The sequence below is a fragment of the Callithrix jacchus genome, chromosome 14, assembly GCF_049354715.1.
Source record: "Callithrix jacchus isolate 240 chromosome 14, calJac240_pri, whole genome shotgun sequence".
Taxonomy (NCBI): domain Eukaryota; kingdom Metazoa; phylum Chordata; class Mammalia; order Primates; family Cebidae; genus Callithrix; species Callithrix jacchus.
In genome coordinates, this window is record NC_133515.1 from 89,171,255 (window position 1) to 89,241,497 (window position 70,243).

The 70,243-nt window shown below is 45.0% G+C and overlaps 3 protein-coding genes, 1 non-coding gene and 1 pseudogene across 40 annotated transcripts in view; 1 reads left to right on the forward strand and 4 right to left on the reverse strand.

The window, feature by feature from the left end:
• Nucleotides 1-375: 375 nt before the first annotated feature.
• On the reverse strand, nt 376-23,403 carry LOC100393109 (intraflagellar transport protein 172 homolog). Of its 35 annotated transcripts, none has more exons than XR_013526735.1 (16): nt 23,255-23,403; nt 19,607-19,749; nt 18,400-18,465; nt 18,110-18,189; nt 15,797-16,009; nt 14,783-14,906; nt 14,265-14,359; nt 12,673-12,725; nt 12,334-12,437; nt 11,785-11,869; nt 7,691-7,827; nt 7,356-7,463; nt 6,287-6,371; nt 5,903-5,995; nt 3,725-3,832; nt 376-3,389 (listed from the first exon to the last, which is right to left on the reverse strand). XR_013526735.1 is itself a non-coding variant. In XM_078349741.1 (16 exons), the coding sequence occupies exons 11-15, from the start codon at nt 7,780-7,782 to the stop codon at nt 3,768-3,770; spliced, it is 447 nt and encodes a 148-aa protein (XP_078205867.1). In that variant the 5' UTR covers nt 7,783-7,827; nt 11,785-11,869; nt 12,334-12,437; nt 12,673-12,725; nt 14,265-14,359; nt 14,783-14,906; nt 15,797-16,009; nt 18,110-18,189; nt 18,400-18,465; nt 19,607-19,749; nt 23,255-23,403; the 3' UTR covers nt 376-3,389; nt 3,725-3,767. The 35 variants fall into 35 exon arrangements, 25 of the variants coding, with proteins under 25 accessions (XP_078205867.1, XP_078205866.1, XP_078205865.1 ...); XM_078349741.1 differs by having other exon boundaries at nt 6,283-6,371; XR_013526738.1 differs by lacking the exon at nt 18,110-18,189.
• On the reverse strand, nt 10,657-10,758 carry LOC118147544 (U6 spliceosomal RNA). The gene has a single exon (XR_004733996.1). It is a non-coding gene; the product is annotated as a U6 spliceosomal RNA (small nuclear RNA).
• A 1,887-nt stretch (nt 23,404-25,290) lies between the features above and the next one.
• On the reverse strand, nt 25,291-28,052 carry LOC118147374 (fibronectin type III domain-containing protein 4-like; annotated as a pseudogene). Its single transcript, XR_013526729.1, has 5 exons — nt 27,921-28,052; nt 27,727-27,842; nt 27,310-27,514; nt 26,769-26,858; nt 25,291-25,883 (listed from the first exon to the last, which is right to left on the reverse strand). The product of XR_013526729.1 is annotated as a fibronectin type III domain-containing protein 4-like (transcript).
• Nucleotides 28,053-30,871: 2,819 nt separating this feature from the next.
• LOC100894165 (kinesin-like protein KIF3C) lies at nt 30,872-51,301 on the forward strand. Of its 2 annotated transcripts, XR_013526740.1 has the most exons (5): nt 30,872-31,027; nt 32,326-32,399; nt 32,994-33,047; nt 48,121-48,293; nt 48,834-51,301. XR_013526740.1 is itself a non-coding variant. In XM_054245129.2 (4 exons), exons 2-4 carry the CDS (start codon nt 35,135-35,137, stop codon nt 48,847-48,849), a joined length of 243 nt encoding a protein of 80 aa, XP_054101104.2. In that variant the 5' UTR covers nt 34,660-34,790; nt 35,083-35,134; the 3' UTR covers nt 48,850-51,301. The 2 variants fall into 2 exon arrangements, 1 of the variants encoding a protein (XP_054101104.2); XM_054245129.2 differs by lacking the exons at nt 30,872-31,027; nt 32,326-32,399; nt 32,994-33,047 and adding exons at nt 34,660-34,790; nt 35,083-35,188.
• An 18,183-nt stretch (nt 51,302-69,484) lies between these two features.
• Nucleotides 69,485-70,243, reverse strand: part of LOC144576460 (uncharacterized) — an 11,150-nt gene continuing 10,391 nt past the window's right edge. The window contains exon 1 of the mRNA XM_078349749.1: nt 69,485-70,243. This exon is cut by the window's right edge and continues 10,391 nt beyond it. Within this exon, the coding sequence (XP_078205875.1) occupies nt 69,517-70,243 (727 nt within the window). The 3' untranslated portion in view covers nt 69,485-69,516.

The following is a 70,243-nucleotide window of genomic DNA, read 5'->3' on the forward strand; positions in this document are numbered from 1 at the left end:
GCCAAAGTATTGGGATTACAGGCATGAGCTGCTGCGCCTGTCCCCTTTACTAGTTTTGGAAAATAAAATCACTTTCTTTCTACCAGAACTCGCTCTTGTTAATTGGACTCTGCCATGGGCAAGCATCTGCACCTGCGTTTGGTTACATATGGACCAAAATTGCATAGTATAATGTTATTCTGGAATGCTGTTGTTTTACTTAGCTATACAGTCTAAATATGTTTCCCTGTCAGTAGGTGTAGCTATACATCATCATTTTTAATGACCACTTGGTGTTCCTTTCTATGGCATAAACACATTGGAATGCACATCATTTGTGCATATGATCTATTCACTTGTCCACTCCTTCCCTCCTTCCTTCCTTTCTTCTTTCTCTTTTATTTTCTTTTCTTTCTGGAGACAAGGCAGCACTCTTGCCTAGGCTGGAATGCAGTAGTGTGATCACAGCTCACTGCAGCCTCAACCTCCCCAGCTAAGGCAGTCCTCCCACCTCATCCTCCTGAGTAGCTGGAACACAGGCATGTGCCACCATACCTGGCTAAGTTTTTTATTTTTATTTTTATTTTGTTTGTAGAGATAGGATCTCCCTGTGTTGCTCATGCTGGTCTTCAACTCCTGGGTTCAAGTGATCCTTCGATCTCAGACTCCCGAAGTGCTGAAATTACAGGCATGAGCCATAGTAGCTGGCCCACTTTTTCTTTAAGCTATCTTTTTAGAGATTTAATTGCTGCCGCATGTCAATTTTCTTACCTTTGTCTCCAAAGCCTTCTTTTTCAGTCCTGTCTTTTTTTTTTTTTTTTTGGTGAGCCTGCTGACCTTAGCTTGTCAGCTACCTCCTGTCTCTTGATATTGCTGGGTAAGCAATAGTCCCTGGCATTTTGTTTTGGATAACAGTTTCTGCATGCCCACACATTGTCTGGGATTGTCCTGTCCACAGGCTTCTGCTGATCCTGGCATCAAATCCAGATTCTTTTGTTGTGTGTTGTGATACTGGAGTTTCCCCCATTGCTTTCTCAAGTCGATGCGTTGTCTTAAGAGTGTCTTGGAATGACACTGAGCTCATCTCCACAGATTCTGAAGTTTGGCTCAGTGGCCCTGGGGTAGTTCCTAAAGATGGTTGGGTCAACGCAATAGATTTTTCCACTTGGTGACAAGTGTCAGAGGTCAACATTGCTTCTTTTCCTTGAGATCCTGGCTCTGAGATCATCTCTAAAGATTCTGAGGCTTGATGCCATGGGGTCAATCTTTCAGGCTCTGTGGCTTGGTGATTTGGTTTGGGGCTCATCTCTGCAGCTTTTACTGCCTGAAGTGTCCCTTTGGTCAATTCCCCATATTTCATACCTTGCACATGTGTCTCAGGAATTAACCACCTACATTCTACCATTTGAGGAGTTTTCACATCTTCAATCAATAGTACTAGGGCTATCTTCTCAGATCTGACATCTTGTAACCATGGCTTTAGGGCCAACTCTGCAGATTTTGTGTCTTCCGTTGGTGGTCTTAGTGTCAACTCCACAGTGTTTATATCTTGAAACTCTGGTGGTAGGACCAGATGAACAGATCTTCTGCCTTGCAACTGTGAACCTGAGGTCAAACTCCTAGATTCTGTAACATATGGCTGTGCTGGTGGAATTATCCCCGTGGAATCCATGGCTTGTAATGGTGCTACTGGAGTTACTCTCCCACAATGCATGACTTGATGTAATGGTGCTGAGATCACTTCCGATGACTTTGTGCCTTGACATATTGGCCCTGGAATAGTCTTTCCTTGTTCCATGACTTGACTTTGTGATCCTGAGGTCATGTCAACTGATTCCATGACTTTATGCTGTGGCGCTGGCATCATCTCCACAGTTTCCATAATTGCACGTTGTGGCCTAGATTCATCTTTTCTGGTTTTGTGACTTGATGCTTCAATATTGTGTTCATCTTCACTGACTCTATGGCTTGATGTTGTGGTGTTGGAGTCGTTCCCACTAATTCTGTGTGTGGATATTTGTTAATCATCCCCATAGAATCCATAACTTGAAGCAGTGCTACAGGAGTTGCTTTCTCATTATCTGTCACTTGATTCAGTAATCTCATGGCCATCCTCTCTGATTCCACAACTTGGTGCTTTGGCCTTGGGGCTGCCTCCATTGACTGGATGACTTGATTTGGTGGTTTGGGGGTTATGCTCATTGTTTTCATAGTTTCCATTGGTTTCACAACTTGACTTGGCAGCTGTGGGAACAAACCCACAGATTATAAATGTTATTCTGGGATCATCCCCATTGAATCTATGACCTGAAGTAATGCCAATGGAGTTACCTTTATGCTGTCCTTGACTTGATATGGTACACTTGGTGCCACGTCCACATTAGTCACTTGTGTCTTGTACTGCTCTGTGCTTTTTTCTGGAAAACCTATGACCCTCTTCTCTATACTAAGCTCTAGTATGTGTTTTGGCTCTTTCTTCAGTAAAGCAGTTTCCTCTTAAGTTACATTAACTCCTAAACTTCTTGGAGGTAGAGTGCCCACTGATGTAACGAAAGGCTTGGATCCAAGGATTTGGGGGCCATCCCCAGGTTGTAACTGCTTGCCTGAGATAAGTGACTGTGAAAGTTTTGTTTCTGTGCTATTTGTTCCAGATCCCACTTCAGCATTCACATGAAGTGGAAATGATGGAAGGTCTGGGGAATTTTTGTTAATATTTTGCTCAGTGTTTTGATGAATGGGCATAGATAACTGAGTTTGGAGTTTATTTGATTCAGCGACTCCTCTTTGTACTTCAGTTAAATAATTGAACATCGCCCATGATTTCCTCACAGGTAAAGGTACCATTTGTTGCTGCAAAGAGAAAACATTCTCAGACATATGTCCTTTTAGCTCCCTTGTTGACCGAAGGAGAGAGCTTGAATGGAGCCCACCTTGGAAGTCGTGGTCTCTCCTTAGAAACAGAATTTGGCTCATGATCTGAGGTCAAATGACTCTTGCTCCTTCTCTCATCTTTTTTTTTTCCCCCCTTTTCTGTTTGCAGATATTTAGAGGCTCAGAAATAGAGTTGATAAAAGGGCTCTGAGATTGTAAGGGTGAAAGATCTGTCAAATTCTGAAAATGTTTTGATTTCTGGGGCTCTGATAGCCGAAAAGGAGGCAGGGTTGTGCCTTGGTTCTCAAACACACGTGACTGCTTTTTGTGGGAAATAGGTAAACTATGGCTCTGGCATTCCTTCAGAACAACTAGAGTTACTGCATGATGATCTCAAGGAGATGCTGTGGTCAGTAGAATGTTTTGCTCTCTTATAGTCACAACAGCGTAGAACAGTCTTCTGAGCCACAAGAACAGAGGAGGTAGAGGAAGAAATTGTATCCTACGGTTCCAGCAAATCCTATTCCCTAAGCCTTGATCTAAGAAATAAAGAGAAATGTTTCAGTTTGCATTGAAATAGGAAAAGGAAAAAAGTGGCTATTTCAAATGCAAAATATTTTTGGCCTGAAGGAGAATTGGGGAAAAAAAAAGTTTCTTCTGCCAACATCAGTCACTTATAGAAAGAATTCCTCTACCAGGACAAAGGGAGGAAACTGTTCCCATTCCACCCAGAAATGACCCTTTGACCAGTTTGAACCCAGAACTTCCTCCACAGACAAAATGAACTCTCTCCCTCCCTCCTTCCTCCCCTTCCTTTCTCCTTTTTAAAACCTCCACCACCTTCAGTCCTCATCCAGAAACTACAATGCCTGACCTTGCGCTTTTCAGGTGTCGGGAGATCTGTTGAAGAGTCCGCATCATTGACCAGAGTGTATATTCCTGGGTCCTGTCCCCAGGGAGTCCTGAAACACTGGATGCAACACTGTATGTCAATGTAATTGAAGTCTCATTAAAATACCAGTAAGGAAAACAATAAGAGATTTAACTTAGAAAAGAGAAAGCTAACATAGTGAAGGAAGGAAAACAGGGTACCAGGTACTTTGAGTTCCAGACCAGCCTGACCAACATGGTAAAACCCCATTTCTACTAAAAATACAAAAATGAGCCAGGCATGGTGGTGCATGCCTGTAATCCCAACTACTCAGGAGGTTGAGGCAGGAGAATCACTTGAACCTGGAAAGTGAAGGTTGCAGTGAGCCAAGATCATGCCACTGCACTCCAACCTGGGCAACAGAGCAACAGTCAGTTTCAAAAAAAAAGAAAAATTAGCTGGGTGTGGTGGTGTATGCCTGTGGTCCCAGGTACTTGGGTGGCTGAGGTAGGCTGATCTCTTGAGCCCAGGAGATCAAGGCTGCAGTAAGCTGTGATCCTGCCACTGTACGCTCCAGCCTGGGTGACACAGCAAGATGCTGTCAGAAAAAAAAAGAGAAAGAGAAAGAAAGAGAGAGAAAGAAAAAGAAAATGAAAGAGGGCAGGCAGGCAGGCAGGAGAGAGAGAGGAGGAAGAAGAAAACAGTTTGAATAAGTACACATTAATAATGTTAAAACTCTAATGAAATAGTTAAATTCCTAGAAAAAATATAAGATACCAAAATTGGGCAAAAAGGACTAGATCATTTGAGCAGAGCAGTAAGTATGAAAGCAGTTGAAATGATAATCAGACATTCTTCATCAGACATAATAAAATAATTCACCAAAGTTTCTGAATACCAAAACAACTTACAAATATCAATAACATTTCTCTACCACAGTAAAAACTATAAAAATATTATTTAAAATAATAAATGATATTCTTCACAATAGTAATAAAAAATGATAAAAGTAGCAAGGTGTTAAGTAAACCAAGAAGACAGAAGACTTCAATGTAGAAAACTATAAAATGCTAATAAAAGACATAGAAGATGATCAGAATAAATGGAGAGACAGTCCAAGTTCTTGGTTGGAATAACTTGAAATTACAAAGATGTCATTATTCCCCAAATTAATTTTTTTTAAGACAGTCTTGCTCTGTCAGCTAGGCTGGAGTGCAGTGGTGTGATCTCAGCTCACTGTAACCTTCGCTTCCTGGGTTCAAGCAATTCTCCTGCCTCAGCTGCCCGAGTAGCTGGGACTACAGGTGTGCACTTAATTTTTGTATTTTGAGTAAAGACAGGGTTTCACCATGTTGGGCAAGCTGGTCTTGAACTTCTGACCTGCCTTGGACTCCCAAAGTGCTAGGATTATAGGTGTGAGCCACCATGCCCAGCCAAATTAAATTATATATATGTGTGTGTGTGTGTGTGTGTGTGTGTGTGTGTGTCTGTATATTGACACGTATATATTTTTTTGTTTATTTATTTATTGAGACAAGGTCTTGCTCTGTTGCCCAGGCTGGACTGCAGTGGCATGATTTACTATAGCCTCAACATCCTGGGCTCAAGTAATTCTCCTGCCTCAGCCTCCCAAGTAGCTGGAATTACATATAGGTATGTGTTACCATACCTGGCTAAGTTTTTGTATTTTTAGTAGAGACGGGTTTTCACCATGTTGGCCAGGTTGGTCTTAAACTCCTGCCCTCATGTGATCCACCTGCCTCAGACTCCCAAAGTGCTGTGATTAACAGCATGAGCCATGACGCCTGGCCTAAGGCAACTGTTCTTAAAGAGAGCTCCTCAAATTGTATAAGTTTCCAGCCAAAAACAAAACATGGATTTACCCCTATGCAGAAGAATTGCAAAGACAGGCTCTGGGCTAGAGGGGAGGTGGTAGACTGCTTATGAAAGAAAGAAGTAATCAAAGGCCCAAGAAGGAAGTTTGTCTAGAAAAGTAAGGACTAACCCAAGAGGAGGAAATTAGGGAAGGGGTGAAATTAACTATGTAAACCTCTCTGAAAGCTTTCCCCAAACCTTTGGAAGCCTAGGTCACCAGTACACTTTCCTCCCTTGAGTTTGCACCCCCTTTTCCCTCTTTTTCCCTCATATCCCCCCCTGCATCCTGTCCCTCTTTTCTGTTACCTGTTCCAAAAAGATCATTTCGGCCAGTTTGTGGTTCTTTTCTAGCATGGCTAGACGTGCTCAGACCTGATAAAAGTCTGTCCCTTCTCCGCCCTGTGGGGAAAAAGGAGGTCTGGTTTTTCTGTAGGTGCTGCCGTTCTGTCTGTGAGGGCTGAGATTGGAAGACCAGAAGGATGTAGAAAATAAAAGACTTGGGAAGGTAAAACACTTCATGGAGCTTAAAGGTTTGAGGTTTAGAGACTCTGAAATGGTCTGACTGGAGGGTAGAGGTGGAATGGGCAGGGTAAAGGAAACTAGGGATGGCTGGAGAGCTAGGAATCATGGGGCTGAATACTACAAGAAATCAGTTTTGGAGACGGAATGAATCAGGAGCATAATACTTGCATATTCCCGGGATACTTGATCTGCAATCTCATTGGTCTCATGCAGGAATCGAGCTTTTGCTACTTGGCCCAAAGCAGAAAAGCACCTATGGCATGGAAGCAAAGACATTAATATAATATTATTACAGAATCGTCATTAATTCACTGGTTCAGCAAATACAAACTGATGTGCATCTATCATGTGCCAGACAGTGTGCTTGTCACTGGGGACACATAGGAGAAAAGGGATGATGAGGGCCTTGCTCTCAAGAGAACTTCCATTCTAATAGAGACAAATAATTAGTAAAAGTAGAGATAATAAAAAATAAAGTAATATAATACTGTAGATCAAGCTTGCTCAACCCCCGGCCCAAGATGGCTGTGAATGTGGCCCAACACAAATTCATAAACCTTCTTAAAATATTATGAGATTTTCTTTTTATTCGCTTCCTTTTTTGTTTTTTTTTAAGCTCATCAGCTATCATTAGTGTTAGTGTATTTTATGTGTTGTCCAAGATAATTCTTCCAATGTGGCCCAGGGAAGCCAAAAGATTGGATGCCCCTGTTATAGTGACTGAAGGGGCCACTTTAGTTGGTAGTTGGAGAAGGTCTCTCTGATGAACTAATTTGAGCTGAAACCTGAATACAAGAAAAAGCCAGTCATGGCAGGATGGGCAAAAGTCATTCCTGAGAGGGAACAGCTAGTGTAAAGGCCCTGTAGCAGGTATGAGCTTGGCATGCTCACAGAGCCTGAAGGATGCCAGTGTGGTTGGAGACTAACAGGCAAGTAGGGGGCTGGCATGAGAAGGAAGCAGAGGCCAAAAACCTTCAGGGCTGAGGCCACACAAGGAGTCTGGGTTTCATAGCAAGTAAAAGAGTAAGCTATTGGAAGGTTCCCATCATGAAAAAGACACAGTCTATGTTTAAAAAAATTACCTCAGCTGCTCTGAATGAACAGATGGTAGGGGTACAAGAAACAGTATCAGCAAGACTAATTAAGAGGCTGTGCAATATTGCAGGTGGGAGATGGCGGTGGTCTGCACTAGGATGGAGACATCAGGATGTGTTTTGAAGAGAGTTCCACACCTCACCTCTCCGCAATGTGTAGTTGCCTTGCCTCTAGCGCCAGTTGACACAAGGTTTTCCACATTGCCTCTGTTTCTGGGGTCATTTCCAGAGTCTCTAAGAAGGCTGTTGCCCTGGAAAGGGATGGAAGCAAAGTAAAAGGAATGAGGGACGAGTCAGGAAGACACAGCAGAAGACTGGTGATGGGGCAGGGGGAGGGGGAAGGGCCATTTTTGTCTCATCTCCTCCCAGGATCACTGAATCCTTATCAGTTTTGGCCAGTTTTACACCCCACCCCAGGTCCTCCCCTCTCAGAATCAGAGTCTCCCACCACCTCACTGGTTATTGTCCGGCCTCTCACCGGGTATAGTTGCCAACATCAATGGCTGTTCCAAACTCCATGAGGCCTTCATCCAGTGTGTAGGCAACAGTAGTCACAGCTTCCATCACCATCACCTCAGTCTTTCCTCCGCCCCGCTCCAGACCTATAACATCACCCTGTAAAAGGTCATCCCCGACCCCACCCTAATTTCAGGTTAGTTTCCACTGAATCAACTGTAGAACAGACTCACCCTCATCCAACCCAGTGCTCAAGAGTCACAGCAGTCCTGATTTTCCTAACATTTTAGTCTCTCTCAAGCATAAAAAACATACTTTATTTGTAGTGATATCCTTGGGTTAAAGTGTACTCCTAACGGTGACAGCACCAATTCCTAGAGGTACAAAGTGTGGCATCCACTTCTGCTTCCAGCAGTGCCGTAAGAGTAGATATTCTTAAGGGTTCTCTTGTTAAAATACAACTTGAACCTAGAACATACTTTTTAATGCATTGCTTGGGCTTACTTGAAGAAATCACTAAGAATGTTCCCTACCCATATCCTACCCTTCTCTCTCAAAAAAGACAGACAGAAAGAAAAAGGTCAATAAGCGAAATCCTGAGCAAGAAAAACGGGAAAGTGAGCAAATGGGAAAGGTACAGTTGTCCTGAACGCAAATGGAGTGTCAGGAGAATAAACCTCAGGCCCTCCAGCGGGATGGGGAGGCTGAATTTGCGAATCCTTAATTAAACCTGGGACTCACTCTTTAGTAAAGGCAACAAAAGTAATGGTTACAGATCATTAATGTGCCTGATTCCTGCAGAAGAAAGACCAAATCATCATTGGAGGAGAATATATCCATCTTGGGCCCTCAGGATTCCAAAAGAAAACATTCAAAGTAACTTGAGCTCACAATTTAAAAAAAAAATACAAGAAAGCAAACCACTAGGAAAGAATAAGTAATAACTATAAACAACACTTTTAGACCTTCAAGAATTTCAGATATTAAAAATAACAGTTAAAGGCTGGGCTCAGTGGCTCATGCCTATAATCCCAGCACTTTGTGAGACCAAGGTGGGAGGATCACTTGAGCTCAGGAGTTCAAGACCAGCCTGGGCAACACAGTGAGACTTCATCGCTACTGGAAAAAATAAAAAAAAAAAAAAGAGTTAACCAGGTGTGGTTCCACGTGCTTGTAGTCCCAGCTACTCAGGAGGCTCAGTTGAGAGGCTCATTTGAGCCCAGGAGTTTGAGCCTGCGGTGAGCCTTGATCATGCCACTGTATAGCCTGGATGGCAGAGTGAGACCCTGTTTTTTGTTTTGTTTTTTAAAAAAGCTCAGTTATGGAATATAAAATGATTATTTATGAAACACCTAAATGCCGTAAAAAATGGAATGAAAAATTAAGCAAGGAATAAAAAATTATCCATTCAAGGAATAAGAAATTATCCATATAGCCAGACAGACTGGAGAAATAATCAAATAAAACAAAGAAAAATTTAATGTTTGAAGTAAAAAACTCAATGGACAGTTTAAATAGCAGATTAGACAATGATGAAAAGCAAATTAATGAATCGAAACAGATCTAAAGAAATTACCCAGAAGCCAGATGCACTGGCTCACGGCTGTAATCCCAACACTTAGGAAGGCTCAGGTGGTAAGACTGCTTGAGCCCAGGAGTTTTAGACCAGCCTGGGAAACACAGCGAGAACATGTCTTTTCAGAAAATTGGGGAAAAAATAAAAAAGTTGGGCATAGCGTCATATGCCGGTAGTCCCAGCTACTCGGCAGGCTGAGATAGGAGGACAGCTTAAGCCCAGGTGGTCAAGGCTGCAGTGAGCCAAGATCATGCCACTGCGTTCCAGCATGGGGCAACAGAGTGAGACCGTCCCCCAAAAAAAATTATCCAGAAAGGAGCATGGAGCAGGAAGAAAGAAACTATAAACGAGAAGTTTAAAATGCAAAACAAGAAATCCAACATTTACCTAACTAGAGTTCTGATGAAGAGCCTAGAGAATGGCTGAGGAGAAGCAATGTTCAAAGAGATAATGACTAAGAAACTTCCAAGAGTGATGAAAATGTGTGTATTCATAAACACAGGAACACAATCTATACTAAGCAAGATAAATGTTAAAATTTTGTAACTAGGGGCCGGGCGCAGTGGTTCACGCCTGTAATCCCAGCACTTTGGGAGGCCGAGGCGGGTGGATCACGAGGTCAAGAGATCGAGACCATCCCGGTCAACATGGTGAAACCCCATCTCTACTAAAAATACAAAAAATTAGCTGGGCATGGTGGCGCATGCCTGTAATCCCAGCTACTCAGGAGGCTGAGGCAGAATTGCCTGAACCCAGGAGGCGGAGGTTACGGTGAGCAGAGATCGCGCCATTGCACTCCAGCCTGGGTAAAAAGAGCGAAACTCCGTCTCAAAAAAAAAAAAAAAGAAAAAAAAATTGTAACTAGACATATTGTAGTGAAACTTCAAAACACCTAAGAAAAAGATAATTTTTTTTTTCTGAGACAGGATCTCACTCTTTCACTCAGGCTGGAGTGCAGTGGTACAACTTTGGCTCACTGCAACCTCTACCTCCCAGGTTCAAGTGATTCTCATGCCTCAGCCTCCTGAGTAGGTTGCATTACAGATGCACGCCACCACACCTGACTAATTTTTGTTATTTTTAGTAGAGACAGGGTTTCTTAATGTTGGCCAGGCTGGTCTCAAACTCCTACCCTCAAGTGATCCACCCATCTCAGCCTCCCAAAGTGCTGGAATTAAAGACGTGAGCCATTGCACCCAGGCCTAAAAAAGACACAGCTCCTCTATGATTCCATTCTAGATATGGAACTTGGAGAACTGAATCACCGAAATAATGAAAAATCAGCAACTTAAATGCCCATCAATAAGAGAGAAGATATAAAATTATTCAAGATAAATATAAAAAAATGTCAGGATTTGACAGAACTGGGTATGGATAAACAAGTGATACTATTGTTTTTTTAAAAAAAATGATTTTAAGTGGAAAGCTTCATAAATTTGTGTGTCATTCTTGCACAGGGCCTTGCTAATCTTCTCTTTATCATTCCGATTTTAATATATGTGCTGCCAAAGCAAGCAAAATGTCATTATTATGAATAGCTCACATTTATTAAGTGCTTACTATGTTCCAGCCGTAAGAAGTGTATTCCATATGAAGTAGGTACTATTTTTATCCCTACTTTGTAGATGAGGAAATTGGGATATAGAAAGATGAAGTAACTTCCTAAGCACACAGGTAGAGAAGTGCTATGGTTTCACTCCAGAGCCCCATTCTTTTATTTTTAATAGAGACAAGGTCTTACCATGTTTCCTAGACTGGTCTCAAACTCCTGAGCTCAAACAATACACTGGCCTCAGCCTCCCAAAGCACTGGGATTACAGGCATGAACCACTGTGCCTGGCCCAGAACCCCATTTTCAACAGCTACATTGTATAGGTAATGCTATTCTCTATACTAGTTTTATGCTTGAAACACTTCATAATAAAAATATTAACATATAATATTTATAAATGTGAATATTTGTGAAATGCAAATAAAGTTTTATCATTATTAATTACTTATAAACTATACAAAAAATAAGACCTCTTCCAGTTCTAACAGTCTATGATTCTATGAAACCTAAACAGAAAAATTCATAAATTTAATGTGTCTTCTCTGCCACTCACAATTTGCTAACCCTAAGATATATGTCCAGAGAACATGAATAATTATATAGATGTTTGGGTTTTTTTGTTGCTTTCTTTTTGTTTGAAGAGACAGGGTCTTACTCCATCATCTAGCCTGGAGAGCAGTGGCACAATCATTCATTGCAGCCTTGAACTACTGGGCTCAAATGATCCTCCTGCCTTGTCCTTCCAAAGTGCTGGGATTACAAGCATGAGCAACTGCGCCTGGCCTGTACCTCTGTATTTATATCTAGATATCTAGGTACAGATGTACACATATTGATTTAAACATTTCATATATCCACTGTATGTGGGGGGTTAATATTTACCTGGTGCTTTGCAGATTCCTGCATTCCCCACTGAAAAAAATCCTGTGGTATAAAAGTGTGATATAAATATCTCTTTTGTTATTAAAATTATGAGAGTCTCACTCACCTATAGCAATACTCTTAATATCAACAGATAAGTCTATTTCTTATGATCTTCTGTTCCTCGCTGACACCGCTCATTAATACGAACACTGAAACATGAAGGGTGAGGTAAGACAAAATGGGCATAGGCAGTTGGGATGTTTATTAAAGGCTCTGAAGTACCACATAGGATGAAGCTGTTATTTATTTGGTTGCCCCAGCTGGAGTGCAGTGGTGTGATCACGGCTCACTACAGCTGTGATCTTGATTTCTCAGGCTCCAGATGATTCTCCCACCTCAGCCTCCTCAGTAGCCAGGACTACAAGCATCTGCCAATATGCCTGGATAATTTTTTGTCCTTTTAGTAGAGAAGGGGTTTCACCATGTTGCCCAGGCTGGTCTTGAACTCCTGGACTCAAGTAACCTGTTTGCCTCAGCCTCCCAAAGTTCTGGGATCATAGGCATGAGCCACCATGCCTGGCTGAAGCTTTTAGATTAACTGGAGGAAACAGAACTTAGGAGTCCAAAAGGAATTTTTGGGGTTTCAAGGATTCAGAAAATCTTGTGAGGTTACCTGATGAGGTGGGGGTTCATGAATTCAGTGCATACAGAACCCAAGGTGTCGTTATTCCCATATTCCACCAGGGTTAGCTCTCTGGCATTGAAGATCATGCATACCTAGGAAAAATGGAGTTGTTCTATGGTGGAAAGGCTACATGAAGAAAGAGATGTGCGAGGTATACTGTAGTTCAAGGTGACTCCCACTTTTCTCCTTGTTCTCCTACCCTGCCAATTTCATTCTCCCTGTTTCTTTATCTGCTGTTTCCCTATCCCTTGCAACTTGCCATCTTTATGACACAGAAGCTAGAAGGAGGCTTATGGAGATGGTGATGGTGAATCAAGCTCTACTCACATTCTCATTTTCAAAGAAATACTTCTCATTGCCACAGATCCCTGCCAGGCTATCTGTAGAGAAGAAGACTTTAGACACAATGTGGATAATTACCCAAGACAATGCCAAAAGAATGACAGGTTGGGAAGCAGAAGGACCATATTTAGGGAGGCTGTGGCACTACACAAAAGAGGTGCTGTATCAGAATTTGATCTGGTCCCTGAGAGGAACCAGAGACATGTTTCTGAGAGATGGCATCAAAACGGTCCAAAGATGGTGATTCATACTCTGGAATTATAAACCTCCTGGGTCTCCTTCCCTGAAAAAAGGTCCCCTACACCAGAATGTTGAACCTTCACATGGAGATCTTACCCCTAGGGATTTTGGGTCCCCACAAGTATTAAGCCAAGATGCCCCATTCCCCACCCTACCCTCAATTTTGGTTCCTACCTCACTAAGGCTATTAGTGTTCAGGTCCCCCAGCAGCAGTGTGTGTGATGTGTGGGCCACCAAGTAACGTTCCTTTCCCAGGATTTTCACCTCTTCCCCCTCATAGCCAGAGTGGGACTTGAGCACCACCCGGGTTCCCGATGAGGCTTCCCCAGCCCAAAAGAAGGGTGAACATCCATGCCCTTTGCCACCTCCACAGTCTAAACAAAGCTAATATCTTGTTCCTCCTTGGGCCTTGGATATTGTTGACAGTAATGGTACCTTACATTTATATGGGGATTTACTATTTATGAAATGCATTCCTGTATTATCCATTTTGATGCTCATAATTTATGCAATTCTGAAAGTTCCACTGGGTAAAACCAATCACTCTATGTTTTCAGTCTTGTTACAAACCTTACATATCAGTGATCACAGTGTACATACTGATCAATTGATTGACTGACAGGGTCTCACTATGTTGCTTAGGCTGGCCTTGAACTACTGGGTTCAAGCAATCCTCCTGCCTCCGCCTCCTGAGTAGCTGAGACTACAGGCATGTGCCACTGCATCTAGCTAATATATATTTTTTGTTATGTCTGTATCCTCTGTTATAACAATCTCCTTGATCCAAGGGACAATGTCTTACACATAATTATCTGTGTAATCCCAATGCCTAACACTGCTGACACACAGTAGAGAATTAATACATGTTTCTGGAAAGAACAAAATAATGAAGAAACCAATGTATAATAAATGGAAGGACAGAGGTAGAAAAAAGAAAAAAGTGGGCTCAGGAACCGAGAAATTAGCTTGCAACATCAAAGACATGAGCTCAGAGGCCTTAAAACAACAGAGTTCACATTTATAATCCTGTTTATCAAACTGCCCCATTGACAGTGTGTAGGCAGTAAAGTTTTAAACCAGGAAGGTGTAAGTAGCAATCACTGCACAGCTTAAGCCCAGTGCTTAAAAGTTTTCTTACAATAAGCTGCAGGAACCACAGAAGAAAAGATACAAGGGTGTTGCCCTGACATATTCTGTTGCCCAGAAAAATGCTTCCAGAGGGACAAAGATTAAAATTGACACTATGGCTGTGGCCAGAAGGCAGGGAAATGTTAGATATGTATCATGATGAATGAGCCATGCAAGGTCTCAGTGCAGTAGGCTACCATCCTGCTTACCTGGCTAGGTCCCACATACGTCAGCTCAAACTTGTTCTTGTAAATGCTCCTTCGGAGGCAGCAGTCAAACTATTCCACCCACCACATAGTGTGCCCTAGAAGGGAAAGTGATAGCATAAAAGGTCACACACATAGTACACTGGCATGGGGAGAGTATCCACAGACATCCTCAACACCTGGGCTCTAGAGTCTAGAGAACGGTTGGCAGTATAAGAGCTGGCAGTTTTTGGAAGTACCAGAAGGAAACCAGCTACAATTATTGGACTCAAGGGCACTACATATTAATGGGATAAAAGGGAGAAACTAGCGCTGCCTAAACACACAATTCTTTGTCCCTTTTGTGACCTCCAATAAAGTATGAATTTCTCCTTCCTGCCTTTAACACCAGAATTTTAGGTTAGGATCAACAGGAAAGAGGAAATTCTCTAGTGTCAGGGGAGAGTGCTGTAGGATAAGGGAGGACTTTTTTCTAGTTTGGTGAAAGTCACCGATCCAGAAAGGGATTACTAGTAACACACCACACAGAGCCGTGAGCCATCCCGCTTCCAGGCCAAGGCAGTGATGGTGTATAAATTGGCAACCTCCTTGGGCTTTGCCTCTTCCCAGATGCTTCTTTGAGGGCTCCAGTTGAACACCCGAAGCCTGAAATAAAATATGTGGCTTTTAGAAGAGATCGAGGCTGAGCTAAAGGGTGCAAATGAGCTGATAACCAAATGAAATTAGTCTTACTGTAACAGAAAAGAAAGGAAATGAACACACAAGCTAGGCAGTCTAGCAGGAGAGGACATAAAGGTGCACAGGAAGTAAGCTGGGAAAATCAAGGCAAAACTAAAACAGAAGAAGAGTGAGAGGAGCGGAGAAAACCAAAAGATCAGGGCAGGTGAGAAAAATGAGCTGTTAGGAGCAAAAAATATGGAACAAGGAGATAAATGGTAGGAGGCAGTGAAGAAAGGACAGAACACGAGGAGACATAAGATTGAAGGGGATAGAAAGACAGGACTGACAAAGCTGGGGTTAAACACATGCCAGAGAAATGATGAGACCTGGGACATGGCTGTTCATCTGCTGCTCCACCATTCATTCACTCATTCACCAAACATCTGAGCATATCTTAAATATATACAGCATACAGATGCTAATCTAGGCACTGGAGATAAAAGGATGAATAATAAGCCCCCTTCTTAAGGACTCTGATTTAGCCAGACAGATGCAAACAACAAACTGTAATATGATGTGAGAAACTCTACGCAGTCTCAAAGCAGGCAATGGAAACAGATCATAGAGATGAATTCTGCTGTGGAAGTGCAGGGAGAGGCACAGACAAAACAAGAGCACAGGACATCTGGAACTGCCTGCACACCCATGGATGGTGAGAACAGGACGAGGAAAGCACATGAATTACAATCTGAGAATCTCTTTCAACAGACACTCGATTTTGGTCCAGTCTGGCTCGGAATAATTTGGCTAAAGCATAAAGCAGGGAGTGTCCACAGGGAAAGTAGGTGGAAGATAAAACTAGAAAGGGGACTCACCTGTCACAGCTTCCTAGCACAACGGACTGGCCCCCAGGACTTGCTACAGCTGTGGTGAACTCCCGCTCCTGAGGGTCACGGCTATAATCAAGTTTGTAGCACGTGGCCTTCTTTTCCATAGGCTATAATCCTCCTATCACAGCCTGCAGCCATGATGCTATTGGTTGCCCATGCCAAGGCACAGGGTGGACACGGGTGGTTAACCAACTTCCCCTAAGACAGACAGAAGGAGAGGGTTTCAATCAGTCTCTGAAGACTCCACCCCAGAAATTCCTCACTCTCAGCACCTGATACATTCACTCTGACCATCGTACCCTGCAGAAGTCTTTCTCCCAACATTTTCCCATCCCAACACATCCTAATCCGGAACTCTTCACAAACTGTCACACACACACACACACACACACACACACACACCTATACAGATGCTTGTTGACCTTGTTCTCTAGAAAACCTCAAAATGCTTGCGTATTGGAAATTTTTAATATGCACCTGGTAAAGCTCCTCTGAAAAGGAGATGTCCTACACATTAACCGACACTGTCTAGGCCCACAAAGAGCATAGGGCTTCTTTTTTTAAGAAGGGTTACTTTTAATTATTATACAAGTCTTGTTTTGTTTTTTTTTTTCTTTGACATGGAGTCTCACTCTGTTGCCCAGGTTGGAGTGCAACGGCACAATCTCAGCTCATTGTAACTTCTGCTGACTGGGTTCAAGTGATTCTCCTGCCTCAGCCTCCAGAGTAGCTAGGATTCCAGGTGCATGCGCCACCACGCCTGGCTAATTTTTGTATTTTTAGTAGAGACGGAGTTTTACCATGTTGGCCAGGCTGGTCTTAAACTCCTGACCTCAGGTGATCCACCTGTCTTGGCCTCCCAAAGTGCTGGGGTTACAGGAGTGAGCCACCTTACCCGGCTTATACAAGTAATTATTTTTTTTTTTTTGAGATGGAGTTTCGCTCTTGTTACCCAGATTGGAGTGCAATGGCACGATATTGGCTCATTGCAATCTCTGCCTCCTGGGTTCAAGCGATTCTCCTGCCTCAGCCTCCCAAATAGCTGAGATTACAGGCATGTGCCACTACGCCGGCTAATTTTTTATATTTAGTAGAGATGGGGTTTCACCGTGTTAGTCAGGCTGGTCTCAAACTCTTGACCTCAGGTTATCCACCTGCCTTAGCCTCTCATAGTGCTGGGATTACAGGCATGTGTAATTACTTGCACCCGGCCTACAAGTAATTCTTAATATAAATAATTCAAACAATACAGAATTATATGGAGTAAAACATGAAAGTTTCCTTTTTATCTCCCACCTTTTTCTTTTCCCCTCTCCAGAGTAAACTGTTAACACTTTTGTTCTGTAAATTTACACACACATACATATCTATAACATATTTCATGTAAATAGGAATAATTTTCACTTTTCATTCCCCTAAGAGTTTTTATTTCCCTTTGTCTCAAGGTCCTTTGCACCTGAGCCATCCCTTCTTATAAGCAGTAAGCTCCAGGCTCCTAAACACAAATCCTCTTCGTGGCCACATTCAACTTTTTCTCTGTCCCTGAGGTCTCACTCCTCTAGCCTCCTCCCTGTACCTCAACCCAAATGCCTTAGAAGTCCAGCCTCCTCTAGGAGGGTTCCTGGAATTTCCTTATCCCCTATCCCACAGCATCTCTGTTTTTTTTTGAGACAGGGTCATGTTCTGTCACCCAGGCTGTAATGCAGTGGTGCTATTGCAGCTCACTGCAGCCTCAAACTCCTGGGCTCAAGTGATCCTCCCACTTCAGCTTCCTAAGTAGCTGGGACTACATGACCATGCCACCACACCTAATTTATTTATATATGTAGAAATAAAATGAATAAATAAATAAATAAATAAATATATGTATATAAAATAAAAAGACATTCATATATGTATTTTTTTTTTCTATTAGAGACAGGGTTTCACTGTGTTGCCCAGGCCGGTCTTAAACTCCTGGACTCAGTGATCCACCAACGTCAGCCTCCCACAACATTCTTTATTCACACCTGTGACTCTCCAGAGCCTTCATCATCAAAGAAATACCTAACAATGGTACCAACTACGTGACCAGAGAGAATTCCTTTCCCAGAGCAACTGAAAAAGGAGAAAGGAGAGAAATACAGGAAGAGATCATTCTATCTCACCAAGAACGCCCCTCTCTCTGTCAAACACAGCCCCGCCTGTGGTTCCTGCCACCAGTTCTCCTGCCTTTCATACTGTGGTCCTGCAGTCCAGACTTCCCCACAGCGCTTTCCTAACACTTCCAGACTCTGCGACCTACTCCTCTTTACTCACTTTGCTGTCAGGGCCACCACATAAGACTCTGTCCCATAGATGGTAGAGGATTTATTAGTTTTGGTGTTTGCTAAACGAACCTGAAAATGGAAAAACGGACACAACGAATATGGTCAGGCTATTTTACATTTAATCAGGCCCTAAGAAGAAAAGGAAAAATCATCCCACAAAGCTGGTCCCTATGCATTCTCCCCAGTATACAATTTGATCCTAAGAAAGAGGATGAACCATATTCCTCTGTCCAGAACCCTTTTCCCAACCACCCCCTCTCTTGTGTTTCCCTCTTTTACCTTCCCTTCAGCCAGTCCAAAGACAATGATGTACTCTGCGGGCCACTGCAGACAAGTGACAGCACTCTGCATGAAAGGAAATGATGGAAAAGATAACCCCATCTGTGGGGCCAGCACATTTATAACAACTTGAACACCCCGCCACACAACCCCACCTCCTATAGGAGGGAAGGGACACAACAGGGCTCTGAGGAAGAAAGCAGGTGACCATGAGCAGCCACGAAACACCGTCCTTACAGTAGGAAAAGTCCAGATTCAGATGTTAGAAATGCAACTCCTGCATTTCTACTATATCTACTATACAAATATATCTACTTATATATAAGTAGGTAGATATATTGATATAGACAGACATATATAGATATAAGTAGATATATTGATAGATGCTTGCTCATCCTAAGCTTCCAGGGACTGGACTGAAATTTATCATCTGGATGAACTTGTTGCAGATGACTTTCTTGTCACCCCTGCCAAACAAACGCAGGGGAGCATATTTAAAACCACTTTCATAAACAAATTGCCAAACATGATGCTGAGGGAAGAGAAGAAAGAGCAGATTTCTTCCTGGTCCACTAGTGTTTCTGACTACTCTGTAGGAGCCCTGAAAGGATGCATATGAGGGAGCCTAGGTAGCTTCAGAGCAGTAACAAAGACGCAACATCCCTCTGGGCTTCCAGGATCTCACATGGCCTCCTGCTGACCTTGGACTGATTCCTCCAGGGATGGGATTGCAGAACACATGGGACAGGCGAAGGTAGAAAACCAACAACAGACTACAGAAAGTGCCTTCAATACCCAAGCTTGGCTTCTCATCCTCTTCATTTCCCCTCCCCAGAGAGGCATTTCTCTTGCCTTTCCCTTCTTTCCTGGGCCATCCCATCTCCCAGTCTCTATCCTCACCAATCTTCTCAAATCTTGTAGACACAGATGACATCAGTGTCTACTATGGCAATTTTAGTGGAATCAGGAGAAAAGGCCATGCCCTTCACCATATAGCTAAAAGTTAAAAACAAAAAGAGAAAAAGCAGTAATGAGTATACATTAAAGAGAAAAGAGGAAAAAGAAAAAAAGGTACATGTGTGCACCTAAGGGGGAGAAAAAGGTGGGCTACACCATTTCCTATGCCTATGGCTAGGAGGCAGACTAGGTCTTCCAGGTTTGTATGACCCTATCAGTAGGTTAAGGTACACATGAATACACTCTTTACCTTCATGTCAGCTGGTTTGGTGGAGAATTTCTCTCTCCGTTCTCCATGTTCATCATACAGCAATACCACTCGGTCCACTGTGCAGACAGCAAATTTGGCATTGTTCTGGGACAAGCCATGCAGGTCACCTTTGCAGCTCCATCCTGCAGAGGCAAAGGGGTAAAAACAAACCCATGTGCTGGTCTAGAATGACAAAAGCATTCCAGCTCCATTAATTCTAGTGTAATTCTGGTCAATTTTCTTCCTGTCACGGTCCTATCCTCAAAATAAAGAGATGCCTGTTGCCCATCCTGGTCTCCAAGGCCTTCAGACCCTAGACTGTGAGAGCCGTGTGCTTCTAGAGACTCATATGCAAATGTACTAAGCGGCAGTGTGCTAAGTCCACTGTATCAGTGAATCGCTGCAACAGCCTCCTCGTTCCCTTAGATGCCAGGTCTGCTACTGAAATAAATTCAATTCGTCTGATAAGTTTTGATCTTTAGCCATTCATTCAATTAGTATTTTTTGAGCACCTTACTGATCAAGGCACTTGGCCAGGGGCTGAGAGAGAGACAAAAGCAAAACATAGATCCTGCCTCCAGGTCTAATAAGATGGTGCAAAATAGGAAAAGTCCCATTAATGTCTGTATAAAGTGCTGTAATAGTTTGGAGAAGGCTGAGAGAATTTCATGCTTAAATTACCAAAATTAAGCTTTGAAGAATGAATGCAGTTGAGTAGAAATTATCTGAGATGTGAGCAATGGCAATGAGCAAAGGCAAGTTCTGGACAAGAAACATGAATTTAGTTTATTTAAGACTATTATACCTTATAAATAGTAGAACAGAAGGGGAAAGGCAGGAAAAATATATGAGCTCAGGAAGAGTCTTTGAAGCCAGGCAAAGGAGTTTGGGCTTATTTGGCAGGAAAGGGAGGGACAGTGAGAGCTCAGGATAGGGGGAATAAAATAATTAGAGCTGAGACGCAGGATAAACAATGCCACTTGCTTTTCCTCTTACCCACCTACTTCACAGAAACCTAAGTTAGAAGTTATCTCCAGGTGAATTACCCTGACCAGACCTGACCCTTCCAACACTAGCTCTGCTCCTGTATGGTTCTGCTACAAAGGGTTTCCTTCCTTGAAATCAAAACATTTATTCTGCTTTTCTTCTGCTCCAACTGTTTTTTTTTAATTACTTGGACACTAGAGTTCTTGATTAAAACATTGACACTTTTCACTCCAAACTCACCTATCTCCAAAGTCAGAAGTAAAAATGCTCTTTTCCCGCAAATCCTCAAACCAGAAAATAGCCACCCCAGCATCACTATCACCCTCTGACTCTTCATTACATTAAGTTAGAAGGGCTGAGGCTCCTCATCAACTTTTGCTGATCCTCCTGCTTCATCGCTTTGCCCAATCCTGGACGTTCAGCCCCACCTGCATCATGACATCACCTTATTTGGAGAGACTGAAGGAGGATTTCATTTCCAGGTTTTCCATTAGGGCAAAGAAATTTGTAAATTACAGATTACAGATTCAAGGGACAACTTGCTGAGCAATGAGCACAAATCTCTCTCTCTCTTTTTTTTTTTTTTTTGCCTTCTTCCACTGAGGAGAGAGCACAACTCTCTTTTGTTCTAATTTCCTTCTTTTCTTTCTTTCTTTTTTTTTGGAGATGGAGTTTTGCTCTGTCCTCCCAGGCTGGAGTGCAGTGTCACAATGTCAGCTCACTGCAACCTCTGTTTCCTGGACTCAAGCAATCCTCCTGCCTCAGCTTCCCTGGAACTATAAGAGTGTGCCACCATGCCCGGCTAATTTTTTTGTATTTTTCTTAGAGACGGGGTTTCACCATATTGCCCAGGCTGTTCCCGAACTCCTGACCCAAGTGATCCAGTCGCCTTGGCCTCTCAAAGTGCTGGAATTACAGGCATGAGCCACCATGCCCCGCCTATGTTCTAATTTCCTTCTATTGTCCAGATGCCACAGTATGTATGAAGTGAAGCCTTCCTTATTCCCATAATCAATTAATTCTCCTTTCTCTACAATCTTTACCTCACTAGATTGTTTTATGGAGTGAGGTAGGGAATAAAATAACAAGAGCTTGCCTTTAACAAGAACCTACCAGAGAACAGGCATTTTGATAAGTGGCCGACAAGCATAATCTCATTTTACCTCATAACACTGAGGTAGATGCTGTTATTATCCCTGTTTTACAGATGGAGGAATAAAAGCCCAAGAAGATTAAGTTATTTGCCCAAGTTCCCACATACAGTTTGTAAGTGGTAGAACCACGATTTAATTAATTAATTAATTTTTGAGACAGAGTCTCACTCTGTCACCCAGGCTGGAGTGCGATCGTGTCTCACTGCAGCCTCGACCTCCTGGGTTCAGGAGATCCTCCTACTTCAGTGACCCCGGTAGTTGGGCCTATAGGTGCTCACCGCCACATGTGGCTAATTTAAAAATTTTTTGTAGAGGTCCTGGACTGCTGAGCTCAAGTGATCCTCCCACCTTGGCCTCCCAAATTGCTCGGATTACAGGTGTGAGCCACTGTGTCCGCCCAGACGTCTTATTCTTACTAGCTTTGTATTATTCCGCCCTTTGAATTTTGAATGTACTTTCCTCTTGTCTATGAATTTTTCACACTGCTTTTCAGTTTACAATGCTCTTTTGTGTATATTATCTAACTCTTACCCACATCCCCTAAAGTTGCTATTAGTACTCATGTTTTCCAAATGCAGAAGCTGGTGAGTGCTCAGAGACACTGTATGATGAAGGCTAAAGGTCATTTGCTTAAAGATGTGGTGGCCAGGCTGGGCAACATGGGGAAACCCCATCTCTACACAAATAAATAAATAAAATTACCCCGGGCCTGCTATCCCACGTCTGTAATCCCAGATACTCAGGAGGCTGAGGCAGAATAATGGCTTGAACCCAGGAGGCAGAGGTTGTGAGATCGTGCCACTGCACTGCAGTCTGGGCAACAGAGCAAGACTCAGACTCAAATAAATTGTTAAATAAATAAATTAGTGGTGGATATAAAATAAGGGAAAGGTAAGACATTTGAAAAAGGAAGTAAGAAAGTAGTGGTGGAGCTAGAACTTAAATTCTGGTGTGCTAACTCCAAAGCTCACCCTTTCTTCACTGTGTTCCAGGGCTCCTCCCCTAGGGCCCTGCCTCTCCTCAATCAGAGGAGATTAGATCTCTACCATCAGTATACACCGCTCGGTCTTTGCACTCCCCCTTCACGGCTTGCACCTAAGGCGCTTATTTATGGGTGGATGTATACTCGCTGCTTACACGGGCACCTCTCCCTTTAATACGAGCCTCCTGAAGGCAGGGGCAATAAGTCGGGTGGTTTGGAATTCCTTCGAGCGCCAGCACGGGGCCGGGGCCTGTACACAACTGATGTGAATGAAATGTAAGGAAAGCTCAGCGCTCCATCTCACCTCCTGAACACAGTATCGACAGGACAGGGCCTGGGTCATCGCTATACCCTTTCCAGCCTTCTGCACAAAGTAGGAGCTCCACATCATTAAACTTGAGTTTTTTGGCACCCAGGGACTAAGACCAAAACGAAAAAAGAAAAAACAAACTAACAAACTTCAGTTTCCCCACTTTTCTCGGAACGTAAAGCGAAACGGGGAGGGACGGGCACGCAACTCGTCACCTGAAGGCTCAGCAGGGTCCTCAGGTGCTTCAACTGCCTGACGCGCAACAACAGTTGCTACCGGACGGCGACAACTCCCGTGGTTGCCTGGACAACCCGCCACGCAGCCGCAGCGACAGCCACAGACGCTTCTGCGACCCGAGCGCTACAAGCGTCGCAAGGTCACACGTCGCTTTGCGGCGAATCAAACAGAAGGTGTACAGGCGCAGTGACATCTGGGGCGGGCCCTTGAGAGGGCTTGATGAATGCTCTTCTTGACCAATCCTGTCGCCGCATGCAAACCCAAGATTAAGCCCCGCCCACAAGCCTTCGGCCAGCCCTGGGTCCTAAGTCATCGCGGTCCGTCTTGCTGTTTGTCATACCTGACTGTTGCTGAGTGCACTCTTTTAATCTTCACAACCCTGGAGAAAAGCAGGGCGGTTGCTATGATAGGCCTTTTGCAGTTGCCGGAGTTGTGCCCAAATAGGTTAGTTACATGACTTGCACGAGATCGCAAGGCTAATAACAATAGCTAACCATTGATGCTCAGTATGTGCCTGCCAGGTACTGTGCAAACTGTTATAAATGCATTTATGTCATTTAATCCCAAAACCGCCTTTTGAAGGGGGTAGCGTTATTATTAGTCTCATTTTACAGAACAGGAGACTCAGGGCACTTGCTCAAACTAACACAGTCAGCAAAGGACTTGGAACTGGAATTCAACCCAGAGTTGGTAGCTTTAAACACCTTTTATGTTCCTTCTCAACTCCTAGCTCGCTCTCTCCATGCCATGATACTATAACCTGTGACACTCCCATCCCAATAAATGATGATATTTATTCTCAGAATCTGAGAGATGAGTGTTTTCCAACCAGCTGCCAGAGAAATGTAAGGTACCCTACTTCCAAATTGGGTAATGGTGGGTTAAAGACTGTTGTTTACATTGGAATGCTTTAATGGTTCAGTTTTGAGGGCAGACCAGACTTGGCTCACCTGATAGTTGTCTTGTGATACCTGGGGTTGGAGATTGGTTAAGTAGAAAAGATACTGACTTGTTGATCTTTGTTTGGATTGGAGTTCCTTTCCGAATTTTTGGCCTATCTTCTAACATACCAGAGATACTGAAATGCAGAAAAGGAGTTACTCATAAGCCTCTCTGAAATGACCCAAAGCTGGGAAGATCTGTGACTCTCCAGAAAGTGTAGCATATGCTCTCTGGAGAGATTGTGGGTCCAGAAACCTTCCCCCACAGTGGCTGTAAATGTCAACAGGTGTTTGTCTCATGGCCACCAACCACTCCTTAGAAAATAGGAAAGAGTAGAGGACAGCCCCTATTTTCACAGGAAACAAGTAGGCTTCAGAGCTCCAATGATAATCCTTGAGTCCCAACCCCTCAGTTTTATTTTCAGAATCCTCCTCTGTTGCTTATAGCCATTACTGGAAATAGTGAACGAAAAAAAAAAAAAAAGAAAGAGAATCCTCCTCTGGATATGGTGGCAGAGCATGAACATAAACTCATTTATGATTTACACTTATTATTGACTTTGACTAAACAGAGGCAGAGCAGAAAGGGAACGCAAAGGAGGGAGGAACAGACACAGGAACACATAGGATAGGAGCATGTGGCACCAGGAATCCATGAGTGTAGCTGTCCTTTCAGTAGTCCCCAAGACACTGCTTAGTCCTTTTCTGACCATTAGCCCAGGGTTGATGGAGGAGTCAGAAGAATAAGTGGTGAGGAGCTGTGCTGTTGATGCAAGAAGTGAAGCTTAAAAAAGGTACTGCCCTCTCCTTTGATATGCCTTAGTTTCCAGTGGTCCTGGAACTTACATCTTTCTCTTATCTTTTTCCCCTTCTCACCCAACAAAGCAACAGAATCTGGGGTTCTAGTTTTCTACACCTCTTCTTCCTGGTCCTTATCCCAGGGTGGAGTATTTTTACACCTTGCAATGAGAATCTGCTCCTGTCAAGTAGGTGGTGATGTGAGGGGCCCTTGGAGGGTCAGGAAAGAGACAAGGTGAGGAAATGTCTTCGGCATACTATATAGTCAACTCCAGTTTGCCCAAGAACCTTTATTGGAAAAATGTCCAAGTAATGAGATCACTGGCAGCTGAAGGGGCTGCCAGGTGAGAGGGGGAGCACCTGAGGCTCCATGGAAGACACTGGAGTAGTGCAGTGCAGCATCTGCCTCTAGGCTGAGACAGTTCCTTTTGTTTGCTGGGGAAAGAGGATTACCCACAGAAACACCCCTCTCTGAGGCCCAGAGGCAAGATGTGGGGGCAGCTGGGCATGCTGAGAGTCCTGATACAGGTGGAATGGGGCCCCCACTTGGGACCTAATGGGATTAGGGTAGAACAAGTGACTCTCCCCTGGACCAGGGGATGGGAAGAGATATCCCATCTGATATCTGCTCCCCAGGTCCAGGGGCACAGACTTTTAACAGACCTACCTTCTGGCTCTCTCACAGTGGAAAGAGGATGGGTACCAGGCCTGAGATGGGGAGAGTGTCATTACCTTCTGGGAGTCTCAGGCAGATCACCATCTTGGATTTTCCCTGGTCCCACCCCCATCCCCAATTTGTTAGTGCATCTCTCTTCTGGGTGTGTTTCTTCACTTAAACGTCGATGGTGTTGACGGATCTTGACTTTTTCTGTGAAAGAAAATGGACTGAGTCTCAATTTCAGGAAGGTAATAGGTGCCACCATTTCTCTCCAGCCTCCCTCCATCTTTTTCTGCCCCTCTTTGACCTTCTTCCTTTCCCTGGCTGCCCCTCAGGGGCAAAAGCACCCTTTCTGCCCTCACTGGTCCCCACATCATCTGTCTTGTCCCCACTGGCCTTCCCTGAGGACTCTCTTCCCATCCCTTTCCCTTCTGCTTGGGATTGTTGGTGAAGTCGTTGTCCTTGATGATGTCATACTGATGGCAGAACAGCCCAATTACAGCTGAAACACAATACAGTCTGAGCTTTCATCTCCCACAACAGGGAGATACCCACATAGCTTCTAGAAAAATCCATGAAGAACATCCTGAATTCCTGGTGCCCAATGCAGTCCTCCTCTCTGGGCTCTCAACAGCCTCCTCTCCCTCTCTTCAAACTAACGAATCATCCCTCCTCAACTAAGTATCTCCCCACTCCATTTCTTTCACTTCCCTTTTTTTTTTCTTTGAGACAGAGTCTTGCTCTGTCACCCAGGCTGGGGTGCAGTGGCGTGATCTCAGCTCACTGCAACTTTCACAGCTGAGTTCAAGCGATTCTCCTGCCTCACCCTCCCGAGTAGCTGGGGTTAAAGGCATCCTCCACCACATCCCGGTAATTTTTGTATTTTTACTAGAGACCGGGTTTCACCATGTTGGCCAGGCTGGTCTTGAACTCCTGACCTCAGGTGATCTGCCTGCCTCAGCCTCCCAAAGTGCTGGGATTACAATCATGGGCCACCGCGACCGGCTCAATTCTCTCACTTCTTTTTCTCCTGACAACTTTTGCCACCTCCCACCTTAAGTGAGTCCCTGGTCCCCTGTCTAGCTGCTTACTCACCAGCTCACATGAGCAACACCACCACAATGATGACCACTTCCCCAGTCTGCAGTGGTCGCTCTCCATCAAGACCCTCCCCTGTGATGTCACCTGAGAAGGGAGAAGGCAGACTCCAGGTTACTGGGGAATAACTCTCTGTGCAGACATATGCAGGATGGAGATGCTGGGGATTAGAGAGGGCAGACCCATCATAATGTTGCCCTTGGAGTGTAGAGTAGCCCCTCCGTGGGAGGAAGCCATTGGTGGACAGGTGGTTAGCGACTAAAAAGCAGATGGTTGCAAGTTAATTACTCACTCATGCAGGCTGCAGCTGATGTGAAGTTGGGTAACAGGAAGCTTAGAAGCCCTTCCCCCGGAACAACTCAATACCAGCCTGTCTATACCCAGTCCCCTTCCCACCTGCTTTTCCTTCCTTTCCTGGTAGTACAATGGATTAAATCATCCTATTCATCTCAGCTGGATTGTTGCTTGTCTTGGGGAAGTAAGAAAGAGGCTGCAAGCCGGGTAAGCAGCCAGAGAATCCAATAGCACAGACCCTCACCTGGGCCTGAGCTGTTTGAAGTTAGCTGGTCAGAACCCTTGAGAGTTCGGAAGTGCACCTGGGGCCCTGGGGGGCTCTCTCCCCGAAGGCCGATCCTCCTGACCTGCACTGTGTAGTCACTGTCTTCAGCCAGGCGTCAGAGGGTACCAGCCCGGGTGGTGGTGTTCACCTCCCAAATCACACGCTGCCCGCGGCCATTCTGCCGCTGCAGGGAGATGAGGGGAGAGGAGACCAGCCTCAACCCAGTGCCAGGCCACAAGGCTCAACCGAGACTCTTCAACATCCAAGCACTCTGGGGGAGTAGCGTGAAAAGGGCAGCCTGAGCCAGGATAGCCTGCTTCCAGATCCCCCACCTAAGTGAAGGAATGTGCAGAAATCCAAGGACACAGGTTGGGGGAGCAGAAGGGTGATTCATACTTGCTGGGAAATGGAGTAGCCAATGACGATGTTGCCTTCTGGGACGCCCCAGGACACAGTGGCCGAGTTGGCTCTGAGGTGAGTGACCGTCACATTCACAGGAGAGGGAGGCCGGTCTGCAGGAGCCAGAGTGTTAACAGGTTCACCCTCTGACTAGCTCTGGTGGACCCTCAGCCCGGTTCCCCTTTACTCACCTGCTCGCACAAAGCCCAGGTCACAGCTGACCAGCAGGAGGACCGTGGGGCTTAGATATGGGGAAAGGGGCATCAGCGAAGCCATGTCCACCGAGCCCGGGGGTGGGGGGCACTGGGGCATCCGCTTGACATCCAGGCAGGGCTCCTGGAGGTGGTAGGAATTGGGGGGGGGGTATCACGGACTGCCCAGAACTCCCGGGGGTCGTGGAGGCAGCACCTCTCCTGGGCTCCCCACAGCTCGCCACAGCCCTATTCCCCGCCGCCCCCCCGCCCCCCGCGCCCTCCCGCCCTCGCCTTGCCCGGGCGCCCCCAGAGCGCAGTCAGCCCTGCCCACACCCACCTCCGACGGTCTTCGAGGTCTGTCAGGCCTCCGGGGGCTGCTCGGTGCCCAGAGGGCAGCCCATCGCCCGACTCGGTGGCGCTGCCCCTACCCCATCCTGACGCGGGCCTGGTCTGCGGAGCCCTCAGAGCTCTGGCGGGCGGGGAGTCTCTCCCGAAGCTGGGGGCGTTGCCCGGACGCTGGCCCGGGTCCGCCCCTGCAGCGGGATGTGACCCTCCCGGAGAGCCAGCCGCCTTCTGCAGCGCTGGCCCCGCTTGCTCCGCCGCAGACCGACCGGGACGCGCGGGGACCCGCGGGCCGGCCCCGCCCCGCCGGGGGTGTGGCCGCCGTCATTCCCCTCCAGCCCTCCACCCCCGTCTTCGCCGGGCTCCTTCACCTCCGGGGCCCCCATCCCTTATCCCTTCTCTCCCAGCTCAGACGGCGGAGCCGGCTGGGGCTTGGGGGGGAGGCTCGGGTGCGAGGGTCTCCGGCACCTGGGAGATCCCCTTCCTCCCCGCGTGGAAGAGCCAATTTGGCAGGAGGAATTTCACATCCAGTGCCAGAGGGGCTAAGAGAGGGGACAGAGTGATGGAGATAATAATTGCTTTAACATAGACTGGGTCAGCTTTTAAGTCTCTTTCCCATTCGTAATTTAATTACGTTCGTTTTCTCATTCATTCTTTCATTTGTTCAGCAAATGTTTATTGAGCATCTCTTATGTGTCTAGTTAAAACCTGGAGACACAGAGATTAAGAGTATTGGGCTTCTAGGGAGAATCAAAGCTCAGAGACCTATGGCTTTTTTGTTTGTTTGTTTGTTTTTTGAGACGGAGTTTCACTCGTTACCCAGGCTGGAGTGCATGGCGCGATCTTGGCTCACCGCAACCTCCGCCTCCTGGGTTCAGGCAATTCTCCTGCCTCAGCCTCCCAAGTAGCTGGGATTACAAGCACGCGCCACCATGCCCAGCTAATTTTTTGTATCTTTAGTAGAGACGGCGTTTCACCATTTTGACCAGGATGGTCTCTATCTCATGACCTCGTGATCCACCCGCCTCGGCCTCCCGAAGTGCTGGGATTATAGGCCTGAGCCACCGCGCCCGGCCCAGCTTTTTTTTAGAAAAATTGTTATTCCTTTCTTTTCGCTTTGTTTTGTATTGTTTTGTTTTTGTTTTTCTAAAGCTCTGCCACTTACCCTGTGGTTTTGGAGAAACTGGTTTATCTGTGCCGCAGATTTCCCACCTGTAAAGCAAAGCAAGTGAAACCTCAGGGTTGTTGTGAGGCTCAGATGAGACAATATTGGGGAGAGATCTTTATAAATCTCACAACACCGTGTGAATAGATGGTGATTGTAAATTTGCACCAATGTTTTGGTTCCTTCCTTTGTTCAATAAGCATGTAAGCCCTTAAATTATTTCATGCTTTGGTTGAGCTTGAAATCTGGAATGAGAACCTGGGTGTGAGTCCCGATTTGTCCAGCTGTGTGATCTTAAGCAACCAACTCAACTACTCTGTGCCTGTTTCATCATCTGACAAATGAAGGTGTCAATATTGACCGTCTTAGTCTTGGTGTATCCCATGAGATACTGTCTGTGAAAAGTGTGTTGTTCAGTGTAAACAGATGCTGGCTAGCATTGTGTTTAGGGCAGACCCTTTGGTTTCTAATTCTCCATGCAGTATTTCTGTCTCTGTGGCATTTTTCCAGCTGTAATGTCCAGTACAGCGTGTGCATACTTGGGGCTCAGAAGCTTCTGCTGCCTTCCTTTCTGAGAGGAGAGGGTAAAATGGGACCAGTGGGACTTTGCCTGTGGAGCATGTGATCAAGTCATGGGCCAGGTCCTCTGACATCTGCTGACCTGGCCACCCTGATCTCTGGCCATGGAGGACACCTGCCCAGGGATTCTCACTGCCCTGGGTGTTGTCCTGCACTCCCAGGCTCTAGGTCCTCAGGAGAAGAGGGCATTGTCCCTGTAGAGCAAGAGTCAGGAGCCTCTGGTCTTCCCCTTCAGGGGCCAAAGCAGAGGCTGTGGAGTCAGGGTGCATGCAAAGAGGAGTTTCCCTGAGGTTACCAGAGGGCTGGGGGCCTAGTAACCAGGAAAGGGTGGTGCAGGCGGTGGTACAGGGGGTAGTGCCCTGAGAGCCCAGAGTGTTTGAGTTAATCATCACTGTGGCTCAGAAAAGGCCCTGCCAACTGGAAGCAGAGTCACTGTGACCAGAGGGGTTTGTGTGACTGAAGAGGCAGGCAGAACAGTGTATCCATAGCGCAGGACCATGCTGGCCACAAAATGGTTTCAACATGTCATTGAGACCCCAGGGCCTGGCCAATGGGATGTGAGACCCCTTCTCCATGTTGGCTTTCCGTCCTGATTCCTAGAATTACTTTTCATCCAGTCTTCCGTCCGCCCTGGGTTGCTGCTCAACTCCTTTTCCTTCCTGATGTTCTTTCCCTAATATGCCCAGAGTAGCAAGTGCAGGCTGAGTTTCCGGTGTGGGGTGTGGGGTGTGTGTTTGTGTGTGTGTGTGTGTGTGTGTGTGTGAGTCCAAACTCTGTACCTGCTGCCACTCCCTCCTCCAGCTCAGCAGGCATGAATGAGGCTGTGGCTTCCTGCTCAGTCCTTGTCCCCTCTTCCTTCTAGTTGTCTGGGTATGAGACAGCTGTGCCAATCACAGAGAAGTCAAATCCACTGACCCGGGACCTGGACAAAGCAGATGCTGAGAAAATTGTTCGACTGCTGGGGCAATGTGATGCTGAGATCTTCCAGGAGGAGGGGCAAGCTCTGCCCACATACCAGGTAACCCAGACCCATGCCCTGCACCCTGCTAATAAACATGCTAACCCCAATCCCACCTCTGCACTCCCTGACCATGGCTCCTAATACTGGAAACCCTGAGACTCCCTCCCCAATCCACCGTCCTCCTCGTCTTGGCTTCTGATTCCTGCCTGTCCCCTACAGAGGCTCTACAGAGAATCCATTCTGACCACTATGGTACAAGTGGCCGGGAAAGTTCAGGAAGTGCTGAAGGTACAACCTTCCTTCTGCTCCCTGCCTCAACTTTTCTGTTTCCCTCTTTCTCTTTCGTTGGTCTCTATTTCTCACTTTTACAGATCGCATCCTCCTTTCTCCCTTTTGAAGATCCTCCCTTTTGGATCCTTATTTTTATCTTATTATTAACAATAATTCTCTGCTTAACACTTTGTAATTCACAGTCTACTTTCACAGCTATTACCTCACAAAAACCCGTGAAGTTGACATGATTTCTGTTTGTTGTTTTTATCAGGTGAAAAAACAAAGACTTAGAAAGATAATCACTGTAGCTTGTCAAATACACCCAGCTAATAATTGCTGGATAACGCTGCTTTTATTATGTGCTTTTATTTAGATGACAAAGCTGCTTTCCTTCTTTCAGGGATAAGTAAGGATTCGAATCAGTAGTGGAGCAAGACCTGGGAGTCAAACTGGTTTCTCTAATCCGGTGTTCTTTTTCTACACTACACTGCATGTATTTGTTCACTTTTGTGATGAGAGGAGGGATAAGGAGCCTTTTCAGTTCCTCTTGCATTACTGACAAAGAATATGCTTCCCCCAACCTAAGCCAGGCCCTGGTGATATACGCCTTTTTCCTTCTTCAGGAGCCAGATGGGGGGCTGGTTGTATTGAGTGGAGGGGGCACCTCTGGCCGGATGGCATTCCTCATGTCAGTGAGCACCGTGGTCCCCGGTTTTCTTACCTCTCCACTTCTTGAGGTGACCCTCAGGACCATAAAGATCACCATAACTGAGCTCCCAGGGGCCCCCCTCACTAGACCAAGTGTGGCGCTCTCTCTCTTCCAAAAGCTAGGCGTCACCATGAAGTCCCATTTCTTCTGAGCCCATCTGAGTCCCACCAGTCTGTTGTCAATGTCTCTATATCCCATGCACTGCCAACTAATCATCCCCAAGTGGCAGCTTTAAGCGCCAGATTCCATGTAGGACTGGGTTAAGCACTGGTCTAAGAGAATCGTTATATAGTGTCTGTCCTCTAGGAGTTGAAAATCCAAGATAATTGTTTCTTCTCTGTCATTACCCCTTCACATCCTCTCTCCTTGACAGGTGTCCTTTAATCAGCTGATGGAAGCTCTGAGACAGAAACCTCTTTACACCTACCTCATTGTAGGGGGTGACAGGTAAGCCAAGTTAGGCTGTGAATATTTTGTTTGGCCTGAATAGCGCTTCTTAGAAATTGAGCTGAATGCCTTTGGGCAGAGATTGAGTCCAGCTTGCCTTAGTCCCCCCATTCCTTATTGACTTACACTTGGTCCACTTTACATACTTATGTCACCTGACCGGCTGTTGCAGGTATTTGGGTTATTTGGGTTTTTCAACTCTATGGAGTGTCTATCATGGTGCCCAACAAACAGTGGGTGCTCATTCAATGATAGTTTTCCCTTTATTCCCATCTCTTAATGTAGCCTGCCCTAATAAACCATAGGCTTCTTCTTCCCAACCAGTGCCACTGACCTCGAGTCTGTGGTGGCCTCTAGGGAGGGGACGGAAGATAGTGCTTTGCACTCGATTAAGGAACTGAAAAAGGTCTGTGCTTCCCACTGATACTTGACCAGAGACCTCTATCTGTTCCTTCTCATGGGGACATAAAAGCCCCAGCATTCAGCCAAAGCCTATTCCCTCCCTCCCCTGTTCCTGGCCCTGATACCCTCACACAGTAGGTTTGTGCCTGGAATCCTCCCAGTTACACTGCGTTGTCCATCCTCTTCTCCTAGGTGGATGCCGGGAAGAAGAGGGTGATTGTCGTTGGCATTTCTGTGGGACTCTCTGTGAGTAGAAAGATGGGTTGAGTGAATGAATTTTAGAGAGAAGAAGTGAGTGGGAATGGAATAGCATGGAAGATAGATCAATGAGGTGGGCGCTAGAAAGCAGGAAGTTTGCTCAAGGAATTTTGGTTTTCGTTTCACTAACTTGGATCGAGTTGTATGAATGTGGGAAGATGGGAAGGGATTCAATTTCAGAATAACTGTATCAATCAATCAGCAACCAAGAGAGGTGGACTGGTCCAAGGGTAAGCAAACTATACCGGCTGGCCAATGCAGCCAGCTGCCTGTTTTTAAAATTTTTTTCTTTTATTGAGACTGAGTCTCGCTCTGTCACCCAGGCTGCACTGCAATGGCATGATCTCATCTCGCTGCAGCCTCCACCTCCCATGCTCAGATGTGGTTCTGTGCATGAGCTGCCTGGAGGGAGTGTTACAGAAAAATAAAGAGGATTCTTAGTTCCTTGTGCGAGACGTCTGGTTTTGTAGGTTTGGAGTAAGGCCCTGAAATATCTATTTTTTGAAAGCATCCCTAGAGATTCTGATGCAGAGCCAGAACTGAGGAACTCTGCTAAATAAGCCATTGGAGTGGGCTACCTGACAAAGCTGAGGGCTTCCTGACACCAGGGGGGTATGGCAGAGGCTTGTTGAAAATTTTAGAGCAGCTTTTTTTATTTAGTGGCGGTCTTGGGAAGGGAGACCAGCGGGTTTTTCAAAGGTGCTTTTCCACCTCCCAGATTCTAGGCTGTATAACTCATGCAATGGTGTAAATGAATCTGAAATACCCTAACCCTGATCTTTTTCGGGGAGGGCCCTCCTTCACCAAAAATGTATCTGCTGCAGTGGATGCTAATTTCAGGCCCTATGACTAGGTGAAATGAAGACTTTCAAAACAGTGTAGGCGTGGAGATCTTCCAGTTGTTCCTTAAATCAGTGGCTCCCAAACTTGGCTGATATTCAGAGTCACCTGGGAAGCTTTCTAAAAATACAGATTTTGGAGCTCCACTCCAGAACTACTGAATCTGAATCTTAGGGTGGATGTGGTACCCAGAAATGCATAGTTATTAAAAAACAAAACTCCCCAGATGATTTAGATGCCCAGCTGTGTTTAGGAATCTAGACGTTAAACCATGCAATATGAACGCTGTCTCTGCTTTCTGCTTTGGTCTCCTCTTTCTTAGATCTCTAGCAAGTTTTAGAAATAGTTTGAGGACAAATGACAGGAGGTATTTTACACCATGGGCATAAAATATGTGAAACTCCTCTGCCCTAGCAGTGATACAAAAATAATTCAAGACGGGATGGAACCTTCGCAGGATTGGATGGTAAGGCGAAATGTGGGGTGCCATGTACAGAGGTAACTAACTCTTTGAGGTCCTGCCATAATGGGCGATTCACAAATTATCCCCTAGCAAAGCCATTAGAAATCAACTAAAGAAGATCCTCATTCTTTGAGATTCCATGATTTGTAACTAAGCAGATAACAAGTCTGCCTCATTAACACATTCATTTGTTCCTGATTAATTCATTCAAGAAACGTTTGACAACCGTGAGGTGCTACACCTACCTTGCAGCTCGGTTCCCTCACCGTCATCCCTCCCTCCAGTACTGAGGGTTCACTCTTCGAAGGGATTTCCAGAATGTATTTCCATGAATGGCAAGGGCTTCTGATGAACCTTAAGATGGAAAATAAGGTGGCAACTTTGACATTTGAATGACAGGATTCCCTAAGAGGCCTGCAGAGGGTGAGGTTAGTGTGGCCATGGCATTGGGGCTTATGCAAGACAGTCTGGGTCTCAGGCTGGAACTTTAAACTTGAGTGTTGGCTTTGCTCTGGGCTTGAGGTGCTGAATGTTTTATTAACCCCCGTCCTTGGGGTTCAGGGACACAGTGCCTCTAAAAGCTCCAAAGCATACGTTTGTGTGAAGTTGTTGACCTCTGACCTCAATCCCAAAGCAGTCCTTGATCATGACTCCCAGCTGAGGCCCTTCTTTGAAATCCTCATAGACAATCTCCCCACCTTGTGTCTCTCTGGACCCCAGAAATGACCCCATTGAAGACTGGAGTTCAACATTCCGACAAGTGGCAGAGCGGATGCAGAAAATGCAGCAGAAACAGAAAGCTTTTGTGCTCAATCCTGCCATCGGGGTAGGGCTTCTCCTTTTCCTATGTTCTCCAACCCGCCAACACCTGGGAACTGCTTGCCACTTCCTTGGGGCCTCTGATTTTAGGTTCTGTTACATCTTGTTTAAATTCCTGAGGCATTGTGAGTCAGCTAAGATGTTATAAACCAAATCCTATTTTCCCATTTACTTTTTCACCATAAGATATTTTGTCTTCATTCCTATCCTGTCTCTCAAACCGGTAATCATTAAACACTTTAGTGGTCTGGGCAGTTTCTGTTTAAAGAAGCTCTTTGCCATCTATGTATAGACAGCGGTGAATAGCCACGGTTATGTCTCAGTCTGTCTGTCTTACATATTTACATTTTAAATACGGGCTTTAAAAAATGGGGTGCAGTTTTGTTTCATTCTGCCTTCTAAATCCTCTCCAAAATTGGCTGGCCCTTCTTAGCTTGAAAGCTGCTTTCGGCCAGGCGCGGTGGCTCAAGCCTGTAATCCCAGCACTTTGGGAGGCCAAGGCGGGTGGATCACGAGGTCAAGAGATCGAGACCATCCTGGTCAACAAGGTGAAACCCCGTCTCTACTAAAAATATAAAAAAATTGGCTGGGCATGGTGGTGCGTGCCTGTAATCCCAGCTACTTGGGAGGCTGAGGCAGGAGAATTGCCTGAACCCAGGAGGCAGAGGTTGCCGTAAGCCGAGATCGCGCCATTGCATCCAGCCTGGGTAACAAGAGTGAAACTTTGTCTCAAAAAAAAAAAGAAAGCTGTTTTCTCCTGTTTCTTTTTTCTCATCTGGATTGCAGATACATTTCACTAGCACCATTTCTCCTCACTTGCGCCTTAGGAGGGCCTTAGCCAAATTCCAGCCGGTGCCTCCCTCTACCAGTGATGGCCATGTGATCTGAGACATTCTCCTCCATCTTCCTTTTGTGAGATAGGAAGGTAGAATTCCGTATGATGTAAGAATTCCACAGCTTTGACCTCCCAAATACTCGTCTCTCTTTCCTCCTCTCTGCAAATGTTGACTTTCAATCTTCTTTTCTCATCATTACTGTTATCATTCTGTTTGCCGGAATCTCTTTGCTGTCCGGTGTGCTGTGTTCCACATCTGGACCCCTGTCCAAAGCATATGACATGTGGTATTTGGATTGATAAACTACCACAAAAAATGGTAGAGGTGGGAGAGGTGGGGGAGAAATTTCTTAGAAAGAAAAGCACTCTCTGGGCCGGGTGTGGTGGCTTACACCTGTAATCCCAGCACTTTGGGAGGCCAAGGTGGGCAGATCACTTGAGGTCAGGAGTTCCAGACCAGCCTGGCCAACACAGTGAAACCACATCTCTACTAAAAATACAAAAATTAGCTGGGTGTGGTGGCAGCTTCCTGTAATCTCAGTTACTCGGGAGGCTGAGGCAGGAGAATCTCTTGGATTTGGGAGGCAGAGGTTGCAGTGAGCCAAGATTATACCACAGCACTCCAGCCAGCCTAGGCGACAGAGCAAGACTCTGTCTCAAAGGAAAAAAAAAAGAAAAGGAAAGCACTTTATGAAAAACCCTTGACCCAGCTGACAAGAGACCCAATCACTGTGACTTCCTCCCCAGAGAAGCCTAAATATATACCCAGGAATGACCAGAGCAGGCCTTTTCCCTCTTTCCAATCTTCCTCTTAGTCAAGCCCACCCCAGCACCCTTCCTCACAGGCACACTGGGGGCCAGCAGTACCATCACATACACGCCTGGGGGTCACTAACAAGCGGTCCGGAGACTTTATCCTCTCCCAATTCCTCTTGGGTGTCTTCGCGTCATTCAGCCTGAGGGTCTCAGCAGCTCCTCCCAGATGAAAGGTGGAAGTGCCACCAAGATCCTGCTGGAAACCCTGTTATTAGCTGCCCATAAGACTGTGGACCGGGGCATTGCAGCATCTCAAAGGTAGGGAGGATCTGGACAAGAGAGAGCTCAGTCAGGTGAGTGTGAGATGGTGTGGACAAGCCTGTATTCCCAGCACTTTGGGAGGCCAAGGCAGGTGGATCACAAGGTCAAGAGATCGAGACCATCCTGGTCAACATGGTGAAACCCCATCTCTACTAAAAATACAAAAAATTAGCTGGGCATGGTGGCGTGTGCCTCTAATCCCAGCTACTCAGGAGGTTGAGGCAGGAGAATTGCCTGAACCCAGGAGGCGGCGGTTGCGGTGAGCCGAGATCGTGCCATTGCACTCCAGCCTGGGTTAGAAGAGCGAAACTCCGTCTCAAAAATAAATAAATAAATAAATAAATAAATAATAAAATAAAATAAAAGGTAGACATCACTTCTAATACATTTATAGTTCATGCAAATAGTTTCAACTAACCAATGAAAAGACAGACTATTGGTTGGGCGTGATAGCTCACATCTGTAATCCCAATACTTGGGAGGCTGAGACAGGCAGATTGCCTGAGCCCAGCAGTTCAAGACCAGCCTGGGCAACATGGCGAGACACTGTCTCTACAAAAAAAAATACAAAAAATTAACCAGGCGCCTTAGTTCCAGCCACCTAAGAGGCTAAAATGGAAGGATCACCTCAGGCCAGAGGTTGAGGATGCAGTAACCCATGAATCACGCCACTGCACTCCAGTCTGGGTGACAAAATGAGACCCTATCTCAAAATATATAGACTATTAAGTCCGAACCCCTCTATCAGTTTATGTAATTCTATGGCTATTTATAGTTTGCCACTATATACCTGCTGTCCAGCATAACAGGCACTCATTCAGTAGTTATTAAACAAAATAAATAAAAATAAGCATCAAAAAGTGAAAATGAATTTTTCCTAACAATCGCTTGTTTTCATTGATGTGTAATAAGAACACCATCTTAAGGTTTTATTGTTTTTGAAGTTAGCCCCAAAATATCAGTCTTTGCTCTGCAGGCACTTTCATTTATGTACTTATTTTCTTCTTTTATACAAACCAGGAATGAGCTTGGAGTTTTAATTTTTTTCAGGTGCTTTTAATAAAAGCATTATCTTTCAGTAAATATAATACATGATGAGAATATGGTTTCTCAAAATGAAAGGTTTACCTAAAAATTCTAGGCAATTTTTTTTTCCTTGAGACAAGGTCTCACTGTTATTCAGACTCAAGTACAGTAACTCCATCACAGCTCACTGCAGCCTCCAACTCCTGGACTCAATCGATCCTCTCACCTCAACCTCCCAAGTAGCTGGGACTACAGGCACATGCCATGATGCCCAGCTAATTGTTGTTTGTTTGGTTTTTTAGTAGAGACAAGGTCTATCTATATTGCCCAGGCTGATCTAAAACTCCCGGACTCAAGTGATCCTCCCAAGTCAACCTCCCAAAATGCTGGGATTACAGGCATGCCACCAAGCCTGGCCAGGGCAATTTAAATTATCTTGAAATCTTTGTATTATCTTGAAAACTCTAGCACATAACTTCTCAAACTAGTTAGAGATAAGAGACACTAAACAATAGAGGAAGGCCTGAAGCAGGTACTATAATTAACACAAAAAGGAAGACTGCATGTATCTTATGAGCTGCTCTGACTTGCTGCCTGGTATAGCACCGGGCATACAGCTGACACTTCAAAATGTGTGTGTGTGTGTGTGTGTGTGTGTGTGTGTGTGTGTGTGTGTATTTAAAATCTGTAGCGCAGGGCGCGGTGGCTCAAGCCTATAATCCCAGCACTTTGGGAGGCCGAGGCAGGTGGATTACGAGGTCAAGAGATCAAGACCATCCTGGTCAACTTGGTGAAACCCCGTCTCTACTAAAAATACAAAAAATTAGCTGGGCATAGTGGCGCGTGCCTGTAATCCCAGCTACTCAGGAGGCTGAGGCAGGAGAATTGCCTGAACCCAGGAGGCGGAGGTTGCGGTGAGCCGAGATTGCGCCATTGCACTCCAGCCTAGGTAACAAGAGCGAAACTCCGTCTCAAAATAAATAAATAAATAAAATAAAATCTGTAGCTCTTCACTAAAAAAATAAAACCAATTGGCATTAAAGAGTCTTTCTGTACAGAGGACATGTGTAGACAGTATGAGACCAGGCATATGCAGCACTGCCCTTAGTAGCAGATACTCTACTAACCATTTTAATGGCTACCATGGGGGCAGAAGGCATTGGAATGCCAGAAAAAATGGCCAGTGGGCTCAAACTATGTAACTGATCTAATAACCATGTAACTGATCTAATCCAATTATTGTTTTCTAATCTTTCCTTCAGAAGGTATAGTCTAATGTGGCACACAAATTCAAAAAAGAACAATTTTTAATTCGCAAATAAATCATAAAATTTAAGATTATCAATGTCCCTATAAGGAATAGTTGCTTACAAATTACAACAGTATAGCATGTTTGAAATAATGCCAGATTTTAATTAGTGAAATAATAATATACACCCAAAGTTGTAAGTGTTTGCAATAAACTCAATTGTTTGACCCATCAGGTCAACATTTCCACTCTTATTTCAGATGCATTTGGCAGTACATGGCTTCTATTTTCATATGCCCTCCTCTTCCTGGTACACAGAGAACAAGTGATTAAGTACTATGTGCCTGCACAGAACATCAGTCATTCATTCCAAGATGGAAGGAGGAAGGCACTCCCTCAGCCCCAGAACAAGCCTGGGTTTTGCACAGCTGCTGAAGTTTATAGGCACTTTCATAGTGTCTTAAAAGAACAACAACAAAAAAAGGTGTGTCAGGGTATGCATAAATAATCAAACACATGTTTCCTTTCCTGCTAAAGATAAAGGATATTATTGCTGTGAAAAGACAATCACCAACACCAAAATCAAACAGATGAGGAAATGAGAAACTAGAAATTTCAATTGTTAGCTTTAATTCTCAGAATTTAATTAGGCCAGGAAAACAGGTTAAGGAATAATTTGATTCTGTGCTATCTTATGAATGCAAAGTTTTTGTCCTTGAATTCTCTGATGGTATTTCTTCTCCAGCATTCCACAAGCCAAAGAGCTAATCCAATTTAGAAGTTCTAGCAGCTGGTGATTTCCCAGTCTTAAATCTAACTCAGTGGTTATCAGTGATGGCTGCTCATTATCATCATCTAGGAGCTTTATACTATTGCCTCAGCATCAGAGATTTTCTCATTTGGTTAGGGCGGGGCCCTGGAATAGGTATTCTTTAATTCTCCCCCTAGTGGTTCTAATGTACAGCCAGCTTAAGGATCACTGGTCTAAATGATTATAGGTCACTGGGAAGGACCTGTATTAGTAATTTGGTCTTATGAGTCTGACTGAAAGATGATGCCTATAGCACATACAACTCAAACTCTCATGTAGTAAAGTAATATAAAATGCATTAAAGATCTCATAATATAGTGAGGTGACATAAAAGCTGGTCTAAACTACCAGGAGGAAATACACTTTAAAAGGTAACCACAAGAATATTTAAAAGATTAGAGATACCACCTAGAAAAGAAACTTAATTTCTAGGCCAGGTACAGTGGCTCAGGTCTGTAATTCGAGAACTTTGAGGGTTGAGGCAGGAGGATTGCTTGAGGCCAGGAGTTCAAGACTAACCCAGCCAACATAGCGAGACCCTGTCTCTATTATTTAACAAAAAGAAAAGCCATGGTTTGGGAATAAAAAAGGAAGTACAGCTTGAATTACAACTTGCCAGACTCATTATCTAAGCACCTGAAAGTAACAGCCACCTCAAAGATAGATTAGATAAATGAACAGATTAGAAACATGGCAATGTGTTGGAATATACTCAGATAGATTAGATAAATGAACAGATTAGAAACATGGCAATGTGTTGGAATATACTCCTCACCTTTTGCTGTCCCCAAAACTGTCTTTTGATATCACTTTCAAAAACAGGATTTTGAGAGCTAAATCAAAGCACAGATGAGCTAAGAATCAGTATTTTCCTTTCCTCATTTTAGAGCCATTAAGAGAGAAGCATAAAATTAGCACTTCCATCATTAAATAGATGTAACCTTTCTCCCAGCTGGTGTTTAAATAATTTCCTAGCTTTTCCTGAAATTTTTCTTCAAAATTACTTTACGCTATCCCATCTAAGATTGTACAGTCATTCTACCACCACAGGTCCTCACCAACAGAAAGCTCTACCTTCAAACCTGATCATGTCTAGGATCTGCCATTTTACTTGGCCTCAGATGAAAAACTCCGGATAAATAAGGGCCAAAGGATAGTGTTCTCAGGGAGTGGAAAGGAAAGAAAAACATGTACTATCCCTACAGTTTGGCCCAGTAGGCACCGTTAATCCTCATGAATTTGTTCCGTTCCTTCCTTTTTTTTTTTTTTCTTTTTGGAGCACCTAATTAGAACACAGGCATTGTTTCTGGCACCTTCACAATCTTCACATACAAGGAGTTATTTCTGGCAAGACAAAAAAAAAAAAGTCCTGGCCAGTGCAGTGGCTCAGGCCTGTAATCCCACCACTTTGGGAGGCTGAGGAGAACAGTTCACAAGGTCAGGAGATCGAGAGCATCCTGGCCAACATGGTGAAAGCCCGTTTCTACTAACAATACAAAAATTAGCTGGGTATGGTGGTGCGTGTCTGTAATAATCCCAGCTGCTCAGAAGACTGAGGCAGGAGAATCGCCTGAACCAGGGAGTCAGAGGTTGCAGTGAGCCGAGACTGCACCACTGCACTGCAGCCTGGTGACAGAGGGAGCGAGAATCCATCCCAGGGGGGTAAAAAAAAGGAAGAAAGAAAGAAAACAAAAATTCGTAAACGTCCAGGCCTGCATAGGGCCAGCATCCTCCAGGGCTTTCCATTCATATCTGAAAGAACCTCACAGAGTCAAAACAAAGAACACCTTTCTTTCATTTTCTTTATTAGGAAAGAAAATAGATTTTCACCATCTTGGCGGGGGGGTGGGGGGGGGGACACCATTAGATCTCAAACCTCAAGACTCAGCTCAAATCTCCCACAGAGCTCTGTGTGATCACTCCATCAGGGTATCTGACTCTATACAATATGCGTCTCTTCTCCATTAGGCCACATCCTCCACCAGGATGGGAACAGTGTTTTAAGTATCTTTTTACTTTGGCACATGCCTAGCAGACAGGTCTTCAATAAATGTTTGTAAAGATTAAGTATATGACTTCGTAGATTTTTTTTTTTTTTGAGACGGAGTTTCGCTCTTGTTGCCTAGGCTGGAGTGCAGTGGTGCAACCTCAGGTTACTGCAACCTCCACCTTCCGGGTTCAAGTGATTCTCCTACCTCAGCCTCCTGAGTAACTGGGATTACAGGCATGCACCACCACACCCGGCTCATTTTATATTTTTAGTAGAGATGGTTCTGAACTCCCGACCTCAGGTGGTCCACCTGCGTTGGCTTCCAAAAGTGCTGGGTTTTTGTTTGGTTTGGTTTTGTTGAGACGGAGTCTCCACCCAGGGTGAAGTGCAGAGGCACGATCTCAGCTCACTGCAACCACCACCTCCCAGGTTCAAGTGATTCTCATGCCTCAGTCTCCTGAGTAGTTGGGACTGCAGGCGCTCACCACCATGCCCGGCTAATTTTTGTATTTTCAATAGAGACAGGGTTTCACCATGTTGGCCAGGCAGGTCTCAAACTCCTGACTTCAGGTGGTCCACCGGCCTCGCCTCCCAAAGTGGCTGAGATTATAGGCATAAGCCACTGAGCCTGGCCCACAGGATTTCAGGCAATGTAAAGTGTTAGGAGAAATAAATATAATACTAAATTAGTTAGATATTGGGGGATGAGGGCTGCTTCTTCAAGAGAAGTTTTTGGAAGGTGCAAATGGGAGTAAAAGGCACAGCTGGCAAAGATGCTACACAGATGAATCCTGTGAGTCCCTGCCTAGAAAAGAGACTGTTACTCTGCTAAACTCCCAGGTCCACCCACTACCGTTGCTCCCTGGGGAAAGGGACATTCTTTAGGCTGGAAATAAGAAGAATGTTTATATCTGGTATAAAAACAATGTATAATGATACTGTGAAACAGCAATAATATTATACCTGCAAACTACTAAAATTGAGAGCATTATGGCATGTTTTACATTTCCTAACATTTCAGTTCGATAACTGCTTCAAATCCTACAGACTGACGTTGCAGAAACTGTGAAACTTGAAATTCAGTGTTAACTTGAAAGTAAAATGTTTCAAAGAATGAGATTCATAAAGAAAATTAGCGTGGTATTTAAAGTATCCCACTATCAAGTTAAAGAAACATAGGTTAAACTAGGAAGAACCTGAAATTAAAATAACTTAAAAGAAAAAAACATCAGGGAACACTGACCTAAAATCAGCCCGTATTTCACTCAACCACTCACTAAAGAATGTGTGGATGCTTTTTTGTGAATGGAAGCAGATCCCTTAAGAGTCTCCAACAACCAGAAAATGACTCATCCTAAAAACATGCGATTTAATTAAGGTGCTACCAGTATGTGTTGTGACGGAGAGTGATGCTGAATGGTCAATGTTTATCTTTACTTTAGAAATATGATTTACACATTATCACTTAATGTATTATCAATGGCTATTGATAACCTGTAAGATTTATTATTCCCCTATTCTGTTAAACATATTGATTCAAATGATCTCAGCTCAAATATGGGCATTTGACACATAATGATTATGACTGATATCAGCTAAGGACTTGGATTGACTAGAGTCACTGTGACATTGCTGTTACTTCGCAAACTTTTGTTTGCAAAGGTAGATTTTTAAAGGTGTTTTAAAACATATTTGAACAGGAATAGAACTGTTTACAAAAAGACACACAGAGACATAGTAACACAGCTTGTAAAGAGCTAATGCATTTCAGTCCCCATGAAACCATGCCAAAACAAGGTTAGATATGATTCTGAGATATACCAAATCAATAGCACAGCCAAACTAGTTTGATTTTCCAGTAGTTTAGTATCTATCTGCAACTACATCAACAAATTCCGTCATAAATCACAAGGACTAAAATTAGCAGCAACACCCTTTTTTGCATGAGAGCCAGCTTGGAAAAAATAAAGATGTCTATGGGTTCCATTTATTTTTATTCAGAAAGAAAACAAATTTAATGAATTCCACAGGCTTAAGAAATTCCTGCTTCACTGAATAAAATGGCAATGAGAAATGAGCACGACCTTTCTAGGTGGCAAGAGAGGCAGTGTGTTCTAGTCTTTTGTTCTTGTATTCTCCCCTTAAACTTCCCAACAACCCCTTTGCTGCTCAAACTATACAAGGTAGACCAGGGACTAGAATTATTTCAAGTTATTCAATACAACTTTCACAGAAAACGTGCTATGGGCCAGGTGCTAGGGATCCAGCAATGAGTCTGGGGAGGGTTAACGCCAGGCAAGTAGGTAAAGTAGGGACCTGAATCAATGCAACCAGGTTCCCCAAAGACCAAGCTGTCAGTGCACCTTAGTTTCTGGCACCTTCACAATCTACTCTAAAAAAAACTTGATACTACTTCTCCTCTAAAGCATGGCTTTGGCAAGTCCTGGCCTCTGCTAGCCAGGACCTGGCCAAAACACAAGTGTCTAGAAAACAGTTATTACATTATTAGCCTTTTCATTCTACATAGATCCTTCCTTAATGTGCTTGCTTTCACATTTGAGAGGCTATTTAATTCTCTATGTAGGCTACACTATAACGATTAGGAGAGCTAAAGGTACATTTCAGGTATCACCGTGAAAATATAAATCCTATAACTTTGGAGTCAAGAGGGTAGAAAGGTTCATAAAACATTTTTGTCAATACTGAGGAAAACCTGGTTTTAGAGTCAAACACTGAGTTACAGCCTGGCTCTCCCTCTGTAAACTTGGGAATATTACTTCTCTGTGCCTCATTTTCCTCGTCTGTAAAATGAGGATAATAATGAAACTCTCCTCCCAAGATTCACTGTGGAGATGAAATAAAATAATATATGTAAAGGGCATGGAACAGTGTCTGGCTCAGAAAAGTGTTCAACAGGCCAGGTGCGGGGTGGCTCACGCCTGTAATCCCAGCACTTTTTAGAGTCTGAAGCGGGCCAATCATCTGAGGTCAGGAGTTCAAGACCAGCCTGGCCAACATGGCAAAACCCCATCTCTACTAAAAATACAAAAATTAGCCAGGTATGATGGTAGTTGCCTGTAATCTCAGCTTCTCGGGAGTCTGAGGGAGGGACAATTGCTTGAACCCGGGAGGCAGAGATTGCAGTGAGCTGAGATTGTGCCATTGCACTCCAGCCTGGGCAACAGAGTGAAACTCTGTCTCAAAAGAAAGGAAAAGAAAAGTGCTCAACAAATAAAAGCTGTTATTATTAGCTATTCTTAATCTCAGGTGATGATGTAGACATCAAAATATATACAAAAACCTCCCTCAATCTGTAATCCTAGCACTTTGGGAGGCCGAGGCAGGCAGACTACCTGAGCTCAGAAGTTCGAGACCAGCATGGGCAACGTGGCAAAATCTTGTCTCTACTAAAAATACACAACATTAGACGGGCGTGGTGGCAAGTACCTATAGTCCCAGCTACTCATGAGGCTGAGGTAAGAGAATCGCTGGAACCCAAGAGGCCGAGGTTGCAGTGGGCCAAGATCATGCCACCACACTCCAGCCTGGGCAACAGAGCTAGACTCTGTCTCCAAAAAAAAAGAAAAAAAAACTGTCTTCCATTTAAGTCAAAAACATGTGAGGTGAAAATTCTGTAAAGATAAATATTTCTACCTTAAAATAGGAAATATACAGTCATATGTACATGCATAAAAACACACAGATCTATTCAACCCGACTGTTAGTTGTCAGCAATATGAAATGTAAAGTAGTAGGATATAAAACTAGTAACCCATTTTATAGAAACCAAAGACCACATACACTAAGAAAAAACTTGGTTATTCAGCAACAAAAGTGGTTAGAAAGATCTTATAAACATATTTAATATTTAATTTAAAGTACCCTATAAAATTTTGTCATGGTATTTCGCAAATTTTTAGCAAACACAATTTTTTTTTTTTTTTTTTGAGACAGCCTTACTCTGTCACCCAGGCTGTAGTGCAGTGGCATCATCTCGGCTCACTGAAACCTCTGCCTCCCACGTTCAAGCGATTCTCGTGCCTCAGCCTCCCGAGTAGTGAGGATAACAGGCGCCCACCACCACACCCAGCTCATTTTTGTATTTTCAGTATGGACAGGGTTTCACCATGTTGGCCAGGCTGACCTCAGGTGATCCACCCACCTTGGCCTTCCAAAGTGCTGGGATTACAAGTGTGAGCCACCAGTTTTAAAAAAAGATAAAGTTCAAAATCCTTTTTTCTTTTAAGTAAATACCAAATGCCTCAAAACTCCAAATAAACAGAAACATTTCATAAAAATGATTTCACACACAAAAAAAATCCTGTTGGATTTCAATTCCATAATTATGATTTCTCATTCAAAAAAGTTAATCTCATATGACATAGTAAAAATAATTTTATTATCAAAAATTAAGAACAACAGAACTTTTAAAAATGTTTTTGTGAATTCTAACTGATAGCTAGTACCCCTCAAAAAAAATGTTCACTGGAATGCATCACTTACAGTATCATATAGTTTCTATGCTTATTAATGTTATGTGTAATGCAGATGTTCTGAGATCTTCTCGGGGTCACTCTGTCTCAGAATAGAATGTGAATTATTACATAATTTACACACAGCTGTAAATTATATAATACTGTCATATCAGACAAAGCCACAAGGACTAGGGGAAGCAATTTTAAGAGCAAAGAGATAAGATCATATCACCATTCCCCCAAAGCAGATTGTATTATATTTCTTTTTGAGTCTTTAAATTACAGTTCTCATCCTGAGATATTAAACTCTACTCTCACAAGAGTATTGAATGTTTACACAGTGCTTTATCATTTTCCCTGTAGAAAATGAAATAACCTAAACATTTTTCTCTGGTGGTCATTATCTTACAATAGGCATAAGCATCTTTCAAAAAACAGTGCTATGTATGAATACAGATTACTCACTACCCTTAAAAAAATTAGAAATACCAGAAAAATAACAATACTCGATTGTTTAGCTAGGAAAAAAAAAAACTGAAAAAGTTTAAACAATGTTAAAGAGGAAAGTAAGAAATACTACCATAAAAATTTTTTAAAGGCCCTGAGCAGTGGTTCATGCCTGTAATTTCAGAACTTTGGGAGGCAGTGGTGGGAGAATCGCTTGAGCCCAGGAGGCCAAGATCAGCCTGAGTGATACAGTCAGACTCAATCTCTACCAAAAAAAAAAAAAAAAAAAAAATTAGCCAGGTGTGGCAGCACACGCCTATAGTCCCAGCTACTTGGGGGGCTGAGGTGGGAGGAATAGCTTGACTGCGGGAGGCAGAGGCTGCAGCGAGCCACGATCACACCACTGCACTCCACTCTGGGTGACAGAACAAGACCCTGTCTCAGAAAAAGCAAAAAGATAAGGAGATAATGTTACATCAGATAGAAATAGAACAGAAGTGGAAGCAAACCTTTCCTCATATTTCCTCATCCAAATGGACAGAGATTTTCCACTCCAATGAAAATATATTCAAAATAGCCCTAAAAAGAGGCGGGGCACACTCAAGCCTGTAATTTCAGTACTTTGGGAGGCCAAGGCGAGCGAAATCACCTGAGGTCAAGGGTTCGAGACCAGCCTGGCCAACATGGTGAAACCCTGTCTCTACTAAAAATACAAAAATTAGGCAGGTGTGGTGATGGGTGCCTGTAATCCCAACTACTTGGGAGGCTGAGGCAGGAGAATCGCTTGAACCCAGGAGGCAGAGGTTGCAGTGAGCCCAGATTGTGCCACTGCACTCCAGCCTGGATGACAGAACAAGACTCCATCTCAAAAAAAAAAAAAAAAAAAGAGCCTATGGGAGGGGAGGGGATGCTGACAGCCTCTGCTTCCTCAACACCCTCATCAGCCCTGCTATACCCAGACTGGCTGAGTGCCTAGAAGGCACACTCACCAGGGCACTGCTCATGTCTGGCATGAAATTCCTACCACAGGCTGAAAACATCATGTTTCTGGAGTTGGATGTGTCCCCTCCGGCTGTCTTTGAGATGGAATTCTCTCATGACCAAGAACAAGACCCTCGCGCGCTACACATGGAGAGGCTCATGCGGTTGGACAGCTTTCTGGAAAGACCTTCCACGTCTAAAGTTCGAAAGTCCAGATCCTGGTCAGTACCTTCATGGTCCGTGGCAGCACTGGACCCAGGAGGCAGGGAACTGCAGGGGCTGGATGAAGCTAAAGAGGGTTTTGGTGGCACCCTAAGGGCAGGAAGGGCGAGGGGTGACTGGGAATGTCGGAGGGGTTCCTGCAGCAACAGGACAGGACAAAGGAGAGGACTCACAGCTGGGTGTGGTGGGTCACACCTGTAATTCCAGCACTTTGGGAGGCCGAGGCGGATGGACCACCTGAGGTCAGGAGTTCAAGATCAGCCTGGCCAACATGGTGAAACCCTGTCTCTACTAAAAATAAAAAATTAGCTGGGTGTGTGGTGGTGGATACTTGTAATCGTAGCTACTCAGGAGGCTGAGGCAGGAGAATTGCTTGAACCCGGGAGGCGGAGATTGCAGTGAGCCAAGATCACACCACTGCACTCCAACCTCGGCAACAAGAGTGAAACTCGTCTCAAAAAAAAAGAAAGGAGAGGACTCACTTTCCTGTTTCCTGCATTTTTCTAACCTTCCCCTTCGCCTGGCTCATCCTCCTGCAGGTGCCAGAGTCCTTAGCGGCCTCCACCTTCCACCACACATGCCTCCCTGGCCTCTGCTTCTCTGCGCCCTGTGACAGTGGCAGACCATGAGTGACAACTTTCATGTCAGGCTGCCCATCCGATAGACTCCTGGGATGGGGCCGCCACCTCTGGCTCATCTCGTCTGCCGCTTGGTGTGTGTGCGTGTGCGTGCATGTGCGTGTGCGTGTGTGCAGGGGTGAGAATCTGGCAGGCGGTGCCTCTGCCTGCTCTTCTTCCCCTCCTTTATTTAATTCATGTTATTTATTCGCGGAGCTCAGTTCGTGGGGGGGAGATGCCCTCGCCTGAGCTGTCTGGGCCTACCATGGTCACTGTGTAGCCTCCTTTTCTTCTGACCTGAGAGCCCCCCCAGTCATACCTCAGGCTCGTTCCCGTTTCAGCTGCCTTCAGAAGGGAAGGTAGCCAGTGCCTGAGAAGATAGTCCCTTTTCTACCCACCGCACTCCATAACCTCCATCTTCTCCCACACTGATGGTGAGCAGCCCCTGAACACTTTCTGGGACTAGGAAACTGCTTGGTGTTCCCTGAGGACAAGAGACATCCTGACAGTGTTGGCATCTGCTCCCTGTGGACACAGCCCCGCTTTCCACTTTCTGAGCATCAGACAACATCATTCGGCCTCTTTGGCTCCTTTTCAAGGACATTAACAACCTCACCAACATAGCCCATGCCCTTCAGCTTTGACAAGAACTCACAGCTTCCCAAACTCTGCTTTCTTTCCACCTTGGATCGGAATTATGGACCAACCAATTGCCATCACCTTGGAATCGGCAGGAAATGGAACGACAACTGAGACAACTTAAACAGTCATCAACGGAAGTCCCTCCACCAGATCCCTTTGTTTCTGTCCCCTCTGAGAAGTCACATTGGTCAATAGGCCATCAAGGCAACTCCCCATTTTCGAAAGGGTGCTCCCACCTGCTTTGAGCATTTCTCCTGTAGCCGCCTGGACCGCATTCACAGTGGGATGAGTCACTGTCGTTCTACCCCCAGCTAACTGGAGATGCTAACTCTATTGCTTTTTCCCTTCATCTGTCCCAGGAAACAAGCTGAGGCACAATCTTTTCAATAAGCTTTGCCTATTACCCTTGTTTCTGAGTCGCATTTTTAAGGTATTATTTTGTTGAAAATCCTTTATTTACTAGGTATGCAAATTGGTTCCTAGGGGGCTACTCCTTACCTTCCTTTGTGATGGCCCAAATTGTCTCCAGGTATCTCAAGTGATAAGTAAATTTCTACAAAAAAAAATGGTTAACGTTTATTGACTGGCTTTTTAAGTGTATATTTTGGTGGAGGGGTGAAGAGGTAATAAGGAAAGCAAGGGAGTGAGATAGGATTTCAGAGTGCCCGAATAGTGCAAGTCTCCAGTTCCTAGAATATGAAGAGCGCTGTCATTGGGGTGAAGCCGTGAGACTGACAGATCTGCCTGAAACGGGGGGCGTGGGAGCTGGCGGCAGGGTTATTCTCTTTCCTTCAGGAAATGAACCCTTCTTACATCATTCAAGTTCTGCTCTGAGGATCACGCTTGGGTCTGCTTTAACTCCACGACGCTGTCATTTCTGCTTCATTACTGGACTAGAGGGTTGAGCCACCCAGTTGCCATTTGCTCTTGTCCTTCCAGGAAATCACGGTTCTCATCAGAGCCCAAGAGATTATTTGAGACTCGGGATTCAGATCAGAGGTTCGACTGTGGCTGGGACAGGAGTCGTGTGTAGAAATTCCCCAGGTGGCCTGGGCACGGGGGACCTCCAGGGCTGCATTGCACAGCCTCTCCCACTGACCTCTTTCTCGTTTGTGGACAAAGCAGCACATGTCACCCCATTCATCACTTGGACACATTGCCCCTGCATTGTCCTGTCACTCCTCCCTTACAGGCTTATAGCACAATATACCCGAATCAGCACCCCCAGTCTGAGGGCTGGGCCCAAGGTATGGTTGGAGGAGGAGCTCCTGCCTGTGGTTTTGTGTATGTGTGTATGAGTGTGTGTGTTTGTGTGTGTGTTTACCTCCACAGGAGACACACTACACTCAGTGTAAGATTTGCTGGGAACAGGGCCACTAGGGGTGGCTGGCTCTCAGTCTCTGTCTCTCTTTCTCTCCTTTTCCTTTTGGTGTATCAAACATTTGATTGACGAAGTAAGGGCCTTGATTAGGACCAAATTCCCATGTGTGTTGCTATGGTCTTTATTTAGGACAACAGTTAACAACGCAGTGGCCCATTCTTGTCACTCTATACATATGACTATAGGGGACATATGTAATATATAAATATATATATATATAAAACATTCCCCTCTGTCCCCTTGGCTTAGGATGGGGGCCTCTGTTGAGTTGAAATGCACCTGCAGCTGGGTGCTGCCAGCAGCTTGCAGGCCCCAGCCCTGTTCCAATCAACACAGCTGACAATAAAGGAATGAGTATCGTCACGGAGTTGACTGCCTGCCTTCTCTTCCCTTTGTTTCTTTCTACTTTTACTCCCTCCCTTTTTCATTTTCTCCTTTCTCTTCCTTGTTTTTCCACTAGGGGCTCAAGAGTATATCAGCTGGGCCCATTGGTTCACACCTGTAATCCCAGCACTTTGGGAGGCCAAGGCGGGTGAATCACCTGAGGTCAGGAGTTTGAGACCAGCCTGGCCAACATGGTGAAACCCCATCTCTACTAAAAATGCATAAATTAGCCAGGTGTGGTGGCAGGCACCTGTAATCCCAGCTACTTGGGAGGCGGAGGCAGGAGAACTGCTTGAACCTGGGAGGCAGAGTTGGAGTGAGTCGAGATCGCGCCACTGCACTCCAGCTTGGGCAACATGAGTGAAACTCTGTTTCCAAAAAAAGGAGAGACTCTTCTTGGGACCTCTGTTCCCTCCTGCTGGGTTCTCACCACTAGCTCTCTGTAGTGTGGAGGTCTCAGAGGAAATGAAATGTAGTTACTGCTAAAGAACCAACACCAAGCCTTGAACCCTGACTCCTAAGGGAGCACTGAGCTTTGTCTGGCGCAAAAAACTGGCAGTAAACCAGCTATTTGGCACCGACAGCTTTCTTGGAGGGATGTCCTGTGTCTGTGCCAGCTTCTCGCCCTGATCTTTAACAGGATTCCAGGGCCGGAGTGGCTCTCCTGCTTCGGGGATATTTGCTAGGTATTATGTTAGGTGCTTTACACACACACACACACACACACACACACACACTCACACTCTCATGTCATTTCATTCTCCTAGTGAGAGGATTATAGTGACCAATTTAGAGATGGACGTAAGGGAAATTAACCAACGGGCTAAAGACCCAGTTCGTGATGAAGCTGGGCTTGCAGGCTCTAGAACCCATGTTTTCCCCTCTTTGCCACACTACTTCTCTAGCCTGTGTGTACCTCAGGAAAACTGACAGGCACTGTACATGATTCCAAAGTGGTGACAGCCAGGGACAGGACAGAGTGATTTATCTCCATGGGCAAGGTTGGGCATTAGACCAGATCTGCAGACCCTTGCCTGCAGATCCTATTGTAAAACCACTAATTCCTTTGTCAGCAGTGGGAGCGCCTGTACAGCATGTGGTTTTCCTGAGCCCCACAGAAACAGCCAGATGGTAGACTCTCCCTTGGCCCAGGGCTCTTGGTCTTTTGTTGGTAGACAGTTTGTTGACAAGGAAACTACCATGTTTCACTTCTTCCTCCAAAACTGGACACCTGCTCTCCACAGAGTTTTTTCTTTCTGCTCTCAGAACCTAGAGCTGGGGTGTAGAAAACACTACCTTCTGTCCCCTTGGGGGAGTAGGGTGAGTGTTAGAACTCTTGGCCACAACTAAAGAATTATTTAAGCTGGTCCGACCCAGAAGTGTGCTGTGGCATCCAAGGGCAAGGACAGACCCAGGCCTCAGGAATGACCTAGTACCGGGGACTCAAACACTACGAAGACCCTCTCTGTTTAATCACACTGCCTTCTGTGAGGGGTTCACACTCTGTCTTCAGCTGCTCCAGTTCACGATGTAGGAAATACATCTGCTGGAAGCTCTCTTGTGTACATGATCCAGCCATCTGGAGAGGTTTAGCATCTCAGTCCCAATGCCGAATTCATGGGAATGAGACTCTGATTGAGCAGTTTGGGCCAGGTGGGTGGGAATATGATGTACGAACAAAACCTCCAAGAGTCCCATGGCTGCACCCATGCAGATGGGGGAGGGATGAGGTGGAAATAAAAGTATTTCTCAAAAAAGAGAATGGGAGTGGGAGTGGAGTAGAATGAGCCCTTGGCAGCCAGGACAACAGATGTTCTTCACCAGTGTGTCCATCAACAAGGAATGGCTTTAGAAAATTTTAATCTGGAGCCAGGCATGGTGGCACATGCCTGAAATCCCAGCTACTCGGGAGGCTAAAGGCAGAGGGTCACTTGAGTCCAGGAATTCAAGATCAGCCTGGGCAACATAACAAGACACCATCTCAAAAAAGAGAGAGAGAAAAAAAATTCAATCTGGGCTCATTCTATTACCCTGGCCATTTTTTGTTTTCCTTTTTTGAGACAGAGTTTCACTCTGTCACCCAGGCTGGAGTGCAGTGGCACAATCTTGGCTCACTGCAACCTACCTTCCCGGGTTCAAGCAATTCTCTGCCTCAGTCTCCCAAATAGCTGGGATTACAGGTGCCCGCCACCACGCCCAGCTAATTTTGTTGTTTTTCTTTTTCATTTTGTTTTGTTTTTGAGATGGAGTCTCACTCTGTCACCCAGGCTGGAGTGCAGTGCTGGGATCTCATCTCACTGCAACCTCCACCTCCCGGGTTCAAGCGATTCTCCTGCCTCAGCCTCCTGAGTAGCTGGGACTACACACACCCACCACCACGCCTGGCTAATTTTTGTTATTTTTAATAGAGATGGGGTTTCAACATATTAGTGAGGCTGGTCTTGAACTCCTGATCTTGTAATCCACCTGCTTTGGCCTCCTAAAGTGCTGAGATTACAGGTATGAGCTACCAAGACCAGCCTGTATTTTTTATTAGTAGAGACGGTGTTTCACCATCTTGTCCAGGCTGGTCTTGACCTCCTGACCTTGTGATCCACCCTCCTTGGCCTCCCAAAGTGCTGGAATTACAGGCGTGAGTCACCTCGCCTGGCCTACCCCAGCCATTTTTCTTACAATGTGGTCCAAGGGTCCTTGCATCAAAATTACCATCCTCGGCCAGGTGCAGTGGCTCACATGTGTAATCCCAGCACTTTGGGAGGCTGAGGTGGGTGGATCACCTGAATTCAGGAATCTGAGACCAGACTGGCCAACGTGGTGAAACCCCCATCTCTACTAAAAATACAAAAATTAGCCAGGCATGGTAGTAGGTGCCTGTAATCCCAGCTACTCAGGAGGCTGAGGTAGGGGAATTGCATGAATCCAGGAGACGGAGGTTGCAGTCAGCCTAGATCGCGCTATTGCACTCCAGCCTGGATGACAAGAGTGAAACTCCATCTAAGTAAATAAATAAGTAAGTAAATAAATAAATAACCACTCTCAGATTCTGCTTGATCATGTCCAGGATAAACCCACTGGTAGACACTACAGATTGCCTTTCCAGTATTCATTCTTCCCTTCTTCCTTGCTTAAAAGATAATTTTGTTCAAGGAAGGCAGTGTGCCCAGGTAGAAATACTCATCTTTTTGATGAATATGACAGCAATGGGTTGCCATGTGACATGGTTTTGGCTAAGGAGATGTAAGTAGAAATCTGCTAGGGATTTCCGGAAAAGTTTTTGCTTTCCTGATATAGACATCAACCTTTTCTCCTCTTCTGCTTTGTTTTTCCAGCCTGAAACTCAAATGCACCTCTTACAAGTGTAGTCGTTCATTCATTCAACAAGTATTTATTGAGCACTTGTTACCTATACATTATAGGTAAAGTTCTAAGTGCTGGGAATATAGCAATGAACAGAAAAGACAATCCCTGGCTGGGTACGGTTGCTCATGCCTGTAATCCCAGCACTTTCAGAGGCTTAGGCAGGTGAATCACTTGAGGTCAGGAGTTCAAGACCAACTTGGCCAACATGGCGAAACCCCATCTTTACTAAAAATACCTCCAAAATTAGCTGGGTATGGTGGTATGCATCTGTAATCCCAGCTAACTGGGAGGGTTGAGGCAGGAGAATCACTTGAACCCAGGAGGTGGAGGTTGCAGTGAGTCAAGATCGCTGCATTCCAGCCTGAGTGACAGAGTGAAATGGTCTCAAAAAAAAAAGTCCCTGTCCTCATGGTACTACATTCTAGGGTTGGGAGAGAGACTTTAAACAAGAAAACATATTGCATGTTGGATAATAAGTGCTTTTTTGTTTTTCTGACAGTCTTACTCTGTCACCCAGGTTGGGGTGCAGTGGCGCAATCATAGCTCACTGCAGCCTTGAACTTAAATGAGCACCTCCTGGTGATTTTTTTTTTTTTTAATTTAATCTCATTCTGTCGCCTAGGATGAAGTGCAGTGACGTGATCTTGGCTCACTGCAATCTCCACCTCCTGGGTTCAAGCGATTCTCCTGCCTCAGCCTCCCAAGTAGCTGGGACTACAGGTGCCTGCCACCACGCCCAGCTAATTTTTGTATTTTTAGTAGAGCTGGGGTTTGACCATATTGGCCGGGCTGGTCTCGAACTCCTGACCCTGTGATTTGCCCACCTCAGCTTCCCAAAGTGCTGGGATTACAGGCATGAGCCACCATACTGGCCAATTCCTCTTTTTTGAGATGGAGTTTCACTCTTGTTGCACAGGCTGGAGTGCAGTTTCACAATCTTGGATCACTGCAACCTCCACTTCCCTGGTTCAAGGGATTCTCCTACCTCAGCCTCCTGAGTAGCTGGGATTACAGGCATGCATCACCATGCCTGGCTAATTTTTGTATTTTTAAAGTAGAGACAGGGTTTCACAATGTTGATCAGGCTGGTCTCGAACCCCTGACCTCAGGTGATCCGCCCGCCTCAGCCTCCCAAAGTGCTGGGATTACAGGTGTCAGCCACCATGCACAGCCTTTGGATAGTTTTATGTTTTGCTATTTAAGATTTGTAATACATGCCTATACAAGGGGGAGAGAGAAGAAATGGGTTTTCAGGAAAGCAATAAAGACAGACATAAATGAAAATGCTATCCTGAGACACCTAGAAAATGGCATTGAGAGGCCAGGTGCGGTGGCTCACGCCTGTAATCCCAGCAATTTGAGAGGCTGAGAGGGGCCAACACATGAGCCCAGGAGTTCAAGACCAGCCTGGCCAACATGGTAAGACCCCCATCTCTATAAAAACATAAAAGCAAATTAGCCAGACAGGGTGGCACATATGCCTCTGGTCCCACAGGATTGAGCCACCACACTCTAGCCTGGGCGATAGAGCAAGACCCTGTGAAAGAAAGGAAGAAATAAAGAAAACAGTATTCAGAAAGGAAACATGCAGGGAGAAATGCAGTCTCTGAGAGACTGAGAAGAGGCTCAGCAGGAGGCCCACTGTGCTCCACAGACCTCCAGGGCCCCAGCAGGAAAGCAAGTTAAAACTGAACTTGGAATCAGTCCTCTTGGCTGGTGGAAAAATTTCAATGTCATCTCTGCAAAGAAAAATCAGATTTTCTGCTTTTATTATTATTTCATTTTTGAAACTTGTGCTGAAACAATGGTTTATTTCCTTCGATGAGATGACTCGTGTTTGAGATATTTTCTTCCACACCTAACCAGCATAATCAGTTGAGCAGTGTGACAGCTCTCTTTGATGTGCGAAGCTGGCTGCTTGGCTCATCTTTGCTATTGCAGAGATCAGGGCTGTCATCTGCCAGTTTTGACAATTTACAGGTGTTTATGGCCCTTTCCCTTGTCAAATTAAACCCATATGTTGATTGCCTTTGGTTGCAGTAGGGATGAAATACTGTGGAAACAATAAAAACACTTCCAAGAAATAGACTTCAAGGAATAACTTGCTTATTGCCCTCAGTGCACTAGGATGAGTTTCATGTCACTACTAGCACTCACAATTCACCTCTCCCAGCAACCAGAGCCCCTAGAGACCAACCAACCCCTTCCGCCTCCCAGGAGGATTGCCGAGCTCTGGAGCCACCCCCACTCAATTTGCTTTACAAAGGGAAAATAATTCTTAGCAAGCTGTTGGAAACCTGCATTGTACCCCAAAAAAAGGGAAGGGGTAGGAGTGCAATATTTAATAAGTGAGCTGGAGAGTGGAGGGGAATATTATATCCAAAAAAATTCAAGTAACACAGGCACACCCACCCTCCCACACATATACAAAACCACTGTTACCAACAAGACAATGGAATCCAGTTTGGAGAATAATTTACAATATTCTTTGCTTTATCAGTAAAGTGAAGGATTATAATCATGCATCTCAGAAAGGAAGGGGACTTCATGATTCCTTCGATGACTGTTAGCTGAATGCCCACAATGTGCAAGACATTATGCGAAGTGTCGTTGTCATTAGCAAGTCCTCACTGCTGCATAACTGACCATTTCTCACCGTATCCATTGCTACTTCCCCTCCCCAGGATATTGCAAGACCTCCTGACTGGTCTCTCCGTTTCTAGTTGCTTTCCCTTACACCCTGCCACCCTCACCACCACCATCCTCCATGGTACTCTCCACACCATAGCCAAAAAGATATTTAAGAGCAAATAATTCATATTTAAAATGTAAAATAGCCAGGCACAGTGGCTCACGCCTGTAATCCCAGCACTTTAGGAGGCCGAGGCGGGCAGATCACCTGAGGTTGGGAGTTTGAGGCCAGCCTGACCAACATGGAGAAGCCCTGTCTCTACTGAAAAATACAAAATTAGCCGGATGTGGTGGCGCATGTCTGTAATCCCAGCTACTCGGGGAGCTGAGGTAGGAGAATCGCTTGAACCCGGGAGGCAGAGGTTGCGGTGAGCCATGATTGTGCCATTGCACTCTAGCCTGGGCGACAAGGGTGAAACTCCATCTCAAAAAAAAAAAAAAAAAAAAGTAAAATAAAGGCTCATGCCTATAATTCCAGCACTTTGAGAGACTGAGGCAGGCGGATCACTTGAGGCCAGGAGTTGGAAACCAGCCAAGCCAACACGGCGAAACCCTGTCTCTGCAAAACATACAAAATTAGCCAGGCATAGTGATGGGTGTGAAGAGGGAGACCCAGGCATCTCAGCTCAACTTCCCCTTTGACTATCACGCTGGATTTCAAAAGAAGAAAAGGCTGACTGACTGGTGCCTCCTGTTTTACCTTCCCGTAGGTGGCAGGCTTGGTCTTGGGGAAACTCTCCAGAAGGCACTATTTTTACTTAAAACAAGATCAAACCAGAAACCTTTTCACTTGAGTCTGAAAACTGTGAACCAGAACCCTTTCATATGTGATTCCTGAAGCTGTAAACCGAGACCTTTTTTATGTTATTTCTAAAGCTATAAACCTAAGATTCTTCCACGTGTAATATCTAAAGTATAATAAGCCTATATAAAGGCAGAACCTTCCTTTGTTAGATGAGCTGAGCTTTGGACAAATTATGCTCAGGCTCCCGGCCGAATAAACTTCTTCCTTCTCCATTGGGCGTTCGAGAGATCCGTTTCCCGCGGCTGCTCCTGCTACAGGTGCCTGTAACCCAGATATTCAGGAGGTTAAGGCAGGAGAATCACTTGAACCAGGGAGGTGGAGGTTGCAGTGAGCTGACATTGCACCATTGTACTCCAGCCTGGGTAACAAGAGCAAAACTTGGTTTCAAAAAATAAAATCAAAAACAAAACTCTGCAGCTGTCCTGGCACTTTGAATGTCTTATTTTGTTTCTTAAAACAAAAAGCACAAACTGTGCTGCTTTTCTGCTTAGGGCCTTTGCACTTGCTATGTCATTTTTTTTTTTTTTTTAATTTTGTTGCCAGGCTGGAGTACAATGGCACACTCTTGGCTCACCACAAACTCCACCTGCAGGGTTCAAGTGATTCTCTTGCCTCAGCCTCCCAAGTAGCTGAGATTACAGGCGTGAGGCACCATGCCCAGTTAATTTTTGCATTTTTAGTAGAGACGGGGTTTCGCCACGTTGGTCAGGCTGGTCTCAAACTCCTGACCTAGTGATCTGCCCGCCTCGGCCTCCCAAAGTGCTGGGATTACAGATGAGAGACACCACGCTTGGCCTCTTTTTTTTTTTTTTGAAACTGAGTCTTGCTCTGTTGCCCGGGCTGGAGTGCTGTGAGGTGATCTCAGCTCACTGCAACCTCCACCTCCCAGGTTCAAGCAATTCCTGTGCCTCAGCCTCCCAAGTAGCTGGAATTACAGGCACCCACCACACCTGGCTAAATTTTTGTATTTTTAGTAAAGACAGGGTTTCACTATATTGGTCAGGCTGGTCTGGAACTCCTGACCTTGTGATCTGCCTGCCTTGGCCTCCCAGTGTGCTGGGATTACAGATGTGAGCCACTGGGCCTGGCTTTTTTTTTTTTTTTTTCCCAAGACAGAGTCTTGCTTTGTCACCCAGGCTAGAGTGCAGTGGCACAATCTCAGCTCATGGCAACCTCTGCTTCCCAGGTTCAAGTGATTCTCCTGCTTCAACCTCCTGAGTAGCTGGGACTAGAGGTGTGCACTACCACACCCAGCTAATTTTTGTATTTTTAGTAGAGATGAGGTTTTGCCATGTTAGCCAGGCTGGTCTTGAACTCCTGGCCTCAGGTGATCTGGCTGCCTCAGCCTCCCAGTGTGCTGGGATTACAGGCATGGGCCACTGCACCTACCCACTTGATATGTTCTTTTCATAGAATGGCCATCCCCCAGATTTTTAGGTGGCCTGCTCATATCAAATGTCACCTTCTCCAAGAGTCTTTCCCTGGCTACCCAACCTAAAGTAGCCCCCCACCACCAGATGACTTCCTATTCTGTTACCCTATTTGATTTTCCGAAAGCATAGCACTTACCAGTGTCTGAAGGTATTTTACTTCCTTGATTGTTTACCTTAGTAGCTCTTAATGTTTGCTCCCGGGACCAGCAGTATTAGCATCACCGGGAACTAGTTCTAACTGCATATTCTCAGGCCCTACTCTAGACCTTTTGAATCAGAAATTGTGAGCATAGGATCCAAAGATCTGTATGTAGCAACTTGATTTTGACAAAAATTAAATTTGGCAACCACTGGCACTCTTAGTCCATCTTCTGCTGCAACATCAGAATACCACAGACTAGGTAATTCATAAACAACGGATGTTTACGTGGCTCACAGTTCTAGAGACCGGGAAGTCCAGAAGCATGGCACTGGTATTTGAAGAGGGTCACCCCATGGCAGAAGGCAGAAGGCAGAAGGGCAAGTGAACACGCAAAACACACAGTGTAGAAATTGGGCCAAACTTTTCCTTTTTATCGAGTCCACTCTCATGATAAGTAACCTACCTCCTCAATAATAGCATTCATTCATTCATGAGGGGAGAGCACTCATGGCCTGATAATCACCTCTGAAAGGCCCCACCTCTGAATAGTGTTACAATAATAATTAACTTTTCAACACATGAACTTTTGGAGGACACATTCAAACCGTTGCACTGGTTTACAGTGATTATTTCTCCTCTCTCTCAAGCCTGTCCTAGAATGTAAACTCCAAGAAAATGGAAGTTCATCTGTCTTGTTCAGTACAGTACCTCTAGCACCACACATAGCAGGCACTCAATAAACAGTTGTATGGTGGAAGATTGAGAGATTGATGAATGACTGAGCAACTGCTCTGGGATCTGTGTCTCCGGAGCCACGTCCGGGAAGGCCTAGCAGATGGTCCAATAAAACTGAGTCCCAGGGACCTGTCTGCCATCTTTGCACCACAGTCTGGCTATGTTGCTCAGGATGGAGTACAATGGTTGTTGACAGGCACAATCATAGTGCACTATAGCCTCAAACTTGAACTCCTGGGCTCAAGCAATCCTCCCACCTTAGCCTGTGAAATGTCAGAGACTAGGCCAGGTGTGGTGGCTCACACCTGTAATCCCAGCACTTTGGGAGGCCAAGGCAGGTGGATCACCTGAGGTCAGGAGTTTGAGATCAGCCTGGCAAACATGGTAAACACTTTCTCTACTCAACATAAAAAAATTTGTTAGGTGCGGTGGTTCACACCTGTAATCCCAGCTACTCAGGAGGCTGAGGCAGGAGAATCACTTGAATCTGGGAGGTGGAGGTTGCAGCGAGCCGAGATGGTACCACTGCACTCCAGCCTGGATGACAGAATGAGACTCTGCCTCAGAAAAAAAAAAAGCAGAGACGACAGGCTTGTGCCACTGCACCTGGCCCCACCAGAGCTTTTATCTGTGTAACAGAATTTCCAGGCGGATAAAACTGAGGAAGGGGTTCTGAGGTAAAAGAATCACTTGAAAACTATGATTTGAACTGTTATTAATTACAGTCTGGAAACTGCAAGCACATTCCAAGGTCCTCCTCAGAGAACCAGAAGGTTTGTGGATCATATTCAATTAGAGGATGAGGACAATGCTTTTTGCTTTTAAATTCTGTACCGCTCTTACGACATTAATCCCAGAGCAACTGCTGACTAAGTGGCTTTCTCTTTCTCAGTCTTTCTGCTTTATATCAATCCTGGGATCTTAAAAAAGAAAAAAACAAAAACAAAAACACCACCTCTAAACCAATTAATTCTGCCTCCAGTGGCTTCTTAAAGCAAAAGATTGAAAACATTTGATCAGCTCCCAGCTCAAATGGGGAAAGTGGAGAGGACATTATCTTTGCAAAAGACAGTGAACTTTAGGAAAGGATAAATGAACACCAAGAACTATGGAAGAGGCCTTGGGAGCCCCTCCTTAGAAATAATATGCTGGCTTGAAGCAAATCATGTGGGCCAGGCACCATGCTAGGTACTGAGGTTCTCAAAGGCCACAAGAATATGGTTCAAGTCTTCACAGAGCTCACAATCTGGAGAACAGACAACCATGTAGAGAAATACCCAGCGCAGAGTGCAGAGTGTTAGTGCTGTAGGGATGACTAACTCCTGAGTGTTGCCAGGGAAAGATTGCTGGAGGAAGCGATATTTGAACAGATCTAGAAGACTGTGTCTTGTCACTTACGCACAAAAACAACAACAATCTAGGCAGAAGGGATGACACATAGAAAAACACAGGGATGTAAAAGGGTAAGAATGGGTTTGAAACTAGGTAAGAGAAGTGAAGAATTTATATACACACATATAATGTGTATATACAATATATATACACGCACATTAGGACAATTTGAATACTGACTGGCTACTTCATGAGACTAAGAAATTGTTAGCTTTGAAAGGTATGTTAATGCCATTGTGGTTATGTTGTAAAAGAGTCCTTATCTTTTGGAGACACACACTGAAATATTATTTCTGGGTAAAACGATGATATCTGGAATTTGCTTCAATATAATATGGAGGGGGGCCGGGAGCAGTGGCTCACGCCTGTAAACCCAGCACTTTGAGAGGCTTAGGCAGGCAGATCACCTGAGGTCAGGAGTTTGAGACCAGCCTGGCCAACGTGGTGAACCCCCGTCTCTACTAAAAATACAAAATTAGCCAGGCATGGTGATGTGTGCCTGTACTCCCAGCTACTTGGGAGGCTTAGGCAGAGAATCACCTGAGCCCAAAAGGCAGAGGTTACAGTGAGCCGAGATTGCACCAGTGTACTCCAGCATGGGCAACATAGTGAGACTTCATCTCAAAAAATAAAATACATATACATACACAGATATATATATATGTATATACACACACACACACACATATATATGTATATATATATAATATGGAGGGGTTGGGGGAGGGCTGTGATTAAAAATAAAATCAGGGTGGTCATGAATTATGAATACTTGCTGAAACTGGGTAAAGATACATGGGAGGTCATTATATTGTTTTTTTTTGAGACAGAGTCTCACTCTGTTGCCCAGGCTGGAGTGCAGTGGCTCAGTCTTAGCTCACTGCAATCTCTGCTTCCCAGGTTCAAACGAATCTCCTGCTTCAACATTCCAAGTAACCGAGACTACAAGCGTGCGCCACCACGCCCTGCTAATTTCTGTATTTTTATTAGAGATGGGGTTTCACCATGTTTGCCAGGCTGATCTCGAACTTCTGACCTCAGGTGATCTGGCGACCTCAGCCTCTGAAAGTGTTGGGGTTACAGGTGTGAGCCACTGCATCCAGCCCATTATACTATTTTTTATACTTCTGTATATATTTGGGACTTTTTTTTTTTTTGAGATGGAGTCTTGCTCTGCTGCCCAGCTGAAGTGCAGTGGCATGATCTCAGGTCACTGCAACCTCCGCCTCCCAGGCTCAAGCAATTCTCCTGCCTCAGCCTCCCAAGTAGCTGGGACTACAGGTGCCTGCCACCATGCCCAGCTAATTTTTGTATTTTTAGTAGAGATGGGGTTTCACCATGTTGGCCAGGATGGTCTTGATTTCTTGATCTGCCTGCCTCAGCCTCCCAAAGTGCTGGGATTACAGGCATGAGCCACCACACCCAGCTATATTTGGAACTTTAGCTGTATTATTTTTAAATTAAAAGAAACTTTAATGTTTTGGTAGAACTACATTCTGCTTTTTAGCATTGCAAATCTAGCAAGCAAACTGAGGTGTGCTGGCTGGGTGCAGTGGCTCATGCCTGTAATCCCAGCATTCTGGGGGGCTGAAACAGGTGGATCACTTGAGGTCAAGAGTTTGAGACCAGCCTGGCCAACACAGTGAAACCCTGTCTCTACTAAAAATAAAAAATAAATTAGCCGGGCCCGGTGGCACAAGCCTGTAGTTCTACTATCTGCTAAGGAGGCTGAGGAAGGAAAACCGCTGGAACCTGGGAGATGGAGGTTGCAGTGAGTCAACATAGCACCACTGCAATCCAGCCTAGGTGACAGAGTGAGACTCTGTCTAAAAAAAAATTTTTTTTTTAAAGCCACAAAAAACCAAATTGAGGTGTACTATGATTGTAAAACACACACTAGATTTCAAAATACATATATAGAAAAATATTGCAAAACATCTCACTAACAATGTTTAACATTGTTGACATTGGGTTATATATATTGGGTTAAGGAAAATATATTATTAAAATTGATTTCAGGCTGGGTGCCTGAAAAAAAATTTTTTTTTCAGATGGAGTCTTGCTCTTTTGCCCAGGCTAGAGCACAGTGGCACAATCTCGGCTCACTGCAACCTCTGCCACCTGGGGTCAAGTCATTCTCCTGTTCAGCCTCCCAACTAGCTTAGATTACAGGTGTGCACCACCACACCCAGCTAATTTTTCTTTTTCATCTTTTTAGTAGAGACTGGGTTTCACCATGTTGGTCAGGCTGGCCTCGAACTCCTGACCTTGTGATCTGCTTGTCTCGGCCTCCCAAAGTGCTGGGATTATAGGTGTGAGCCACCGTGCCTGGCCAGTTTCACCTGTTTCTTTTTTTAACGCAGCTACTAAAAACTTAAACTTACATAGGTGATTTGAATTATATTTTTTTCTTTCTTTTTCTTTTTTTTATAGACAGGGTCTCTATTACCCAGGCTGGAGTGCAGTGATGCCATCATGGCTCACTGCAGCATCAAACTCCTGAGCTCAAGCAATCTTCCCATCTCAGCTTCCTGAGTAGCTGGGACAATAGGCAGGTGCCACCATGCCCAGCTAATTTATTTTTAGTAGAGATGGGGGCTTGCTATGTTGCCTAGGCTGGTCTTGAACTCCTGGGCTCAAGTGATCCTCCTATATTGGCCTTTCAAAGTGCTGGTATTACAGGTGTGAGACACTGTGACCAGCCTTGTATTATATTTCTACTGGACAATGCTGAGCTAGACAGAGAGGAGGGTAGTGACAAAATGGAAGCAGCGTTTGAAGAGGAACAGTCTTACACTAGTGTGCAAGGTGGATTTGGTTAGGGAGGAAACTAGAGAGAGGGAGCCCAGATTATCAGCCTACAGGATTAGTGGGACACGGATGCAAATCTGACTAATTTCTGCGCCACCATGATTGTTGGACCTTCCCCAGTCATATGGAACTCTATGTACAATTAAATCTCTTTCATTTGTATTTTACCCAGTCTCGGGTATGCCTTTGTCAGCAGCGTGAAAACAAACTAATACAATCAACTTTTCAATTTCATGTATGGGAAAGGAGAACAAAATACCAAAACGTTAACTGTAGTGGTTTTTGAGTTGTGAGCTACAGGTAATTTCTATTTTCATTTATTAACTTCTCTGCACGTTCTCAATTTTCTACAATAACCATAATTAGGGAGGAGTGATTTGTTTAAAGGATTTCCCTGAGATAGCAAAGTACAAACCCAAAGGAATGAATCTTTGTTGTTGAAATTGTAGGCACTATGGTAAGCTTGGGGGTGGGGATATGCCTGGCATCTCTCAAAGCACACAACACAGGCCACTGCCAGTCCAGTCCTCCTACGTGTACAACTGGCTTTGGCATCCAGACTTCAAAACTGAGATGCAGCCACTACAGCAAGTGTGACTTAAGGCTACATATGTTAGGGAGGCATGCCTGTGTTTTACCCCATTAATACTCAGTGAATAGATGATCTTTTAATCTCAGGAGGGTGCAAGGAAAGCGTTCATTGCAGCGTGCTTTCAATCACGAGAGATTTAAAATAACCAAAGTGTCCATCATAGAGAATATAATCTCCAAAATTTAGATCTAAAAAAAAAGGAATTTTATGGTACCTTCATCTTCTTAGTTAAGATTAATGTGCATGAATAGTGTATACCTTAGGAGAAACAAGACAGCCATTGAAACTCAAAGATGTGAAGTGGTCATTCAGGAAAGGGAGGCTGATACTTGAACGCCATTCACACCTACCTTGCTATTGGGTCCAAGACCCGATAGGTGTGAACATGTTCAAATATCATTCTTGGAGCTGAATATAACACTGGAGAATTCGCCACCAAGCATGAAGCAGGATAATATTGCTAAGTAGTTAGTTCTGAAAAGTGAATTAACTCATAGATCCTAAGAATATTCTAAAAAATAACTGCTGTATAATGTATGGAAATAAAGTTATAGTAACTAATCAACAAGATCTACTGAAGAGATCAAATATCCTATTTTTTGATAATGGAACATTGACATAATGTTTTTATTTGACTTTTAAAAAATCAGACTGGGTGCAGTGCTTCATGCCTGTAATCCCAGCACTTTGGGAGGCTGAGGCCGGTGGATCACTTGAGGTCAGGAATTCGAGACCAGGCTGGCCAACATGGTGTAACCCCATCTCTTCTAAAAATACAAAAATTAGCTGGGCATGTGACAGGCACTTGTAATCCCAGCTACTGGGGAGGCTGAAGCAGGAGAATAACTTGAATCTGGGAGGCAGAGGTTGCAGTGAGCCAAGATTGCACCACTGCACTCCAGCCTGGGTGACAGAGTGAGACTCAGTCTCAAAAAAAAAAAAAAAAAAAAAAATCAGCTTTCTGGGCAATAAGCTTTACCACCCAAATAACTGTTTGGGGGTTACTAGAACTGAAAAAAACTCTAAGGAACTTAATCCCAGACAAGTTTCACATAGAGACAAAGAAACCATTTGATTTGTTTAACTGTCACTAACTTCACAAATACCATTTTTTAATTGTTAAAAAGAAGTTTATAGATGCTCCAAATGGAACTCTATGAATATGTAATATGTACGTCTACTTAATAACACATACTAGAAGATTGTAAACCTTTAGTAGAGCCAAGATGCAGTTTAAATAAAGCAGAATTTGGTAGACTCAAAGTAAAGCTTAGCTATGTGTCAGGGAGTCAATGTCCAGCCTGGACTGCAAAGTAGACTCGGAATCATTTGGTTCGGAAACAATAGAGTTAAGGCAGGTATACAATCTACGTCCAGAAACCCCCACCTAAAGCACTGCACCTGGGTCGTCAACTGGGGCTGCTTCATTTATACAGATGTAATTGCAAACCCCAAAGTTTGCATCACTTCAGCCGCTCAACTGGAAGACAAGCTCCGTGCGGCTACTGAAGCGTCAACCGCCTCTTTAGCCTCCCTCCAGCGACAAATCACATCACTGGCTCAGGTAACTCTCCAGAACCGACAGGCCCTGGACCTACTAATGGCAGAAAAATGAGGTACCTGTCTGTTTCTCTAGGACACAGTGCTGCTATTGCATCAATGAAATAGGCCTTGTGGAAGAAAATGTCAACACTCTCTATCATCTCCAAGAGAACCTCCGCAGGAAGCAGAGTGCACCAGCCTCGTCTCTCAACTGGCGGCAATCCCCCATGCTTACCTGGCTAGCTCCCATTATCACCCCCGTTATTGTTGTGTGTCTTCTACTAATGCTAGCCCCATTTTTCCTCAGATTTTTACAGGCCTGCATAATGGAAATTTCCAGGGTGGCCATAAACCAGATGCTACTTCACCCCTGTGTCCAACTCGCAACTGAGGCACCAGCCAACTGACCCCTTTCCCCCACTCTGCCCCTATTCAGCAGGAGGTAGCCAGAAAGAAGCGGCGTCCTGTATCATCAAAAGGGTTGGAATGTAAGGCCGGCTGCCTTACCGGGAGCTCGGGCATGCCCATCCCTCTCCATGCCTGAAAATTATGTCACCAGAATCTGCACTCAACACATGCCCACCTCTGCACTCCGCACCAGACTCTGCACTTGGCACCAATACCCATCTCTGCACTCCACACCAGAGTCTGCACTCAACACTAAACTCTGCACTCAGCACCTAGCCAGCCATTGGAAAACCCCACCAAAATTTAAAAGAAGCCCTGCCGAAACCTGCCCAATAGCATTTTGCCCCATCCAGCCCGCTCACCGGAAATCCCGCCTACCTACCAATAACTGCTTGCCCCATCCATGTCTTGTTTCTCCACAGCCAATCAGAATGCCTTCCCTCCCTATAAAACCCCACACCTGAGAGAAGTCAGGCGCAACTTCCCTGGCCCCTTTCCCTGGGACCATGGAACCTCGCCTGGGAGTTAAATAAATTGGTGTTTAATTTTCTTATGCTGGCCTCAGTTTCCTCATTTTAAACTTGGCAATAAACCTTGTAAGAATAAACCTACACTAAGTACCTTCAGTGTTCTAAATAATAAACCAGTCTTACAGCCAAGGAGTTTAAAAATACAAGAATTTCTTCCAGCCATTTTTATCATCCATCCCAAGTAAATCAATGTATTTATGTGCACGAATGTGATGTCTGGAGAAATACAGGATTACCACTAAGTCATTGGCTCCATTTTTATTATAATTTGTACTCTTTTTGCAAGCTAGGTTTCTCTCCCACACACTAGGCTTATACGTACACTGTTTAATCCAGTAGTCACTAGTTACAGGTGGCTATTTAGTTAAAATACAATAAAATTTAAAATTCAATCCCTCAGTCACACTAGCCACACTTCTAGAGCTCAAAACCCATAAGGGGCTAGTGGCTACAATACTAAACAGTGCAGATACAGAACATTTTTGTCACAAGTTCTACTGGGCAGCACTGACCACACAATCATGAAAGAACCTTAGAAAAACCTCTTACTTAGCAAATAAAATTTAAAATTCAGTCCCTCAGTTGCACTAGCCACATTTCAATGGCTCAAAATCCACACAGGGCTACTGGCTATGTTACTGGACAATGCAGATACAGAACATTTTCATCACAGGAAGAAGTTCTACTGGACAGCTCTGGCGACACAATCATAAAAGGACCTGAGAAAACCTCACGTACTTTTTAGCTCCTCGTGTTCCTCTGCTGTTTAAAGGTTGTGGGTCCCGAAGTCTAGCAAATCACAAGCAGATGAGTGAGTGCCAGGGACCTCTGAACCTCGACCACAAAAAGACGAATTCCCCTATGCCCAGAAGAAATGAAACTCTCCCGGGGCAACCACCTCAAACTGAAGAAGGCAACACTTTTTAGGAAAACTGTGCTGTCCTATCTTCCAGTAGTGCAAAGGCGGGTAACAATACGAGAGCCTTTGTCCTCCCCATTCTCAAAGCCCTGTCCGAGGCTCTAAAAAAGAGGCCAAAAGAAAAGACAACGAATATGAGAGACACTGGGGATGTAAAGAAATAGAAACTAATGGCAATGTGGCGAGGAATTAAATCCAAGGAGGTGGGGAACAGGCAGCAGAACGTGGGTAAAGAAAAAGGGAACAGGTGATCTGATCTAGAAGGGTGGGGCCTACGATAGCCTCTGATAAAACCAACTCTGCGCATGGGACAAAAGCGAGAGACTGCGTGTTCTGTGCTCAACAGCGCTACCTCTAAAGCATGACGGTCAAACCAAGAAACTCAGGGGTACAGCGCCTAGTCTGGAAGACATCACTCCCTCTCCACGCCTAACAATTTCGCCAAAGGACTCCGGCCAGACCAACGCCACTTCCGCTCTCCTCGCCTATCCCGGATGTGGGCTCGGCCCCCACCTAGCCCTCTTCTGAAAGTCCACTTCTGCCTGGCAGCTTCCGAGGGGGCTGCAGCTGGAGCAAGTCACGTGATGAGTAACCCTTTGATTCCTGAGACTCGGCCTCACTGGGGATTGTGACAAAGAACCTGGGAACCTGTGGATGGGGTCTGAAATGAAGGGGCGGAGCTTGGAGCCTCTGCCCGGCCTTAAAACCCTGCTCTCATTCCGAGCCTTTGCACAACTCCTCGTGTCCCACCACCCTGCCTTCCCTACCCACCCACCCAGTGGCCTCAGTCTAGATGCACAGGGAGATCAGTTATTGCCACTTTATTAGAGAATGAATCTCACATGCCACCCCCTGTAGAGAGACATGGAAGCCTTTCCAGGCTGGGGGTGCAGAAACTGGAGGCAATGGCTGAACAGGAAAAAAGGCTGGAAAGGGCAGCACGGTGAAGACTTCTCTCCATGGGACTGTGTTGATTTCTTTGAGATGGACTGCGAAATCTTCTATCTGAAGGACTGTGACGGCTCCTCTCCGAGGGACCGCAGTGGCTCCTCTTGGAGGGACTACGATGGTTTCTCCAACAGCGGTTATGACCGGTTCTCTCAGGACTGTGTGGGGTTCTGTCCCTATAGAAGCTGGGGTGGTTTTGCTCCTCGTGTGTGAGTTTCTCTTTAAGGGGACGGTGCCAGGTTCTCTTCACAGGGGAACAATGTAGCATTCTTCCTCGGGCCTGAACTCTGGTTCCTGGTGTGGGCAAGTTCTTAGACTCATGGCTAAAGATTTCATTTTTCTTTGATCTGCTACTCCTGTCCTTTTGGACAGTTCCCAAAAGCTGCTCCACTGAGGCAGCTTGGAAAGTGCTATCACTTTGGGAACCTGTGGGCTTGGGAAGTTGAAGAGGTCTGGGTTGGAAAGGGTGAGCTCTTCTTGGCTGTTGAGCTGATCTGCACTGGTCTCTTCCTTCCCCCAATATGTCCTCCTGCTTAATGGTTGAGCCTGCTGACTTTGGCTTGTCAGCTGACCTCCTGTCTCTTTTGTGATTTCTGGGTATGCAATAGTCCCTGCCA

What these genes read in the sequence shown, in the direction of transcription:
- LOC100894165 (XM_054245129.2), top strand. Translation starts at nt 35,135, where the DNA reads ATGCAGAAAATGCAGCAGAAACAGAAAGCTTTTGTGCTCAATCCTGCC. An exon ending in TGCTCAATCCTGCCATCGGG is followed by an intron (nt 35,189 to 48,120) that starts GTAGGGCTTCTC and finishes TTCCTACCACAG; the next exon opens with GCTGAAAACATCATGTTTCT.
- LOC100393109 (XM_078349726.1), bottom strand. Translation starts at nt 15,915, where the DNA reads ATGGAAAAGAAGGCCACGTGCTACAAACTTGATTATAGCCGTGACCCT. An exon ending in CAACTACACATTGCGGAGAG is followed by an intron (nt 6,372 to 7,355) that starts GTGAGGTGTGGA and finishes TCCATGCCATAG; the next exon opens with GTGCTTTTCTGCTTTGGGCC. An exon ending in AGTATCCCGGGAATATGCAA is followed by an intron (nt 5,996 to 6,282) that starts GTATTATGCTCC and finishes TTTTCCCCACAG; the next exon opens with GGCGGAGAAGGGACAGACTT.